This window comes from Homo sapiens, chromosome 18 (genome assembly GCF_000001405.40).
Source record: "Homo sapiens chromosome 18, GRCh38.p14 Primary Assembly".
Lineage (NCBI taxonomy): Eukaryota > Metazoa > Chordata > Mammalia > Primates > Hominidae > Homo > Homo sapiens.
Genome location: NC_000018.10, coordinates 77878585 through 77950673, shown reverse-complemented (window position 1 = coordinate 77950673; position 72089 = coordinate 77878585). Strand labels below are relative to the sequence as shown.

The following is a 72089-nucleotide window of genomic DNA, read 5'->3' as shown; positions in this document are numbered from 1 at the left end:
ACATTCCTTCTGTCCACACTTGAGATGTTCCATTTAAACAATACTGGCCCACTTGCCTCCCCCTGTCCCTGGCTCACCTCCTTCCTCTCCTATGGTCTCTGTTTCTCTTGCACCATTCAAGAGATTGCAAGAACTTCCTTGTCCTGCGGGGCAGCTAAACCTGGAAAATAGAGGCAGCTTCTCTCCATCTTCCCCGTCTCCTAGTGTAAGAGAGAGAGTGAACTAAAAGAGAATCCAAGGACACCAGACACATCTGAGAGAGTGACAAAACGATCATTTCTGCCTGGGACCGACTCGCTTTGTGGCTTCACTAAATTTTTCATGAGAAAATCTCAAAGTTGTGTTGAAAAGTGTGAAGTTTTCTAATTTTATCTTGCTATACTGCCTGGTATTTAAGTAATCAGAAGTCGGTAATTTGGGAAAATAGGAAAGTGTGCAAATAATAGTTGAATAGAATAGGGGTTAGTGAGGGTGCTCAGGGGATAACCTGTACCAAAAGAATCAAGATATCAAGTGTAAGCACCAAGGTAATATAAACAACATGCTATAAGCAATGAGACGTAAAGTATAAGGCCACCATGTTCTTATACATATCTATTCTTCTATATTCCATATGACTTTTTTACTCCCAGTTTTACTTTGACCATTTTTATTTTTTAGAATTTAAATTTGCATGAATGCATATGCATATATATACACATATATAATCTATACACATACATACATGTAATTTACATTTCCCCAGAGAGGAAGTCAGTTTACATACATGTAGTTATATATGTTGGTATATATGCATGTGTATGTATATGTATCATAGGTCTGTGTAGATATTGCTATGTGTATATGAAGAGAATCTGCACACGGAAGGAGCTAATGCTTTAGGCAGCCTTGAAGTGCAGGTGTCCAAATGGGCATGACTCTGATGGATACATTGTGATTTATTACAATGCAGCTGATGCTTCAGAAGACGTGATTTAGTAGTCACTGGTTATTTCAATTTACTCTTTTTGCGTTTTTAATTAGTAAATGAATCCCTCATGGTCAAATGATTAATTGCACAATAATTCACTGCAGTGCCTTCCTCGCCTATTTGTTCACAGCACAGTACATAGAGAAAGCGTTGGAATATGGGCTGACATTATAAATTATGGCAGTGCATTCACACCACTCTCGTTCCGAATGTGTCAGCACTTCCATTATAAACTCCCATTTTCAAGGTGCTTAAAACTAAGCTGTGAAAATTCATTTTCAGATGGCAGCTGGTATAGAAGGTGTCCACCAGGGAGCAATGTTTTTAAACCAAATTTCAGAATTTACTTTGCCATTGTTAAAACTACTAAGCAGATAAAGTTAGCAAAGCACCTTTCTCAACTGTTTCCGTGAAATAAAATAAAAATGAAATAAAACTACTTTTCTCACTGGCAGTGGCTCTAACATGAATGCTAAAATTATATGGATTTTAGATGCAGTCAGTTTTTGTTGGTTTGTTTTTAACATGCTTTATTCCTTAGAACAGTTTGAGATTTAAAGAAAAATTCAGGCAATAGTAGAATTTCACATATCCCTACCTATTTTGTTGTTCAAACTGTTGCAGCGTTAGCTGTTTCTATTTTTTTATTTTCACTATATGCAATTATAATGAGAAGTCGCCCTCTCTATTATGGCCTTTGCTTCTCAGAACTCAGTATGTCTCAACAGCCCATGCCTGAGTAAAGCAGTAGCAACAAAGTTAAAGCCTTACTGACCCCATGGCATACCTAAGTAATCTCATGTTTTCCTGGCAGACCCAAACTTCCCTTTTAGCCAGAACTGCAAACCAACAGTCTAACAGACTTTCTCTAGAATTGCCGAGACAAACTACAGAAGCAGCAGCCACTGCCCATTTAACACGGTGATGATCTCATACCAAGATAATGAGACCATCCTGTTTTCAAGCCTGCAGGCTCTGGAGTGCAAGTCAAGGTTTAAAATCTTGTCTCTGCAATTCTTGGGTGACCCTGAGCAAGTAGGTCACAGGTGAATGCCTCCTCATGGGTAAAGGATGGTATTAGCAGGGGCTTGCCCATGGGGCTGTTGTAAGGCCTCAGGGAGATGCCCTTTGGGGCATGAGCCAGCCTCGTGCTTGGGGGATGCTTGCTGCCCTGCTGTGCAGGCAGGTGCCCGCTCGGTCGGGAAGGAAGGACTGTGCAGCAGGAAGAACTGTGCATTGCAATAAGAGACCTGAATCCCCCAGGATAGGTTCCCGGGTCACATCACAGGAAAGAAACATTTCCCCAGAGAGGAAGTCAGTTCACAGTCAGCAGGGCAGGCTGACCCACTGGAACCCAGCCGCGCAGGGAGGAGGTGGCACCTCAGGCCTGTCTCTGAAACTCCCAGTGGACACTCCAGTGCCTCGCAGACACCCCAAATCCCTCAGTAGGTGAAGCCCCTCTAAAGAACCACACTTCAGTTCCATCTTTCCAAACCTCCACTGCCAGGAGAGCCGCCGCAGAACAGAACTCCTGCAGCCCCCAGTGTCCGCTGGTCTGCACAGCCCCACCTGCTTCTGTCTCATGTCCTGTCTGTCTTTCCTCCTCCACCAGGAACTCGCTGGTTCCTCCTCATCCTTCAGGCGGAGCAGTGGGACCCCCTTCAGGATGCATCCCGCCCTCATCCCGGGAGCAACCGCTGTGTCTCACCTGGGCGTCGTTCCCAAAAAGCACTCTGCTTATCTTTTAAAAGAATAATTTAAAATAATAAGTGAAAATAATGTTTTAAATAATTAAAACATATAAAGTATAAAACATTTTAAACACATAAAATCAGAATTCTATTTTTTCTTGAGTCAGTTTTGTTATTGTCCCATTTGTCCTAATATATATATAAAGTTATAGGAAATTGATGATTTATAGATATTGTAGGATGTGTGTATATATGTATATATATAAACATATAAAGTTCTATCTATACTTATAATTCTCTCTATAAAGTTCTCTCTATAAATATGACTACATTATTGGCATGTAGTTATAATACTTCCCACTCTAGTCATCCACCTCCTTTATAATCCAGATGCATATATCTGTTTGGAGGACTTTTCTCACTTTTCTTAAACAAACATGCCATTTCATTGCTTCATCTAAAGAACTAGGTTTAATTAGGTTAGTCTTCCCAATTTTATTTTTGCTCCCTATTGTGTTATTCCTGTTCTTAAGTTAATCATTTTCTTGTAAGGCCAAGGTGGGCGGATAACCTGAGGTCAGGAGTTGGAGACCAGCCTGACCAACATGGAGAAACCCCGTCTCTACTAAAAATACCAAATTAGTCGGGTGTGGTGGCACATGCCTGTAATCCCAGCTACTCAGGAGGCTGAGGCAGGAAAATCGTTTGAACCTGAGAGACAAAGGGTGCCATGAGCTAAGATCACACCACTGCACTCCAGCCTGGGCAACAAGAGTGAGACTCCATCTCAAAAAAAATATTAATCATTTTCTTATTTTAATCTTTTTAGGGTTACTCTTTATCATTTCAACTTCTCGACTCGGACGCTAAACTAATCAATTTTTTTCTGTTATTTTAAAGTTTGCATTTAAATAGTTTTCTTAGAATTATTGTTTACCTGCGTCTTGGAAATTTTGATGTGTAGTGCGATTTTCATCTCTACCGACTTTTCCATGTAATTCTGTCTACTTTTAATGTCTGTGTTTTGAGTGATGTGTGTAGATTGAATAGATCTCACTGGGTCTTTCTAGACTGAAACTTCTTAGCCTTAACAATGCCTTTACTGAAACTCTATCCTATGATATTAACATAGTTACAACAGAATCCTGATACAAATTTTTCTTTCTCATATAATTTTCTGGGTCATTCTGTTTTATTTAGGGCTCTTATAAATGGCATATAGCTGAACTTCTTTAAAAATCCTCTCTGAGAGTCGATCCCTCAATTGGTGGGCTGAGTCCATTTCCATTTGCTGCACTAAGACAGCTGAGCTTCTTTACACTTTCTTATTTGGTGCTTTCTGTTGACCTTTGGGATGCCTTTGCTTTTTTTTTCATTCTTTCCCATTTTCTCTTGGATGATTAAATTGTTCCCATTTTAAAATGTCTACCCTTTTACAACAAATAATCACTTTTGCAATCTTTAGTAATACTATTAACATTGTATCACATATTTATGATTAGAAAAATTTTAAGTTGATTATTGTCCTTACTTTCCTCCAGCAACTATTCTGGTTTAATAAAATTCCTCCCTTAATTATACGCTATTTTTTCTGGTAATTTAATGCTAACTTGTTTGGATACTGATGAATTTAGGAATGCTTTTCTTGTTGTCTCATGCAGGGAACGTTTCCTTGGCTCGATGGACATGGTCTCCATTTTTCTTTACTTACCACTTCTTTGTGAATCCCAGTCATTGCTTTCAGCTTCAGTTTTCTTTCTTCCAAAGTCTCTTAAGTTGTTCTATCATCACAGTCTGTGAGCAACACATTCTCTTAGGTTTTTGCAGACATTATTTTTCTCTCTCACTTATTTTACTGTGTATAACATTATTCCTTGAAAGTTAACTTTCCTCAGAAATTTTGAGATGTTATTCTGTGTTTTGCTCCATTTCCTCTGTGGATGAGTATTTATCTCATTGTTTTTCGTTGCAGGCTATCTTCTCTTTTTGACTACTTTGAGATTTTACATTTGACCTTGGGCCTCTATAGTTTTACCATTATGCGTTTTGCTGTGAATTTCCTGTATATTTCTGTGGACTTCTTATACTTCTTGAACTACAGGTTTATGTCCTGTATGCATCCAGATATTTATTTTCCCTTCTTTCTCTTTTCCTGTTCTAGCCATTGTTGAGCTTTTTCCTTCTTGTATTCACATCTACTAACCTCTTGTAATATTTTCTATCTTTTCATTTCTGTGTCCATGGCAGAATTTCTTAATGCTGTATTTTAAAGTTCTTAATTCTCCTTTGAGCTAGATCTATTTGATATTTAACTTTGGTATTAAATTTTTAATTTAGTTTTAAGTCATTTATTATATATTTCTAAAGTTTTGTTTTCTTTTTTCCCTAAAAACTTATTGTTCTGTTAACTATTAATTTTATGATGTCTTATATCAGAACACATTTATTTTATGTTCTTGAGGTGCAATTCACATTCAGTACACTGCACATATTTAAAGTGTATGACTGGTAGGTTTTGACGTATGTGTATACCTGTGAAAGCATCACTACAATCAAGACAGTGAACATAGTTTTCACCTCTAAGGGTACTCCCTCCCTTCTGCTCCTCCTTGTTTCTCCTCCACCTTTGGACATCACGGATCTGCTTTCTCTCATTATTGGTTCATTTGCATTTTCTAAAATTGCATGCAAATAAAATCAGATAGTATCTTGATAGTTGGAATCATGGCCCCCCAAGATGTCCATGTCCTAATACTCGGAACCTGCAAATACCTGGCCTTACATGGCAAAAGGGAATTTTCAGATGCTATTCAGTGAAGGACCTTGAGAGGAGGAGAGTGTCCTGGATTGTCTGGTGGACCCAGTGTCATCACAGGGTCCTAATGGGGACAGAGTCAAGGAAGGAGGTGTGACAACAGGAGCAGGGCCAAGCACCACAGGTGGCCTCCGGAGGCTGGAAGTCAGAGAAACGGATCCCCTCTGCAGCCCCCTGGAGGAATCAGCCCACAGCACCTTGATTTTAGCCTAAGAGACTCACTTTGGGCTTCTGACCTTCGCGACTGTAGAATAAATTTGTGTGCTTTTTTTAAGTGGCTACATGTGCAGTGATTTGTTATGGAAGGAATAGGAAGTTAACAGAAGTGTGTACTCATTTATGGTTTGGCTTCCGTCACTCAGCATGACTTTTTTGAGATTCGTCCTTGATGTATCAGCAGCTCCCTGGTTTTTATTACTAGGCAGTATTTGGTTGTCTGGATACGCTGCTCCTTAAGGGACAGTGACGTCATTTCCAATTTCTGGATATTACAGGTAAAGCTGCTGTTGCAGGACTTTTTCTTAGTTCAGGTAACGACGAGGTGCTTGTCACAGGGCCACAAAAGATTAGGCTGGCAGACAATCTGAATGGTGAGAATAATGGGATTTACGAGGCAAAAAGGGAAAAAAAGGGGAACAGGGATTCAGCTGAGTGAGCATCCTTTTAGTACATGCTTCCCACCCCACAGATTAAACCCCAGGTACCACCCAGGAAAAGAAGTTCCTCCCAGCTGCAGACGGTGTGAACTTGCGTGCTCCACCCCAGGTGCAGGCTGGTTAGCGTTTCTCTGGGGAACCTCTGGCCCCTGGCTGCCTCACTGCCATGAACATTTTTGCACAGGTATGGGTAGGATATATGCTCCCTTTTCTCTTGGGTAAATACTGATAAGAAGAATATATTGACATTTTTTAAAGGCTACCAAACTGTTTTCCAAAGTGGATGTGCCATTTTGTATTCCTACCATTGGTGTGCACGAGTTCTGATTCCTTCACGTCCTCGTCCAGTCGTGGTACGGTCAACCTTTCCAGTTTCACCATTTCAGTAGGGGCCAATGGGAACTCCGGGTCCTCTTCACTTGCATTTACCCAGTGACTCATTGCACGGAAGAGGCTTTCACACGCTCAAGCTCTCATCTGTACATCTTCCTTGATAAAATGTCTGTTCAAAGCTTTTGCTCATTTTTTAATTGAGTTGTTTGTTTTCATTTTATTGGGCTTTGAGAAATTTTTATATTTCTGGATATACGTCCTTTATTAGATATGTTCTTTGCCAACTATTCTCACAGTCTATATACTTTGAAAATTGTTTTGGCATTGGATTTCAGAGCAGAAGTGTTTAACTTTGAGGAGGTTCAATATTATCATTTTTTTATTTTATGGATCATGCTTTTGTGTAATATTTATAAATTATTTGCCTAACCCAAGATGCAAAGATTTCCTCTTACATTTTCTTCTAGAAGCATTAGCATTTAAGGATTTAAAATTAGGTCATTCATTTAGAGTTAATTTTTCTTGTTTTTTTATGGCTCAACTATTCTGTTTTACAGATCCACTTGTCTATCTTTCAACCAATACCTTGTCATTCTGATTAACGTAGCTTTATAATAAGACTTGAGATCAGCTAATGTTGTGATTTCAGCTTGTTCTTTTTACAAGTTTTTTTGGCTGTTCTGGGTGTCATGCATTTCCACATGAATTTTGCAATCAGCATATCAGTTTCTACAAAAACTCTGATTAGATTTTGATTGGGAATGTGTTGGATCTATAGACCAATTTGCAGAGAATTGACATCTTAAATATATTGACTCTTCTGAAGCATGGACATTGTATAACTCTCCATTTATTTAAATCTTCTCTAATTTCTCCAGGAAACTTTTTCAGTATATAGGCGTTGTGCATCTTTTGTTAAATTTATTCCTAAATATTTCTTAATGTTTGATACAATTGTAAACCACATTTTAAATTTTAATGTTCAATTGTTCATTGATAGTATATGAAAATACAATGGATTTTTGCATTCCAATCTTTTATTCTGCAAACTTGCTAACTAACTTACTTGTCAATTCTTGTTGCTTCTCAGTAGATTCCATCTAACTTTCTCTGTAGATGATCATGTTGCCTTCAAATAAAGTTTGACTTTACAGTTTCTCATATGGATGCTTTTTATTTCTTTTTCTTGCCAGAATCCCCAGTATGGTGTTGAATAGAAGTGATTAAAGTCAAGTCCTCTCTGGACAGGGTCATTTTATATTTTTATTCTGATTGTTACTTTGTTATTTGGAAATCTTATTATGGTGTTTTTAATACCACTGGTTGTATCGGCTGGGATCTTAGTTATGCTTTTGTTATGATTGGGTTTTTCCATTTTGACTGTATTTTCATATTTAAAGAGGCTAGTTTTTTTTTTCTGTGCCAACTACTTGTAGTCTGGGTTGTGCAACTGTACTTTAGAAAGTTATTGTTTTTTCCTCATTTGATCACAGGACATTATTACTGGCCCAGCATCAACTATCATAATATTTTCTTAACCTAGTTAGTAGAATAAATGCAAATACCCAATCCACGAAGCATGCAGAGCTATGGTTCCAAATTCTCAGGAGATACCTTTGCTTCTTTTTCACCCACGGCCTGGGAGGAGCAGGACCTTTCCTTTTGTTTTCTTGGGTAAATTGTCATTTTTTTCTCGTCAACAGTTTTACTAAGTTGTAACCTTGCAAGGGCTCTGGCAAAAGCAATTGCCTCAGGCCCAACACCCAACTGTGCAAGCTGGAGAGCACACCTCTATGTCTTCACCAGCAATAGAGCCTTCGAAACAACCTCGCAGTCCCCACCATCAGATGGTCTCAGCCTCATGCTCACAGCTCCTATTTTCAGATCTTCTAACAAGCAAGCGCCTGGGCTCTCTTTATTTTTGTAAGATCAGCATTGCAACTAAAATAACTTTATTCAGCATTTTACCTAACATTTCTAGGGTTTGTATCAGAAATATATTCATGTAACCTTAGCCCACCAGATTGATGGAAATCTAATGAGGAATTACCATTTGCACGGTGGGAATTTCACCAGCTTGTCCACCCTAGTGCACACTCTGAGGCAGTGTTTCCTCTGTGGCTGGGCACTTGGTAAATGCTGGAGGACAAGAAATTAATTAACTTCACAAATAACATATAAATGACTATTTAATCTCCCCCAATGGCTTCATATTTGTGGTCCTAATAATTTCATGTTATTGCAAAAATTATGTTTCTTTTACTGTGTTTGGTGCTTTATTTTAGAATCTATCACGAATGTGATGAATTCTTCCTTATTTTTCTTTCCTTATTATTTTCCACCATGTAAACTTAGCATTAAGTGTTTTCCATCAAGCTTTTATAAAGATCTAGTGGCTCCTTCATATTTTACCTTTCCTCAGAACAGATGCCAATGTGACATCTGGTATTAGTGAGAATATGCCCAGGAAAGGGACAGCGGAAAGTGTCACCACACACAGGAGGGTGAGGGGTGGGGAGGTGGGTCCAGCCCATTGCAGAGCAAGTTTGGACTGTAAGGCCAATCAATCAGATTGATAAACTCATTTCCTTAAGTAAGTTCTTAGATAAATTGAAAGGGGAAAAAAGATTACATATATAAACGAAAAAAATCAAAGCTAATAAATAAAAACGATAAAGTAAAATAAAGCTAGGCCAAACAGAATGTGAGAGAGACAATGACAGAGAGAGAGAGAGAGAGACAGGCCACCCATTTTTACCATGAGTAGCCACAAACCTTTGGGAACCCAGCATTTAAAGACGTCTCGTGAGGATTATTTTGCAAAACCAAGAACCTTTTTTAAATGGATTCATCAGATGTTAATTTACATATGCATTTAACATTTATATTTTATATTGTATAGTGGATTTCCTTAAATTACAATCACCTCTCTCTTTTTATCTTTGTGCTTTTTCTCTCATTCGCTGATATTAATTTATATATTTGCCAGCATTCGTATAACTGGTTTTTATATTTCACAGCTTAATGTAAAATTGTAAAATATCATGATTATGCTTTCGCTAGACGTTGCAAATGCTGTGTGTGTGTGTGTGTGTGTGTATGTGTGTATGTGTGTAAATCTACAGTTGTTTTTTTCAAGGGTCTATGATTTCTCTTGCTCAATTTACCTGACCATTATCTTAACTTTAAAAAAGAAATTACTATTAATGTTGGCTGGGAGTCAAAAATCAGACCATCTGGTAAGTCAAATTATTAGCCAAGGAACAATAAATTAAAATAAACAGCAGGCGATCATTAAAACATAAAAAAAAAAAATAGAAGGTTTACCAATCAAGCGTCAGTGGTGACTGGAAATCAATCCCATTGATGCTAAGCACGGTCTGTGAGGCAGTGCCCATTCCTGGCCGCATCCTCACAGCCAGGGTGCCCGCGCAGCCTCCCAGCCTGGAGGTGGCCTCGCAAGCTTGACCATGGAGAGAGGGACAGCTCTTTGAAAGCAGGTCTGTCACCACCAACCGGCCCTCGGTGAGCCGGGGGCTGCCTCAAGCTGCACAAAACCACAGCACCTTCTCTCTGCTTGTCAAAGCCACATGATGTCCTTCTGCAATTTACAGTCTAATGAATTAATAAAATTATTATCTAATCTAAAGTATATTTCACTAATTTACACAATAATCAATCCAAACAGGTAAAAATGTGGCATAATCCACTTATCTGAAATAACTAAGTGATAACCCATAACTACCATCCGAAAATATGTATGTGTTAATATGGGTAGATTTAGACAACCAGCTATGTGGGTATGCATTAGTGATGTTGTTACAGCCCCTAAGATTATGGAATTTTTTAAGTTTGTTTCCAGAATGTTTTCAGTGTGAATGTGTGAGATATAAGCAAGAATGAAAAGTTCTGGTTGGTGCTGACATGGCCTGGGTCCCCTGGCACTGACTGGAGGTTTAAGTTCCTCCCCACCATTCTGTACCCCTGCGGCTTCTCTCTGCTTTGCTCCTCTCTATACCTAGGTGTCTGCTGAAGACATGTTACACATCTTCACACTCACGCAGCATTCAGAATAGTTTATATCTGTCTGCTTATCAAAATCCAGGAGCTTAAGAAAAAAACACTCCCCGAAGAATAAAGAAAATGAGTCTTCCACTACATTCAAACTTTGCTACATGTGATCAATAAAAGCCAGACAGAGGCAGCCTGTCTTAATCGCCTCTTTCTGAAGATGTGTATGATGCTTTATGCCAGGTAGCAGCTCCTCCAGGAGCATCCCAGCAAGGAGCACTGGTTTGTGGAAGGTTTGCCTATTACGTCGCCCCCAGCCAGCTGGGGGCTAACCAGACGGATAACTCTGAACCACCACAGCACAGACCCAATGATTTTCACATCAAGCCGCCTGATGTACTGCTCTGCCGTCTACCAATCCCTTTTCAATATCGATCCATTCCTAAATGAGCCTTCCCTGCTTTGTACCATGAGCAATAATTAAAAAAGCAGCACATTGATTTTAACTAATATTATGAAGGATCTGGATGTGCACATGTCTACAAAATAGTGGGCCTTGCCCAGCTTTCATTGTACAACAAAAGATCCTGATTAAAGTCTGGACACAGGGGAAGAGAAATGTGTCTGCAATTGGACGTGTCAAAACTTATACCTGTACTGTTTTATTATAAATCTTGTTTCAATACCAATGGAGACTTTTTTTTCCCTGAGATTTCAGCAAATTAAATAAGAACATGCTTAAGCCCAGAATAGAGCATAAGAAATTGAAAGAAAATGTGTTCTAAAAATGACATTATAATATAATACATGCATCCCTCTTTAAAAAATAAAATTCATTTTCATATTAAATAACTCTTTTAAAAGTAAATTTATTAACAGATGTGCAATATATCAAAATTATTTGGGAAATAAAATACATTCCCAAAAGGGAAAGGTTTTCCAATTGAAAATGGCTTCTAAATGTCCTACAGATAGCCCAGACTAACTTCACACTGAAGTACCTATGAAAACAAAGAATATGATGAAATGTTATGTCATCACCAAACACTGGAAGCCAATCTATTTGCCGGATGTGGGTGGAATTTCCACTAACTGCAAAGGTAAAACAACTGGATTTTTTTTTAATGTGCCACATTGTGCTATGTTGGCAGAAGAATGCAAGTTTGTGTGTCTAAAGGCAATTAGAAGCACTCTTCATTCTCCCACTTTCTATCCCAGTGCAGAGACTCAAGGTTTGCCAAAAGCTGAAATATGAATAGCACACACCTGATCTCTGTAAGCTCTGAGACAGCGGGAAGTGTTGTCTTTCGCTTGGATACTTCCCCTGGTCCCATGAGGATCTCCCTTTCTACGTCTCATCCAAGACTAGCTAAGAACATATTTCAAAATATAAGGGGACATTATATTAGCAGATACTAAAACACCAATAATTTTTAAAGTATACTATTGATTAAAAATGATTGACGGACTATTTAAAAGCCCCAGATCTCTAAGCATACCTTAGTATGGATAAGAATGGAGTACGGCAAACATCCAAGATCGTGCAGAGTCCAGCAGGACACACTTGAAAACTGGCACTTGTCTTTTGACCAGCCACAGGGCTTCAATGATGTGGCTTCCTTCGTTATCTCCTGGCATTTTTGTTTGTTTGCTGTTTGTTTTTAATGGGAGCTGGGTTAAGGGTAGATATTATTAGGAAATAATAAAATTGTGACATTTAGCACTTTCTTAGTTTATACTACATCCAGTTGTACATAGTATAAATTACACTAATCTGTACTTTTATTCCTTTTGCAATAGTACAGACTGAAAATTATTGATTTTTATTGACTTCACAGTAACGGAACCCTGAATTTTCACAATTGGAGTGTTTTCACCCCATTTATTTGGTAGGGCTTTGCCTTATACAAATACACCACACAGTAGAGGAGATATTAGAAAGAAATGTCAGAGAGAGTGAATAGAGATAATTGGGAAGAGGTTACATTACAAAATCTAATGAAGGAAAATTTCTCAGAATTGATAAAATACATAAATCCTGGACTTTACATAGGAAGTACAGCAAGTAAACAAGATTAATTTAAATAAATCCATGCTTGATTTCCACAGTATTAGAGTGACTTTGCTGGAGACTGAGCAGCTTCTCTCAGAGCCCCAGTTCTGGTCTGAAGAACCTCTTCTCCCAGCTGAGGAGTGTGATGCTGGCTCATGCCCAATGGCTGTCACTCTCTCCAGAATTGTTGCTGCTAAATACAGCCATCTCACTGAGATCCTGACCACTTTCTAGGTTTAGCTTATGCCCAGTGTTTTGCTGATGTGGAGCACATAAAGGGTACCTCCTTCAGGACAACTTTGAGGGCCATCTCAACTTTTTGGTCAGCTGAGGACTTCATTATAACTACATCACAGCCCAACACTCTGTCAAATACTGCTCCTCTCCCTCCTCTGACAAGTCCTCCTCTGACAAGTCCTCAGAATGCACCATCATAAACTTCTGGTGCTAATCTCCATGTCAGATCTTCCCACGTAATGGAATCTGACCACAATCATAATGTCATCGAGAACCAATAAAGAATGTTGTTAGAAGAGTTGAAATGGTTATGTGAGGAGATTGGCAGATCCTTTTCTCAATGAAACAACCATTTCACTGGTGAAAATTATAAAACACATACATTTAAAGTTTCTGGGACTTGACTTAAGGACATACCAGCAAATTGAGAAGAACTTATCCTGGAAAACCTGATAAACCTCATTAAGAATGGAGTGAGACTGCCATTGAGCCATAACATGCCCCTTCCACCATCTTCACAAGCTCCCTGTTGTGGGAATTACTCAGGATGGGTGCTTACAATGTAAGGGTTCCCTTTCCCCCAGCTTCTAGATATAAGGCTACAGTTTTGCCCTGGAAGGGAGCCGCCAGCATCTTGCATGTCTTTCAAGCTCTGTTGTAGAAAATCTTCTCTGGGTGGGTATGCACAAGAAAACTGGGACTTGTTTCAGCCACTCAACTCCCACCTGTAGATTATAGGATCTAAGTGCATCAAGCCAAAAATATTTAATTATCAATCGCTCCCTACCACCATTACCAGACTTCCACTCATATGTCATAGGCTCCATGATGGAAGAGGCAAACCAAGAAGGGGCAACCATCCTTCCAACTCTCTGTTGCAAGGTAGGAGTGTTCTCTCCAGTAAGAGCAGGCCACCCTCACCCCACCTCCAGCTCTGGTGCAGTGGCACAGAGGTTCACCCAGCTCTACTGAGGAAGTGGACTTTATAGGAATATGGCATAAATGAATTCAGGCCTTAAGGCTTTATCAAAAATTAATAGAGATATTAGAGGTGAGCAATTAAGAGAAGGCTGATGGTTTATGAAATTAGTAGCAACAAGCAAGTGAACATACCACTCAGAACTTGAACAAAAAGGACCAGGGAAGAAGATAGCTAAAAGGCCCCTGATATGGTTACATCTTTGAGAGTCTGAAATGCTGTGCGTATGCACTAGGTGTGTCCACTCATGAGCAAACAGAGCAGGCATCTGAGAGTGATTCGTTTCTGGCTGAACAAAGGGTCAACTGGAAAGCATTATCCATTCCACACAGATCTATGAGCAAAATTGAAAGGCTTAGGTAAAACTGACCAATCACTGGCTAAACTTTAAGCTATGATGACCCAGGGGAGACTTCTGGGAATCTAAGTTTAAAATTAGACATTTTTTAAAAAGAGATAAAAATGAACAGAAACATTGAAGCTGCACACTTCAGGAAAAACAGACTTTGCTGAATTAGTCCAGCAAAACAACTAAATAAATAACAAGAAACAATTAAGAAACAGCAACACCAACATCTACGTGGGGGAGTAGGAATAATTAAAATCTGGAATTTTCATGATATAATATCTAAAATGTCCACTTTATAACAAAAAAATTATAAGACTTGCAAATAGAATAATCTGATTATTGTATAGGAACAAAAATAAGGCTGTAGAAATTGCCATTAAGAGGACGTGATGTTGGGTTTACCAGAAAGATATTTTAATGCAACTAGTATAAATATACACAAAGAACTACAGGAAATTATTATTAAAAAATTAAGAGACAAATATAATGACAATGATTCATTAAAAGAGCTTATTAGTAAGGAATTAATAAATCTAGAATTTACAAAAGTCACATGATAATTCTGGAGTCAAACAGTAAGTTACAGAAAAATTTACTAAGCTCAACAATACATTTGTGCTTTCAGAAAAAAGAAGTTAGTGAGCTTGAATAAAGATCACTAGAGATTATAAAACCTGAAAAATAGAAAAAGAGATTGAATAAAAATGAAGAGAGCCTCAGAGACTTGTGCGACAACATTAAGCACATCAACATATACATAATTAGTGTAATACACATAATGAGGTGAAGAAAGAAAGGGTTAGGAGAAACATTCACAACTATGATGAAAATGTCCTAAATATGATGAAAAACAAAAATCTACACTTGATGTATAAAAAAGAATCTTAAACTCGAAGTAGAGTAACAACAAGGACTCACATATAGACATATCACAGTCAAAATATTAAAGGACAAAGATAGAGAAAAAATATTTTAAGACAATAAGAGAGAAGAATTCATCACTTAAAATTAAACTTACTAAGATTAACAGTGGACTTGTCACTAGAAATAATGGAGGTCAGAAGGTAGTGGAATGCCATATTTAACATGCTTAAGGAAAACACACACCCACAACAAAACTATCAAATAAAAATTCTATAACCAGGGAAATGAAAAGTTAATATCAATAAAGTTGAAATAATGACATTTTAAAATAAAGAAAACTGACAGGGTTCATTTATCAGTGCACATGCCTTAAAGAAATACTAAAGGAAGTTATTCCAACTGAGAAGTAATACAGGACAGTGATTTCAGTCACATAAATAAACAAAGGACACCAGTAAAAGTAATCTCATAGTAATGACAAAGCACTGTGTAACTGCACATTCCTCTTTCTTCTCTTCATTATTTTTTTAAAAAACAATAGCAGAAGGCAGTGTATTTTGTCCATTCCCACACTGCTAATAAAAACATACCTGAGACTGGGTAATTTATAAAGGAAAGAGGTTCAATTGACTCATAGTTCAGCATGGCTGGGAAGGCCTCAGGAAACTTACAATCGTTGTGGAAGGGGAAGCAAACATGTCCTTCATGTGACAACAGGAAGGAGACATGCTGAGCAAAGTGGGAAAAAGCTCCTTGTAAAACCATCAGATCTTGTGAGAACTCACTATCACGAGAACAACATGGGGATCACCTCTTTCATGATTTATTTACCTCCCACTGGGTCCCTCCCACAACAAATGAGGATGATGGGAACTACAGTTCAAGATGAGATTTGGGTGGGGACACAGCCAAACCATATCAGACAGGATCAATAAAATTGAATTTTTGAAGCTGTAGGAGAGGGAGATTAATTTGACAGTATAATACGTAGAATGCTGAAGGGAAGAAAGACTCAGTGGAGCAAAGAGGTGCCATCAAATAGTAGCACGAGTCTGCAGGAACAAATGAAGGCTACTGGAATGAAAAATAAGAAAATTAATGTAGAATTTTTTATCTTATTTCTTTAATACATGTAAGATGATATGAAACTGTAATTATAAATCTCTAATGGTGGGTTTTGAACACAAATATGTAATAGATATATATATGGCAAAAATAGCACAAATAAAGTAGAGATTGGAGTTAGTGTGGAACAAACTTTCCCTCTTTTACTTATATAATAAAAGGTATTTATATATAAATTTATATATAAATACCTTTTATATATATACACATATAATATATATATACACATATATAATATATATACATATATGTAATATATATACTCATATATAATATATACACATATAATACATATATACACATATATATACAAAAGGAATATATATATATTATATATATTATATATATATATATACACAGAGAGAGAGAGAGAGCAAGAGAGAGAGAGAGAGAGAGAAAGAAAGAGCAGGTATAGAGAGCAGATTTTCGAAGGATTTGAATGTGTGAGATACCTTGACTCCATATATTTGTAATGTCAGTTTTAAGAAAGACGTATACTCCCACTTCTTACACATACTACCACTTCTTACATGGTGACTTGACCACAACTACAGAAAACATTGGCCACTGTAATTAGTGATCTCTCACTCTCTTTTAAAAAATGACTTCCATAGGTTTTTGGGTTTTCCATGGGTGGTATTTGGTGACATGAGTAAGTTCTTTAGTGGTGATTTCTGAAATTTTGGTGCACCCATCACTCGAGTAGTATACACTGAGCCCAGCTTCTAGTCGTTTATCCCTCACCCCCTTCCCAACCTTTCACCCTGAGTCTCCAAAGTCCAATGGATCATTCTTATGCCTTTGCATCCTCATGGCTTAGCTCCCACTTATGAGTGAGACTATAACATACAGGTTTTTTTTTTAATCCACTTGATTGATGGGCATTTGGGCTGGTTCCATATCTTTGCAATTGCAATTTGTGCTGTTATAAACATGCATGTGCAAGTATATTTTTCATATAATGACTTTTTTTCCTATCAAGAACGTACAGGTTTGTTCAGAGCCAACAAAAAGGTGACTTCCAAAACATATCATCTGAAATGAGAAGACCTCTTGATATTACTTTTGTTGGATTAAAAAAAATACAGAAAAAATCCTGAAATATATTCTTAGCAAGCAAGCAATAGACATCACAGTTAAGTTATAAATACAAACTTTATATGCCTCGGTTAGTTTGACATAACTTTAACCCACCATTCAAATCAACTTCCTTAGCCAATGAAATTCTCTTTTCTGATCAATAAGTGGTATTTTCCGTTGTTACATGTCTTTGGGAAAGGTCCTTGATTTCTGAGACCAAAACTTGTAACTGAGCTTTAGATTATAAATGCTCTCAAGAGTGTTCAAGTGAGTAACCCCTTTCTCAATATATGGTGTATAATGCCATGGTTTCCAGACATAATTTCAATATATAATGTATAATGCCATGGTTTCCAAGCATAATTTCTTTTCCTTGTCATATAATTGCTTTCAATGAGCAAATTGTTGTCCAGTAACCTTTATGCACCATCTGTACCACTGACAAAATCTAGTCCTGCTTCACCATGTCAAGTATTTAAAAACAAACATATCTAAAAATTATTAGAAGTACTTTAAAATGCAAACGATTTTTAAATGCACCAACACATATAACAACCACAAACCTGATATCAGTCTTAACCAAAAATGCTATGACATATAGACCAATTGGTTTTGTTTCTTCATTGAAGTTCATGAAAACCAATCAATTAATTCATTGTTCCATAGTTCCAGCTGCCAGATACGGTAAAAATTCAGTGTCATAAATTATAACAACTTATTTACAGAAGCCAATGCCATAATAATCAAGATATGAGCAATGTGAAGCTTAATATATGTGTTTGATTTCTGAATGTCCACCATGCTTGTTAGTGGTCAATTAACAGACTGAGTGGATGGGTATAACTTACTGGTGTATTCACTTGTGATTAGCATGTGCTAAGGCAGTTCTGGGGCACTTTCACATTTTTACTTCTGGTCTAAATATTTGAGAGGAAAGTGGGGAAATTCCTATGCATTTATTCAAAACCAAACATTAATAAAAACAATCCAAAGAGGATAAAAGACGTAATTTAACAGATTACTTATAAAGTCAGTGTGTGAGCATGATGCTTTGTAATGAACAGTGGATTTAGTCAGCATTCTGCAATTGAGTCATCATTTAAAAAGAAACTGGTTAGTGAGAACCTAGGAGCTAAAATTAAGTTGTTTGGGAATTCACTTTTTGATGGTATGGTAAACTGTGCCATTATAATTTCTCAATGGAGTGGGTTATTAGACCCAGTTGTTGGTTCTATGTGGGAGTAATTCCAGCAGTCACAAAGCGTGGTCTGCAATTGGCCCACTTTAAAAAATATAAGATTGCTTCATTTGGTAATGACTTTTAGAAGTTCCAGATGTAGTTTCAGAATCACCATAGGTGCCGATAAAATTTTAAGGCATGTGGTGCCCTGAAAGGGAAGACAGCATGGTGTGATGTTCCAGCTGAGAGGCACTGGGTTTACGTGTTCTGTGTCCATAACTTGTAGTAAGTTTCTTACATGGTCAGACAAATGGAGTGTGTATAGCTACAGGTCATGCAATTGTAAAATCTGACACTAGGAGAACCAAACAATGGTCAACACACAGTCCTCCTTTTGTAGGTTAGCAAGTGAGAGATATTTGAAAGTGACTTGGCCAAACACACCTGCTAGTTAGGACAGAGCCAAGCCACCTAGGTATCATATCTGCTGGCACCCTGTCCATGCTCCCACAACTCCATACTACTCTACTGTTATTATTCACTCAGAAGAAAAAAAAAGTATGCACACACACACACACACACACACACACACACATATGTATATGTATATATACATCTAAAAAGAAAAAAAATAACAAACCCAAAGTGATATGTGCAAAAAGTATGCAGGTAATGGAAAAAATAGCTAAATTCAGAGACAAATGTTAAAAATAATAAGTTAAATTTACATTAATGTGACTGTGATCTATCAAGAAATTACTTAGAAAAGACCAAGGAATATAGTTACAAATATGTAAATCAAAACTGGAGAATTTTATCAGTACTTTAATTATATATATTTTAGAACTCAACTAAATAAAAATGTAGAGTGCATTCCATGTAAAGGGTGTGGCAAAAATTAATGACATTATTTAATCAAATTAAAAAGATAGAATTTTGGTCTCAGTGTTCATCACCATTTAATTAGATTTTTAAATTAGCAAATAATTAAAAATAAGCATAATATGGTGATAATATATTAGGTATTTTTAAAATTGATAAATTCTTAAGGAAAAAGTGAGAGAAACAGCTATAATAAATGCATGGCTTGAATAACAATGAATACTTGGAGAATATAGTTTCACATAGCTCTTTTACTTAGTTTTAGATGTGAGAAATCTTCTTTAATATGGCACATCTTCAAAGCAAAACAGATTCCATTTGTGAGAATTGCTAATTGGTAACTTCAAGTTCTAGAGTCTTTTTCTTTATAAGGGTTTGCCTGAAAAATTATTAAACTAAGTAAAACTTCATAAATTTTGAATATTCTGCTGTTCTTGGTCTATACAAATGCAAATCCTATATGGTTCAACTTAATCAAACAACACATTACTGAAATAAATGTATCAAGTACTGTCTAAGAGCTTGTAATGAAAGCAGCCATCTCCACCTTGGTCCTGTTTACCTCTAACCCATGCCCTATGGAGGACCACCTTCATTGTTTTCAAACAAAACTGAGTTTATTTATTTGCCAAGCAAGGAAATAAAAAAAATTCAGAGTAATTGCTGAGGAAGGAAAGTCTGAATTTTTAGCACTACAAAAAGTGTGGGTGGAGGGAGTGGAGGGATGGAGGTGATGGCAATAGATGGCAGTTATTCCAACTAAGGCTTGAAAACTGGCATTTCAGGTAGAATGGGATGACTTCTGTGGATCCCACTGTAGTGAAACAGTATTTGGTTTTGACATCTTCCAGGTGGGTGCAAGCAGGTGTAAATGGAAAAGTCTCTTTTCACAAGAGCTTCTGGATTTAGAAAAGGATTTTCTAAAGCTGACTTAATGTCTTACGAAGGATCTGAACCAAACCCAATTCTCCCGAGGGTCCCTATTGATGTGGTCTAAATTTGGTGAGCCACTGGCTTGGCAGTGAACAGTTTCCACACTAGCCATGAGCTCCTAGAATATTCACAAAAGCCCCTGGATCTGCATACTTTCCTCGTGAGGAACCTTGGCCGGTTAGACTACGGCTTGGCTCAACATATGCCAATCTTCCCAGAGAGAACAGAACCATGTGGTGTTTGTTTGTTTGTTTTTGTTTTGAGACGGTCTCACTCTGCAATCCCAGTTTACTGCAGCCTCGACCTCCCCAGCTCAGGTGATCTTCCCACCTCAGCCTCTCAAGTACCTGGGACTATAGGTGGATGCAGGTACAATTTTTGTATTTTATGTAGAGACAGGATCTCACTATGTTCTCCAGGTTGATCTCGAATTCTTGAGTTCAAGCAATCTGCCTGCCTGGGCCTCCCAAAGTGCTGGGATTACAGGCATGAGCCAGTGTATCCAGTCAGTGGGCATTTGATAGGTGGTATATTTTTTGTTATATACAACTTGGGATATGTATAATTTCTTGATAGTTTCTTTAGAGTTAATTTCTCCTTCCCTTACTACTTGAAGTATTTTATACTTTATTCTTCAATGAGCCCTTCAAAAGTGACTCACACTCTCTTATGACATTTAGCTCCATAGAGAAATCAGCCACCTCTCAGGACTGCTGGATGATTTTGCTTCTTATAGGAAGGTCTTGAAATACACTGTACTCAATTATTTTGATTTCACTGGAGAAAAGGTTATATTACTTCAGATTCTCAGCACTATCGTAGGTTGTCGTTTTCACTTTTTTTGTTATCTAATTGAATATAGTCAATTTGTTACCAGTATACTTTGCAACCCCAATGGAGAGAGATGCAATATTTGTATCAAATCTTTATAATTTTTATTTTTGGCTCAAATCTTTGCTTAGAACCTCCAGCACAATTTTTCCCCATTTTATAAATTGTGGTAAAATACATATAACATGCACATTAACCATTTCAAGTGTAAAATAATGTATTAATAAATATATTAATAATGCTTATGCAACCATCACCATCAGCCATCCCCCTGACTCTTTTCACCTTGGAAAACTGAAAATTATATCAATTAAACAATAACATCCCATTCCTCTCTTCCCAAAGCCCAGTAACCACCATTCTATTTTATGTCTCTATGATTCTGTCTGCTCTGAGTATCTCACTTAAGTGAAATCAAATGGTTTTTGTGTTTTTGCAACTGCCTTCTTTCACCTAGTGCAATGTCCTGACAGTTCACTCATGTTGTAGCATGTCAGCAATTTTAATCTATTCGCATATTTGGATCTAAAGTATTCTCTTATATACCACATGTAATCGGATCACGCTGTTGTTGTTTTTTAATATCTATTCTGTTGATCTCTGTCTTGATCAGAGAATTTAATCCATTTACAGTTCAAGTAATTACTGATAAGGGGGGACTGACTTCTGTCATTTTGTTGTTTGTTTCAATTATGCATTATAGTTTTTTTCCCTTATTTTCTGCATTACTGTCTTCTTTTGTGTTTAGCTGAGTTTTATAGTAAAACATTTAAATTTCCTTCTCATTTTCTTTTGCATATATTGTATAGCTATTTTACCTGTGGTTCCCATGGGGATTACATTAAATATTCTAAAGTTATAACAGTATTAGAATTTATACCAGCTTAACTTCAATGGCATACAGAAATTCTGCTCTTTATAACTCTGTTCCCAACACTTTCCTTTGTTGATGTCACAAAATTATATTTTTATTTCTTCTGTGACCAAAAATATAAACTAATAATTACTTTTACCTGCTTAAATCTGCCTTTGAGTCCCTCTGGTGAATTGTTTTTTTTTTTTGTTTGTTTGTTTTTTTGAGACGGAGTCTCGCTCTGTCCCCCAGGCTGGAGTGCAGTGGCGCGATCTCGGCTCACTGCAAGCTCCGCCTCCGGGGTTCACGCCATTCTCCTGCCTCAGCCTCCCGAGCAGCTGGGACTACAGGCTCCGCCACCACACCAGGCTAATTTTTTGTATTTTTAGTAGAGATGGGGTTTCACCATGTTAGCCAGGATGGTCTCAATCTCCTGACCTCGTGATCCTCCCGCCTCGGCCTCCCAAAGTGCTGGGATTACAGGCGTCAGCCACTGCGCCCGCGCCCTCTGGTGAATTATTTCAGTTATTGTATTTTTCAGCTCCAGAATTTTTTGTTTGTTTCTTTTTAGGTTGTCTTCTGTAGAAAAAAAATTGATATTTTCATTTTGTTTACACAGTTTTCTTGATGTTTTCACATCTTCCTTCCTTTCTTTGAGCATCTTTAAAGTAATTTTTTAAAAGTCTTTGTCTATTAGATCTTTCATTAAGTCTTTTTCAGGGACAGTTTCTATTGATTAATTTTTTCCTTTGAATGAGCCACACCTTATTTTTTTGTATGCCTTGTGAATTTTTTTGTTGAAAAATGGACATTTGCATCTAAAATTGTGATAACTAAAAATCAAATTCTCCCTTTTCCCTATTTTTTTAATGTTTTTTAAGTGATTTTCTTTTTCCTGTTTTCATCGTTGTAAGTTCTCTCTGTGCTGAAGATCAGCCTGAGGTGTAAACTTAGGGTCTTCTCAGGTTTTTTTCTGAGTCTTAGATCACTTTCTAATTTTTCCCATATATGCAGTTGCTTTTGTACTAACCTGTAATGTCTCGCCAGACTTTTTAAATTCCGTGGAAGTCACTTCAGCTGGAGTGGGAGGGGCCTGCCACCATAGGGGAAGGTTAAACAACAATGACCACTTTGTCTGCACCTCTTTGATTAGAAGCAGCAATAGATGAGCAGAGCACAGATCCTTGATATTTGGAGGACAGGGTCTATTTGCCTACCCTGGTTTCCACAAGCTGCGTGCAGAAACACGTGTGCAGCTGCCTGCCGTGGGGCTAGCTGGGATGAGTAGCTGCTACTCTGTTGTGAGCTGTAAATTAACCACACTTTAATGCCCGCGCTTTTCCCTGGAAGTTGGAAACCTTCAATGGCCTCCAGAGTTCCAAAATAGTTACATCAAACAGATTCTGCCATGAAAGTGTTGTCTCTGTGGGGAGGAGCCCTGGTGTTCCCTCGTGTCGTCTTCCCAGAATCATCCCAGGCATCACTCCTACGTATTTCTGGTTTTCATTTTGGTGAATAAAGAATCCCCTTACATTGCTAAATCATATGCTTCGCCTACATTTTTTGTCTATGTAATGTATAGAGAGTCTATTGAGGTTTTGCTGTGATAAATGTGGATTTAGCTGTTGTAGTTTTATATGTATATAAATACATAAAATGCAACATATTTTATATATAAATATATAAAATGCAACATATTTTATATATAAATATATAAAATGCAACATATTTTATATATAAATATATAAAATGCAACATATTTTATATATAAATATATAAAATGCAACATATTTTGGCTTATAATGCAATATGTTATGGCCATATAAAATTATATATATTAACTATAATATTATATATTATATATATATATATTATATATATTAACTATAATAATCATATATTAATATGATTAATCATATATTAATCATATATTAATCATATGTTAATTTATATATAATATATATGATATATTATATATATATCATATATATTATATATAATATATATATATAATATTATATGATTATATGATATAATGTATGATTAATATATAATTAATCATATATTAATTAATGTATGATTAATATATTATATTAATATTAATATATAATATTGGTAAATATAATATTAATATATAATATTAGTATATAATATAACATATTAATATATGATTATTATATTACATAGAATGTCATATATTATATATTACAATGAAATATATAATGTCTATATTAAATTATATATAATTAATATTATATATTCTAGTAAATTATATATATAATTTTATATAGCCATAATATGTTGCATTACAATGTATATAAAATGTGTATTATATAACACTTATATACATACAGATGTATGTGTGTAAATACACATATAGAGCCCTTCATTATTTCCTCTGTCATTACCTTTTCACTTAAATTTTAAATCTTTAAACAATTTCTCCAGACTTCACACTCTGTAAAGCAAAGACCTGACATTTCCTACGTACACCGTCATCTCTCCTCCCTAGATTCCACCCTTGACTTCCATCATATCTACTTCAGATTTATAATAAACTTTCGATTGTAGAACAGATTTAGATTTACTGAAAAACTTAGGTACTTCAGAAAATTTACCCCTGAAAAATTGTGGGAAATTCTTTAGTCATTACTCTATCAAATAGAAGAGTGATTAAAAGTTCAAGCTCCAGAGTGACTGATGGTCCAAGCTCGGCAGGCAGACATTTAGAGTTCAAATCATGCTTTTATGATTTAAGAACACCATGACCTTGGTAAAGTTACTTGACTTTCTGATGCCTCAGTCTCTTTATACTTAAAATGGGAACAATAATTTCACAAATATTATATGATTATAGGCTTATAAATATTTATAAACATTATAGGATTATTAAAGAGTTAAAACATTTATAACACTTAGACCAGTACCTTTAAACTGGTGAATATGTATATATTAGACTTTGCTGGATTATTACCTATCTTTCAGTCTCTATTCTAACTTTCTGGGACATTGATTATTGTTATTGCACTGTTATCAATGTTGATTATGTTAAACCTTGCTGTTTTATCTTTTCTATCTCAATTTATCTTTCATTATTTCCTTACCTTGTCCACCTATTATTATGAGTAATTTTTTTTCCTGATATATCTTCCAGCTCATTGATTTACTTCTTGGCTGATTTGAATCTGATGTCTTAAACATCCATTATTTTTGTTAGTTTGTTTTTATCTGCAACATCTGTACTTGTAAAATTGTAGATTAAATAAGTTCTAAAACAAATAAATTATTTAACAAATAAGATTATTTTTCAAATCTACTTAACCACTTTTTGAAAAAAATTTTTGAGACAACATCTCATTCTGTCACCCACGCTGGAGTACGGTGGCGCAATTTGAGCTCATTGCAACCTCTGCCTCCCAGGCTCAAGCTATCCTCCGCCTCAACCTTCTGAAGAGCTGAGACTACAGGTGTGTGCCACCATGCCTGGCTAGTTAATGTATTATTGTAGAGGTGGGGTTTCCCCATGTTGCCCAGGCTGGTCTCAAACTTGTGAGGTCAAGTGATCCGCTCGCGTTGGCCTCCCAAAATGCTGGGATTACAGGCATGAGCCACTGCACCTAGCCTCTACTTAACCACTTTTTCTAATGCATTATGGCTTGCTTATCTTTAATCCTATCTTTTATATCCTGAATTATTATTTTTTTTGTAAACTATTTGGGATTATTCAGTTCCCTGAAGTACAAGAAGGTCTAATTTGTTGTTGCCAATTTGTCCTTATTTTCTCTGGATTTCTGCTTGCCCTCATATATGATGGCATCATCCTTTGGTTATTATTATTATTTACCTTAATCCTGTGTACTGAATTGAGGCTTCACTTACACAGATAATATTTACTTATTTTTTCAGGCACTGAAAGAGAGTAACAACCTGGTATTATCTAAATTGAAACACCCTACTTGGGTTCCCATAACCAAACTGAGATCATACATTTGAAGTCAAGACAGAATCACAGAGATCTATCATTCCAGATTCTCAAAGGATGCTGTTTTTCTTGTTATTACTGAATTTCCTAACCAGTCCCATTTCCTTCTCAGTTCCTTTCTCTGCAAGCAGTCGGTGTTCTAAGCTGTCACAAGAGATGTGTCCCATCAAGAGTTTCTGAGAGCCTTTGCGTTGCCGTGGCCGCCAGCTGTGAACGCCGATCATAACGTCATGTTCCTATTTGCCATCAGTTGCAAACCTCAAATATTCTGCCTTTTCATTTGTTCTCAGGAAAAGGTATAGGAAAATATTTTGTTTAGAAATATAATCTATCATACTGCCAGAAATAATGCCCCACTTTAATTTTAAACTGCATGATATTATTAATCATATTGTCATTTTATACAGTCGATGCTTATTTACATTTATATGTGTGTTTACCACCATCTTTTTTTGTGACTTTCATTTCCACATCTCATTTTCTTCCTTCTAAGGAACAACTGCTTTCCCTGTAATTACCTTCCTTATTTTTACTTTGATTTGGAGTCTATGTGTGATAAACACTCTGAATCTTTGAATACACATTGATTTTATCTTTAGTTATAAGTTAAAAAATTATTTTATTGTGGAAATCTAAGTAGATAGCTATTTTTCTTTACAACTTAAAAATGTTCTTCACTGTATTCTAGCCTCTATTTTTGTTGATGAGAAGACAACTACAAGTTGAATTGTTTAATAATCAGTCTTTTCTCTTTGCTCGCATTTATGGTTTTCTTCTAACTTGATGTTCTGCAGTTTACTACAATATATCTGGGAATATGTTTAATTTTGCTCTTCTTGCTTAGTCAGTCGACGTGCTTCTAAAATCCAAGGAACTGCTAGTTTTGCTCTCTAGATAGAGGAAAGGGAAGAGGATGAAGAGGAGAAAGGGGGCCATGCCAGAAAAAGCATTTGTTTTTAACAAGAAAACAAGATCATTTTCCAAAACCTCATTCAGTCATTCTTCAGTTAGCTGTCACTGGCCACGAGTTGTTACTATGACAGACAGAATCGAACTGGAAGTAAGTTAAGTATTTGTATGTGGCTATTCTACTAGTCAGGATTCTCCAAAGAAACAGAACAAATAGGATGTGTACATACATATAGACATAGACATACACGTAGACATAAACACAGGTACAGTCATAGACATAGGCATATAGACATAGACGCACACATAGACACAGGCATACTTATACACAGAGACATACAAATATATATACACATACAGACACAGACATGGACATGGTCATACATATAGATATAGGCACACATAGCTATAGACATACAAATAGATATACACATATACATACACAAAGAGACATAGACACATAGGCATAGACATACAGACACACACACACATACACAGAGACATACAAATACACATAGACATAGACATGTACGTAGACACAGACAACATATACATACGGACTAGACATACACATAGACATATACATAGAGACATAGATATTGACATACATACACATAGACAGGTAATATACGTAGACATATGCGTATACAGACATAATAGACATAGACATAGGTATAGATAGAGACATAGGCATAGACTAGACATAGACATGTACGCATACACATGTACAATGAGAGAAAGGAAATTTTAAGAAATTAGTTCATGCAATTTTGGAGACTGGCAGGTCTGAAATCTGCACATAAAATTAACTGTCACAGGCACATTGTTTTCACGCACAAAAAAAATCCATATTTTTTGGCATGGAAGAAGGAAATACACTTATCGGGTTGGCAACCGGCAGAGCGTGCACATTTACCCAATCAGTTAGAGGCAGGGCAGAATGTCCTGTGGCTCAGGCAGATGAACAAAAGATGTCTAATCTCTTCTACACTCAAAATGGAACACAGGCAATACCACACGGACTGAAATGTAAGTGTCAAGAATAGCCTGGGCCTACTGTCTCAAGGGAGGCTTAAAACTGGCAAGTACTTTGGAGTTCTACATCTGTCTTAATGAAATGTTTGCTATACATTGCATACTTTTCTGGACACGGAGCAAAAGGGTTGAAGATTTCATGCAGAATTGTTCCTATAGGGCATTGCAACTTGAAGCTGTATACAAAATTGTAACAGTCTTAGTTCGCTTCAGTTTGGAGAGATAAAAGTAGGCTTGACTTTGGCCAATGCTGATACTGCTTTAGCTTGGTCAGTTTTCAGAAGATGGGGCTTCATGTTCAGAGACATTTGGTATTTTTGCAAGCATGAAGTTATGCATGCATGTGTGTGTGTGTGAAGATGATTAAATGTTATGCTAAGATATCCTCCCTGGCTGTCAGGAGCAGGTAGGAGGATCCCATTATCTAAAGTGCAACATACAGATGAGTTTCCCTCATTCATGTTGCAGAAGAATGAAATCTAGGCTCTGTGGGTGAAGTGAGGCTTTGGTTGAGATAGATTTGAAAATTAGTCATATGCAGAAAAATCATCAATCACACTTGAGATCTGACGTTTCACATATTCATTCAGGAAGGACTGGAGGATGCAAACAAAGTAACAAAATGGATTACGAGGCGCGAGCCTGGTCACCAACACCTTCTAATAAAAAGTAATAACCAACATGACATATAGGCCATTGTCAGGAAACTCACTCTCAGCCGCCCAAGATCCTTGCTTATAAGCCACAGACTTGGAGAACAGGGGTCCCGTTATGATGCCAAAAATGTCCCGCTCTTGTTTCCTAAGAAATAGTATTAAGCAAGCTGACTTTAATTTGTAAAATATGCGATCTAGTTCCAGTAACATAACTGACATTTTGATATATAACTCTGTCTTCATATGTGCTTGTACTTGTATGTGTATGCAAATATTCATACATGTATATATATATTTATGTACAAATACATCTATAGGTATGTTTATGTATAAGTGCGTCTATATATGTATGTTTGTATATATATGTGTGTGTACACACATACACACAAATTTCTCCTAAAAAAAAGGCAACATCAACGGGTCAACTGTTGTCAAATATTTTAATTATTTATTTGCAAAATGTAATACAAAATAATTGAATACATTTTAGTAAATACACTTCTTTAATATAAAGGCTATATCTAAAGAAACACTGAATACAACACCCCAAGCTATTTTATCTGTATTTTAAAGCATTCAAATTGTATACCCCATTCCATGGCCTTCCATTTATGAAAACCGCATGCATTAGATATTATTTAGTAGCTTCCTCCCTGTTCTACAGAGACGATTAAGGGGTGAACAAGCCAGAAATAGTTCCTGCCTTATGGAGCTTTTATTCTAGAAAAATATATTGTTTACATATTATATTGTTTGATTTCTTTCCACTATATTTTTATTTCTGTCACAAATTTCTATCCTTGGTCTTCACCTCCTTGCTCCTGTATCTAGAACAATGTCTGGCACGCATCGAGTGCTGCAAATGAACAGGTGTTAAACAAAACAAAAGGCTTGGGCAAGGAATTTGGATGCGGTCAGATTCCTCTAAGGAGCTCATCGGGAGCTCAACCTGGTCCATTGAGGGGAAAAGGTCCCTGATGAAGTTCAGCTGTGCAACCAAAATGAAATCAAGTACCTTTCCTTCCTAAAGCTCATGTAGGAAAAAGGATTTAATTCAGAAGTTGCTGCTTCAATCCCCAATCTATCACCAAATGGCTCCATGTTATTTAACATCTCAACACCTGAACTCCTTCATCAGCAAAAGTTCCTTGCTCAAGGTTAAGAAATAATTGTTTTTTAAAGTATCATCTATGCAGCGTTTACCACAAACTAAACCTTAAGAAATAATAGTTCGCTTTTAAAATTATATTAACGTAATTTTAAATTGTTATTTTCTCTCTCAGCAGGTAAACTCACCAGAAGATTTTGCTAAAAATATGGTAACAGTAACTAGAACTCTTGCTATTTTTTCATCCCCGCAAAAGCAAGGTTCTCATGGTTCAGGGAAAGCCTGGGTTTTGGGAGTCAATGAGCAATGTTCTGTAAATTCAACAAGAACTCCGTGTAAACATGAAGCAAGTCCTCTTTTAATAAAAGTGTGTTCTGGAGATAAGATAATGGGAATAACAGCAAACTGATTGTAAGACCCCAAGCTTGAATGCAAATGCTAATATAACTTGTGAATTAAATAATGACATTCAAAATTTTGTTTGTTTTGCTCTAGAATATACTCATCTCAAATAAAATCTTGAGGAAAGTGAAAAACTTGTACGTAAAGCTGGAAAAGACCAGGGAGAAGTGAAAAGTCGTTCTGGAAAAGCGGTTCTGGAGCCTGGTAGTGGCCTCCAGTGGTGTGCGGGACAGGGCGGTCAGCTTGGGAGGACAGGTGGTCAGGCGCTGAGGACTTCGAGCTGCTTGGTGTCGGGCTGGTGCCTTGATGTTGGTCAAGCTGCCAATATTGACTGTGGAAATCGGCACATACCACAGAGAAGGACTGTTTTCCCCCAGAGAACTAAGTGTTAAACATTTTCACCAACAAACCAGTACAGATTTGCAACAAGGGCTTAACCTCTCTGGGGTTCAAACACTACTTGTGAACAATAAGGTAAGAACAGGCTGCTGTGAGAACTGTGTCATTGCATGCAGACAACCTGCAGGTGTAAGCTCACAGTAAATGTGCATTCTCTTTATTGGGAAAACCGTTAGGACATGGAGCTAGTTCTTGGGCTGACTCAGAAAACCATGTGTGAGGCGGCATGGCCCCACCTTCCCTGCTGAGCCCCGGGTGTGTAAACATTTGTAGAATAATATGCCATCGTGGAGCTTTGCATTCTAAAATGATCTTCAAATGAATTTTTTTAACTTTCTGAAATGCTCAAGACTCAAAAAATGCTTATTCATTCACCACCCAAAAGATACAGGCTGACTCCACCCAGTGCATGTTCCAAAGCTTTGTCCAATGTGTCTTTCTGAATTTTTATCTGAATAACCTGAATCCTGTATTCTGCGAGCCCGTCTCCTGCCTCTCACAAATATCACTCTAATTTCTTTATATTTCATATTCTTTTATAATTCCTTATAAGCACAACAGCAAGGGAATCGCAATAACTCTACATGAACACGGAGTTTGCGCAAGAAATTTTCCACGTATCGCTTTGGTCCCTACAACAGTTCTCAAAATTGCGTATTATATGTCCACATGCACTAACTGAAGAAAGGAATTTCAGAGAGATTCAATTGCCCGCATTCATGTACAACTAATAAATGAATGTGCTGGGATTCAAACCTAGCCCCTTCAAATCTCCAAAGTCCGCGTTCCTACCGACCCACCTTTCCTCCATCTGCCTGCCCGTCCATCAGTGCCCACCCGATCACCTGCTCTCAGGACACCATGAGTGGTCTCCACTGAAACACTTAGAGTCTCCCCGTGCCTTATTTCTTCAGAAGTGACCCAACGGTGCAGCTGCTGGCTCAGGAGAGGAAAGTGGATCTGGCCTGTCTGTCCTGATTTGTGTCTCTCTGAGGCCCTGGGCACAGGGCTCTGGGCTGTGGCTGATGGGCAGAGGCCCTGGAGGACGCCCAAGCTTGGTCACTGGTACTAGTGACTTAGAGGCTGCGTCCTTTGAGTTCAGAGTCTCAGTACGAGGCAGCCTTCCCTGGACACACATAGGAGCCCCTCTCTCTGGTCAGCGTCATCGGTGCAGCTGATGCTGCTCTGGGCTTCCTCACAGTGACTTCAGCAATCCTAGGACACATGTTAGCACCCACCAGTAGCACGCTTGCCCGAAACGTCTGGAGAACTTAGTTTCCACAAACCATCCATTTTCTGGTTTCATGTATTGTTTTCCCAGTGAAAATCAATGCTCAGTTTCCAGATCTGTGATCCCTGGGTCTCCCATGATCACATTGGCCTCTGTTTCCTTCCTGGCACAGTGCTTCCGTTACCATGGTTGTCCAAGATGGATCGGGTTAAACATTAGCTGCATCCACATTTCATGTGGAGTCATCTAAAATGCCTTTCAATTCTCAGCTGTTTTCTTGTGTTAGGCATCTTTTTTAACTGTTCAGGTCACCCTTTCACTCCAAGTAGCTACAGCCAAAAGTTAACTTTGTATCATGTCCATATTCCTATACAGACTAATTTTTTCACAAAGCCTGATTTTCAAAATAGTAGTCAGACAAAAGACATGGATATCCAGAAAACAGACTCTTAGCCTCTAATTTCCATTTGTTTTCTAAGCACTTGGATAAAGTGAGTAAAATTAACTTCAAATTTGAAGAAAAATTAATTTAAATAATTTTCCAAAAGGCCAAATGGAGATTGGGGATAAAGCAACCTAACCCTCTGTTTTTGTTTATCTCATTTTAAAAAATAATTCTAAGTTTCTTTCCTAACACATATGGGAGAAAAACATACGTGACTAATTACCATTTCTCTGTAAAAGTTTTCTGATTGATTCAGTTCTTTTGTTCTGGCAACAGAACTGATGAGCTCCCCACCAGGCACAGCAGAGAAGAGTGCAGAGAGAATCCTGACCTCATGCAGCTTGCATTCTGCTGGGAGTAAGGACAGTGAACCAACACAGAAATAAAAACTCAGCCAGATGTCAAGTAATGGTGAGTTTTCTGAAGAAAAATACAGCCAGGAAGAGAGAAGTTGTCTCTCAGAGGACAGCTTTAGCCAGATATTCCTTAATCATCCTCTCTGGAGAGATGACATTTGAGAAGGCTGTGGATCAAACAGAGGAATGAATTAGATGAAGACACAGAGAAAGAACTTTGACTTGAGGCAGCAACGAGCTTGGCTGCTGGAGAAAAGCAAGAAGGCCACATGGCCTGCTGGGGTGAGTGGTGGGTGAGAGGGTGAGGGGCAGCAGGAGACGGGCCCGAAGCAAGAACAGTGCCCAGACTGCTGGGCACTTTGTAATGGAAGGTGGGGGACTCTCCTGGTGTATCGGAAAGCCCCTGGGGGCTTGGAAGTGGGCACAGGGCTGCAACGTAAACGGCTGTGTAGACCAGGATCACGGGGATGGTCAGGGAGAAGAGGCGGGGAGGCTTGTAACACTGTTCACACAGAGCCGGGAGGATTCAACATCGGATGTGTCATAGATTGAGAGAGCATTAAACATGCCTGCATGAGAGTATCATTGAATCATGGTGACATTAATTAAGATATTACAAATACAGGAAGAAACAATTTTTTTGTGCAGTGTGAGGAGAATCAAGAGTAACGTTTCATGTGTATGAAGTCTGAGGTGAGTATTCAATATTTGAATGGAGATGAGAGGCAGGCGGTTGTCTAAATGAGTCCGGAATTCAGAGCAGAGGTCAGGGCTCAGACATCAATTTGGGAGTCAGAGACATATTGCTTGTATTTGACAGAGGACAGAAACTTGGCACCTCAACATGTAGGACTTCAGAACAAGAGGAAGAGCCAGACCAAGGCTGTAAGTCTGTGTCCTGTGAGATGAGAGGAACATGAGAACAGTAGTGGTCCCCAAAGCAAATGAAGAAATTGCTTCAAGGAGGGGAGACTCAGTTTGTCAAAAGCTACTGAGACATCCATGTAAATGACGTTTGAGGCTTGGCCATTTTCTGCGGGAGACTGGGGTAAAAGAAAACATTAGAGAAGTTTAGAGAGAGAGAGAGTTGTCAGAGAATGAGAGATGTATTAGGTAACTGAAGTAAATGCCCTTCTTTCCATCTTTGCATCATGTGGTAACAATTACTAAACAAGTGTAATGCTGTGCTTTGGACGAAAGAGCAGAAAGACCAAAGGCTCCCGGATCCATAAATGTCTTTTCAAGATGTGACGGGTGCCCATTTCTAGACTTCTGTTTGCTGAGCCCACTGTTCATTAGGTCTCATGGATTTTCAGCCAAACACAATTTCTAGGTGATATGACTAGATTTCATCAACAGATAATTTCCCTCATGCCAAGAGATAGATTACATAAGCTTCCACTGGCCTTTTATATTTAGAGACACCTGTTGCTTTTAGATTTGAATGGCATTATGATTCAATGTAATATTCTTAGTTCAACTTGTCATTTCTCATAACTTTGCAGATATTGTTTCCTTTCCTTTGGTGATAGAGAATTCTAAGATCAACCTGACATTTTCTCGTGTAGTTAATTTGATTTTTTTTCTATCTGGATGCCTAAAAATGATTTCCTTATCCTTGCAGTTCATAAAATAAGGTGTGCTTCTGTAGTATACATTTTGTAAGTGGTGGATATTTCTTGGAAAATGATCTATTTTCTGATAGGTAGAGACAGTTCTTTATTAACTTCAGAGAATTTCTCATATCTTTGAATATATTTTCTGAATGACAATTTGGTATCTCTGTTTCAGAATAGTGATTATCTTTTTGTGAGATGTTCTTTATCTCCTATCTATTTGCCTTACTATTTGATTTTAATTTCTATATTTTTGGTTTTCATTCATTGAAACTATTTAATTGTAGTTACGTTTACTCTGTTCCTGTTGGCAATGTATTTGTTTGTTTTATAATTAGATGGCCTTAATATTCAATTTATTTCTATAAGTTTAAAAGTTTCCTTTTAATCTCTTTCTCTTGCTTTGTCAACGTGTTTCTGCATCATTTTTAATTGATTCTTGAATCCACATTCTTATCAAGCTTTTCTATAAACCAATCTCAAGGCTATATCTAGTGTTTTCTTATAAAGTAAACATTGTGTGTATTTTTCTTTTCTGACCTTTCACCTGCAGACTTTTTTATATTGCTGTCATGAAATTCCTTTTCATGTGGCTTAAGCATAGAATGTTCTGTCTGGGGTTTTACTTCCTTCCATGCAGCATTGATGGCACTTTACAATTACCTTTCCCCCCACTATATCTGAGAACAGGTTTTATTTTGTATCTGCCTTTCCCTCCTCTAAGGTACTGTGTGAGAGCTAGAATGTTGGCTTCATCCACGCTCGGTAGCTGAAGGGGTTCAGGGGGTGAGAGGGGAGCTGCCTTTGCTAGTAAGCCTGTGCTCTGTGGCCTCTGGGTTTCCTCGACATCTATGCCAGGGCTGCTGAGCCCACCTGGGCAGACCTCACCCTCTGGTGGTGAAAGACACCCACAGGCCTGGGCCACTTCTTCCCGTGATGTGCAGTCCTGAAGGCCACGTTTATCCAGGGGAGAATTGGCTCACTTGTTCACCTTCCTCATTTTGCCCATTTCTATTTAAAAGCTGTTTCCCAGCTTCTAAGACACCCATTTCACTTGCTGTTTTTCAGAGTGGGGATGTAAGAATTTACAGGAAGTCTCAAATTGGTGACAGATGAATTCTGTGGGGCAGGGGCAAAAAAGGAGGCCAGCCTTGCTGTTGGGGTTTTAGGTAGAATGTCATTAACATTTCCCACCAAACACAGAGTGTCTGGTTCACCTGCCACGAATTAAATTGGGGCAAGAGTCTCCAATGTAAAGATGTGGTCCTGGTTCCTGTGCTTCAGTAGAAACCTAAACCCAGGTCTCCGGGTGACTTGTAACTCTTGCATTTGAGTTTTTGTTGTTTCAGAAAAGTTCCAGGAAGAAGCTCAGCCCTAGGAGAATACAAACCGATTGGATCAGGAGACCCCTGAGTTGGAGATGAACATTGGTAAACTCCCCTCATTGCCGTGGTGAACTCCCCTCGTCGCCGTGGTGAACTCCCCTCACTATCGTGGTGAACTCCCCTCATCACTGTGGTGAACTCCCCTCATTACCATTCTAAAAACCTGGCCCAGGGAAGAGCTTCTCTGCCATGTTCTACACATTCGATGCATGAAGAGGCATGATCGGTGATGGCCTCCCCTGCCTCCGCTCCACCTCTGCACGTGGTGACTCAGCTCACAAGCCCAGGAGAAGCCCTGTGTCACCGTGTTCGGGAGGCGCTGTTTTGGGAGCTCTCCCTGGTGTTCTCCTGACTTGTTACAAGTGATACAATCCCCTTGTTAAAGCCTCCTTGGTTGTGGTGACTGGCTTGTCGCTCGCCAAGCTATCGAACCCACCTGTTGTGTGGGCAACAGAAATAATTATCAGGACCCGTGTGGGTTGTACTAAACAGAAGCGCAGCCAGAAATGATGAACCTATGGCACCCACCACTACTTCTCCTCTCCATGTGTGGTGCTTTTAAAAGAAGTCCACACGTTTCTTGACATCCCTCTGCCCATCAACTGCTGGGGAGTGTCCTCCCCTTGAATATGGGCTGAACGTAGGCATTGGACCGCCATTGGCAGATGGTGTAAATACGTGATGTGACTTCCCTGGCAAGCTCATCAAAGGCAAGTGCAGGCTCTACCTGGTTTGCTGGAATGCTGGCGCCGGAGCCTGAGTTGGTGAGAGGTCTCACCCACCTGAGCCTCCGTGCTGCGAGAAAATCAAGATTAGCTATGCAGAGTAGACGCATTGAGAGGCATCAGGGCCTCAAGAAAAGAGTGAGGCTGGCCGGTCCCATGTGCCTGAGAGCTCTCTGTCTGCTCCTGCTACCATCCAGCCGCATGAGAGACCTTCTGCAAGGACAGCACAGTGAAGGCATTCCTACATTTTCTATTCTTAGACACCACAAGGGATAATAATCGACACTATTTTAAGCCACTATATTTTTTGGCAGCCACAGATCATTAGATTCCATTAATTCACTGACACTGGGCCCCTGTGGCTGCTGTGTCTCCCAGTGTCCCTCAACACCTGACCAAGCAGCCATTGTCAACTCTCTGGAGTTACTCAGGGCAAAGCTTTTCAACCATCCCTAAATGAAGCTGTTATGGAGGTGGGTCTGGGGTTGCAGACTGTGGAAGTCTGTGGCTTCGCTGGGGTGCACAGGTAAAGACCACAGTCACCGGGGTCTTAGCTGATGAGAGCAGAGCACACAATGGTCAATGCCCCAATCCCCAGCAGCCAGGTGCACCTGCCCAGCACCCGCCCAGCACCCACCCAGCACCCGCCCAGCACCCGCCCAGCACCCACCCAGCACCTGGAAGGCTTCAAACAGGTTCCAACATTTCTATTGTGTTTGGTATTTCATAGTATGATAATTGATAATTGCCATATTTGACAATTCGTATTAAGAATTTCTGGCTGGGTCTGGTGGCTCATGCCCGTAATCCCAGCACTTTGGGAGTCCGAGGCAGGTGGATCACCTGAGGTCAGGAGTTCGAGACCAGCCTGGCCAACATGGAGAAACCCTGTCTCTACTAAAGATACAAAAATTAGCCGGGCATGGTGGTGCACACCTGGGTGTAATCCCAGCTACTAGAGGGGAGCTGAGGCAGGAGAATTGCTTGAACCCGGGAGGTGGAGGTTGCAGTGAGCCGAGATTGTGCCACCATACTCCAGCCTGGGCAACAAGAGAGAGACTCTGTCTCAAAAAAAAAAAAATTCTACGTGTAACATGCCATTAAAGAGTTTTGAAACCATTGAGTTATAGCAAAACTCACATGCACACACACACACGCTCTACTTTAAAAGGCAAAGACCAACAGCTGTTTTTTTAGCCCTACGTGTCTCACTCCGTGATAATCGCAACTCTACATGCTCAATTATTAGAGGTCTTTAAAATATGTAATTGGCTGACAGAGGTGAACTAGCTACACACATATGGAATAATCGTTTGGAATTCATCAACAATAAAATAATAAAAACCGAAGACATTTCCAATTTTATAAAGACAGATAATTGTCAAAAGTAAAAGAAGGAAAATAACAAACAAACTTCTAAAGTCTATGCTCAGTTGGTGTTACCAACCAGCAGTGTGCATTTCTGATATGGAATTTGTTTTGTTTTGTTTGTTTTGCTTTTTAGTCTCAATCAATTATAAATCCCAAAGGTAAAAAACTGTTCTGAATTTGCTCCAAACCATCACTGCTGTCCACTGAAGAAGTTAAAGCAGAACAAATTGTTATTAGATACAAGTGAGGAAAATTCCTGGAAGAGTCCTTACAATTTTAGGGATACCTATTAAAAAGGAAGAGAATGACATTGACTAGCTGAAGCCAGAGGTGCGGCAGTTTTATTTTGGAAAGAGTAGGTTGTCTTTAAATATGAAAGCTTAATGGTATGCAGCCTGTCGTCTGCTATATGAAAAAGCCCATCAAGATGATGGGAATGTGTCTTAATAGGACTTGATAGAAGTATACAAAGCGGTTCCACATTTTGGTCACTCCACAGAAAGACATGCAGTTTAGTTCATCTTAAAGCAGTTAATGTTCTTAATAATTGCTTTGTTTTAGACTGCCTTTATGCGTTTGCTCAACACAATTGTTCTGTGCATACAGAGAGACGGGGGCATTTCAGAGCGTTACTTACAATTATTAATAAACTATTTGGCTACTGAATATTCACACTGTGTAGCTTTTCAACTCTGCATACAAGGGCTGTCTATTGAAACTGCCACGGAGCCCCGGTGCACAGCTGGAGAGGAAAGCAGGCTTTTACACACCGGCCAGATCAATGCCCTGACAAAGTGGGAGAAGAATTGGGAGAGTGCTCTTGATATGTTGCCCTCTGTATACTGGGAGGCAGGGTGTCCACCAGGACGTATTGATCAGCCGTGCCGTATGGATTCAAAGGTCTTCAGCGGCGCTTATGATATTTTACACCACATTAACTGTCGAGATGGTGTGCTACGGCAGCCCTTTGCAAAACACAGGAGGGCCTCAAATAGCTGCAATTAAGCCCTCCAGAGAGCAGGTGCCCCCACCCGGGAGCATACAGTATTCCAGGGAAGCGGGGAGAGGCCAAGAAAACCAATACTCGTCAGAGCTGCGGAGCGATCCTGCCCATCGGTTCCAGGCTGTCAGCACTTTCCTCCGCCGCAGCTTTTCATAATCCTCAGCATATGCTCTTTGTTTTGATAGGCATGAAATTACATCAAGGTCATTTTTAATAACTGTCAATAGCTTGAGAGCAGCCGTCAGTTTTATTGACACCTACGCTGAAGAGCTCAGGGAGCTGCAAGGAGCACGTCGCCCCTGCCTGGGAGCACCGATCCACTGGGAAACGGACGATTATTGATATTAGTAAATTAGTATTGATAGAAATTTGATGAGTAGAGTGCATCTGGGTCACTCCAGAACGTGCGAATGTCAACATCCCAGAAAGAGCCGAGGCCCAGAGCTGTAAACAGACGTGCATTTATTGTCTACGCGGGGTTCCTTTATCATTCTGTTCTTCTTCTTAAGAGACAAGCCTTTGTTTTAAATACTGGTCACTTACTCCCACTCCAAAAACCCAAAGCAGTGCTAAATACCCGCCCTTTAAATGTTATTTTCTTCTGTTTGGAGAAGAAATATTCCTTCCTCTGTACTTTATATTCTAATAGATCTCTGGAATTTTAATATATTTGCAAAGAAGATATTTGAATGGGACCTTATTTATGGAATAGGTCGTCTCTTTTACACGAAGGCCTGATGGACCCCGAAGGGTCCCCAGTGGTTTTCTGGGGACGCTCAGGCTTGGCTTGCCCAGGGGATGCTGCGGAGGTCTAGAAATCCTTTATAGATCAGGGAGGTCTCCGTATCTCAGCCCACAGACAGGCATGTTGCTTTCCAGAGTGAGCCGACGCAAGTTTCCATGGAAAATGTTGGAAAAAGGGAAGACGGAGTTTGTCAGAACAGCAGCAAGCAGCATTGCTGTGTGGTGAGCTCGTGAAGCTGTGTCCTTAGAGGAAACTCACACCAGTAAGAGAAGACAACTGTGCTGGCTTCTCACATAGGAGAGGCTGCAGATCCAGAGAAGAGAGGGATCGTGAGGAAAATTAAACTAGATACCCGGGAAAAATGAAGTCATATCGGAAGGCAGACATAAAGTCACTTACGAGTTCATTTACACAAAACGTCCAGAATACGCAGCTCCACGGTGACAGCGAGCAGGTTAGTGGAGGGCTGGACTGGGGGACGGGGATGGGATGACTGCCTACTGGGAAAAGGGCTTATTTTGGGGAGATGGAAATTCCCTAGAATTAGATTGTGGCAATGGCTGCACAGCTGCGAATATATCAAAAACACCGAATTGTACACATTGAATGGGTAAATTCTGTGATACATGAGTTATAGCTCAATTAAAGAAAATATAAACCTGGAGAAGTCCCTGGGATAGCAAAAGTGAAAATCGTGAAATGGGAGTTAAATCTATTTATTTTAATTTAAGGTACAGATTTAGTAAATCAGGGAGTTAGTGTTCCAACCATTATGCCTTGTATTTCTAATTCTGTAAATTCAGAGCAAGATAAGATAACTAGGTGAAAAAATGCCTGTAGTACCAGGCCACTCTCAAGAAGGCGGGCTAACGAGAAGAGGTGCTTTCTGTTCACACGAGGAAGCCGGCACGTGGAATGACTGCAGAGTTGCACAACCGGGCTGGGATTGCACGGGCCTCCTGCTCCTGTACAGCTCGGGTATATTTTAAACAGGTGGTCAATGAGCGACCAGGTTCACAGTGGCATTTTGAATTCTAAAACTTTTATTTCTACCAATCCCCGCGAGTCGGGTAACACGTTTATTGACCGCAGGTGGCTGCTACGGGGGCCTCATTGCCTGCCGGTTGACATTTTGTTTTCTGCGCACATCTTCTTGGACTTGTGTTTCTTACCATCCAGGTCCTCAGCACACGATCTTTCTAGTCCTAATTACACTCTAGTGATAAACCTACCCATAAACTCAGTGGCCCAAATGGTTTAACATGGGGTTATTTAGAAACATCTCTTTTAAAATATTTTCCCTCTTTGGAAAATGTACAAAGTAGATAAAATTCTACCTCTGAGGGCTGTGTCTCACTTAGGAGTCTCCACTGGCTCATGGTCTCAGGAAGTGTCCCCGGATACTATGACAGGCGAGATCTTCGCGTGCCCAGAGGGAGTCACAAGAGCATGGAGTGAGAGCAGAGCTTGGCGATGGTCATGGCTAACGTCTCCTGTTTACAAGTGAGGAGGCAGAGACCCCAAGGCAAAGACAAGCGACTTATTTGTGGAATAGAATGTGCAAATCCAGATTTTTTAAGATAGAGAAACTAGATCATAAGAATGTTCAGACTGGAGGAAAAAATGCAGATCATGCGTTCTGATGAGAAAAAGAAAAAACTAGCTTTGCCCTAGGTTCTTTCTGTGGTCCACTGAATGACACAGCTTCCAGCCTCCTGATTCTGTACTATCTTTCAAATGCCAGACACCAAAAAAATCATAATTTATAGTATGACTTCACCTGAAGAGGGAATCCAATGAAGAGAAGTTACCGTGTAAAAACACAGAGTTTACATCAAGGTACTACAGGTTTTTATACAAGTATTGAATAAACAAAATGTATGCAACAGTGTGGAGGTGAATATGAACTCTCAGTGAAAATTTTCTAAACCCTTAAGAGGATTATCAGTCAAGAAACAACATTCTATGATTCATCACGGTCTTCAGATGTGACCAACAGCATTGTCTCAAACATTTCTTCCTGCAGACTGGAGGTTAAACATCATCAGAGAGAGAATTTATCGTGAGGATTTTACTGGTTCTTTGTCAGAGGTACTTTCTGAGAAGGTATTTTGAGAAGCATACATTCAACTTAGTGAAGATGACTCTGATGTTTCTTGAAATTGTCACCAGCAGAATCTACTTACAACTCTGCTACCAACTGATTCAGAAAGTGTGTTTAAATGATTAGCAAAGAAAATCCCCATGTGATTACGTCCTAAGATTTTGGCCATTTTTCCTAGATCTTCTAACAACTTTAGCACGGTCATAATTTATGACCAAAACAAAGGATGTAAAAAAAGATGACAAAAATAAAGAAAAATATAAACAAACTGGTGAGTAAACATCTAATACCAATTCTCTCAAATAGGTTCAATTGTATGGAATATGAAAACAATCTGTTTTGGCACAGCATTTAGCATAATCCTCGTTAAAAAGAGAATATTTTGAATAATAAATTTCAAATTATTTCCTCATACATGTCCATATGCGTAATAAACGAGTATTTTAGTTCCTGTCTAATTATCTAGATTGGTGCAGAATTTTTTTTAAAAAAAAATATGCCAGTTTTAATTGCAAAAGTGCTGCCGGCTTCAGATTTTAATTGCAATTCACAAATGGTTGGACTGGCAGTGCTCCATTACAAAGAAAAAATCATTTTAATAGCAGAAGTACTGCCTCGCTGCAGATTTCAATTTCATTTTACAAGATACTGGGTCATTCAGCGTCATTACAAGGAATAAAATAGCTGGTGTGAACCTCCGAGGTGTTGGCTGGGTCATGATACTGCCTCATGTGCTGCATGGAGGCTGCCTTGAACTTGGCTCTTAATATCATCCGGAAGAGCAAAACCCAGAGAAATCCTAAAATCCTTTCAAAGGGGCTCCCGTCCAGCCGCACTTGGCATAAAGCAGCCTCTCCTGTCCCTTACTTGTTCTGTCTTCTCTATCAAGGACTCCTTCAGGGTGAGAGCGACTTCAGTGTTTCTAATCTGTAGAATAAAAGAAACGCAAGCTGTTTTCATGGAGATATTTTCCCTTCAGATGTTCCCATTCATCTTACCCTAAGCTCCCATGCATGTTTTCAGTGTGAGGCCTAGCTTTTCTCTGACAGGAGGCTATAAGCACACAGGTGAAAGCCGTCGTAGGATTCACCTTGTCTTTGCCCAGGTGAAGGTTCTGGGGGTGGGTCTCCCCAGGTGACAGAGCACCCTCATGACACTGGTGTCCCTGTTGGTCAGATGTTCTATCGGTCACATCACAGACTGTGAATCAAGAACAGCAGAGATGGAGAGAAGCGACTAAAGATGCCTTTCCCCTCTGTCACGCAGTAAGACTCTGAACTTGAGTCTCTAGCAGCTGAACGTGGAGCTAAGCTGTACATGGTTCTCCTCGGCTCATCATTTTCTCATGGGGGTGACCTGGAGGACATCCTGTGCTCAGGGAGGCCACCCTCCCACACAGGTGCCGCTGCACATGCCCGGGAGGGCACCTGCTCCGTCCCCACTCCAGGGCTATTACACCCAGTGTGGGCACAGCTCTCCTCCAACAACCACTGGTGAAACCCAAAGTGTGCTCTGCTGATGGAAGTCCTGAAGTCAGATAAGCAAATTAAAAGGCCAATATAATCTATGATTTAAATACATTCCAAACAGATTTAAAATATCTTCCTTGAGCTCTGAAAAATTACAATATCTAAAGCCCTTGATTACTTTTTAAAATCTCTTATTTTAGGATTGTATCGATTTTTCACTACACATATTTTTATTTTTACAGTTTGGTAAAAGTAAATTATAAACAAATAACATGTATTCCATTATACAATTCACATATATATGCATATATTTATCTCTATATAATGATATCTGTATATATAACTTAACAAAACATGGAGGTACTGAGTCCACACATATCACTGCTAAAATAGTTATAGGAATGTAATAACAATTTTTACTTTATAATGACAGTAAATTCATTTGACATTGAAATATAATAATTTTTTATGTTTTTAAAATGAGGCAGAAGATAAAGGTTAACTTTCTTAGCGTGCTATTACCAAATTCTCTTTATATTTTAAATAAATGGAAATGTTTTATAACTCAGAAAACATGATTCTCTCATTCCCAGAGTATCACACAATTTGAAAATATATAAATATGTATAGAGATAAATGTGTGCAAACAGAAAGGCTCCGCCTGGCATTTCCAGTGCACTTTTGTCCTAACTACTCTAATATATCTCAGCACAAATGAAGCACCATCATTATCCATTATGTATGACAGTGATGTTACATTTGAAGTGTATTTTTCTTAAATTCATCTCAAGGCACTATTAAAACAGAGTTAACAGTTAAATGGTTGCTATTTTGTGCATACAGAATAAGAGAGAATTGCATTCCCCATCTATTTCTGCAAATATTTATTGTAAGACGCTGTGCTCATCCCAGAGCTTGATAGCCAGAATGTCCGACCAGAGGTCAGTGAGGGCAGAGACACCGTATGCCCCGGACAGCGCTGCAATCTCAGCTGCCCACCTATGTGGGAACTCTCACGGGGACTAAGTGCCCCAAGTCAAAACACTTACGTCATGTTACACAAAACCCTAAAATTCCCCCATGCAGTGTTGATGGTGTCTCGGATGTGGCATCTTTCAAGGTGTCTGAACCTGGATTTACAGCACAAGCACGATGGCTCCACCCAGAAGCACACAGCGGCCTCTGAAAGGCTCTTCCGCTGCTGATACCACTCCATAAACGTCTAACCTTCTGCCCAGGATGGACCTGACTCTGGGGAAAACGATCCATTGCGTTCTGAAGTGTACTGCGAACATTAAAAAGGAGAAGAAGACACATAAATTGTGAGAAAGCCATAGCCAGTAAATCTGAGCGTGATTTACTTGAAAAACAGGAACTAGAATGAAATGCATGCTAAGAGCTTCCCACTGGGATGGGCGTTAACAGGGCTCAGCAAGCAGAATACGCCCGGGAGAGTCACCAAATGTCCACGCTAAGGTCGCTCCTACGCAGGGAGGAGGCTGAAGCTGGATGAATCCAAGAGTGTGCGGGTGCCTGTGAGTGTGCGGGTGCCTGTGTTTGTGCGTGCCTGTGTGTGTGTTCTGTGTGTGTGCGCGCTTCTGTGTTTGTGTGCGCATTAGTGTGTGTATGCCTTGTGTGCGTGTATGTGTGTGCGTGCATGTGCCTGTGTGTGTGCATTTGTGTGTGTGCCTGTGTGTGTGTGTGTGTGTATGCGGGGGGGGATTTCCCAAGAATATTCACTGAATCTGATCGAAACACACTTACAGGCAGTTAGCTGCTCAGGGAGGGAAATGTTCATCAAAAGCAGCGTTCTGCCGTTATGCTCAGGCGCGGGCACGCACAGGTGCGTGTGTCATGCACATACCTACTTGCCAGAACCAAAGCAAACCCTGCTCACATCCCAAGTTTTGCCCCAGCTCCCGCCCGTGGCACCTGGACTCCCGGAGGCGTGGGTGCAGCTCAGGCCCTCGGGTGAGGCCTGCCCGGTCTCAGGAGTGCCCAGGCGGCGCTGGGCAGCAGCGAGCAGGTGGTTTGTGACAGAGACCCGCCCAGCCAGCCTGAGGTTCCAGACGGCGACAGGGGCGCGGGGAGAAGGCCCTGCAGGGGAGGCTGATCCTGCGTGGACGCGAGGCCGTGGAAGGGAGGTCCCCCAGCCTTTGCCGAGGCCAGGCCGAGTGTGGATGCCCCTGGTCCTGGCTGGCCATGGGTGGTGTGAGGGGCGAGGAGCAAGGCGTGAGGGTGAACCCCCGACCCCACAACGCCGAGGCAGAACCCCCTGGCAGGGTTCACGCCAGAGAGCAGAAGCCACGCGCAGGGTGGAGATGGAGAAGGCAGGAGACAAGGACGTCCTCCCCCTTCCCTCCCCTTCCACCTTCCACCTGTCCATCCAGGCGTCCGTGGCCTCTGCAAGGCGGCCCCACACCAATGCACCCAGAGCAGGTGGAAGAGGCGGCCCTTGGGGGTTAAGAACAATTCCCATGCGGTGTTTCTGCAGGCAGGGGGCAAAGAAAATTTGCAGTTTGAACATCCTGCCCGTTCCCACTGTGCGATGTGGCACAACTTGCTCGATTTTGCTGGGCGTTGATTTTCTTATCTGGAAAATGGGGAGCCCCCCTCGGGGGCCGGTGTGAGAGCCAGCATCCCAGTGATCCCAAGGGCCACCCATCAAGACCATTGCGCAGGCTGGGAGGCGCCCCGGCCCCCTGCGTTCTGCGCACCCTCACACTGCAGAGCAAGGCCCTGGCTGGTGGGCCACCTCCCTGTCAGTTTGAATCCACTAGCATTTCCTATGGAGCTTCCTCCATGGCCGTGTTAGGTCTAATGAGGTCTACAAATTTCACTACAATATAGTCCTTGCCCTCAAGGAACTTTCAGCCTACAAAGTAAGTGTCTCCCTCAGTTTCCCTGTGCACTAAAGTGTTTAGACAACTATAACCATCCTCTGGTAGCAATTTGCAGAGTGTCACAGGTTACAAAGTGCTTTATAAGCGCTAATTATCACTTCAGTAAATTATTTTTACATTTTTTCCCAAAAGAGTGAAATAAAACAGCATAAGCAGAAAAACATAAAACGCAAGAATTGTTTTATGGGCCCCTGGCTGAGATTTCTGAACTTGAACATCATACGCAGGGAAACATTAGATGCAGTAATTATATAATGATGTTTCACTGTATAACTATTATCTTTCTCATTGTCACTTCTTTCAGATGAGGGCTGAAGGGATTAACCCTGTCTATTCTGTGCTCAGAACAGCTTTCTAGACCCGATGTTTCCCTTAAACTCATCCATGAGCATTCAGAATTTACATGACCTAAGAGAATCTCGCAGATCCTAGAATCACTTCTAAACTTTATCAATTATTCCTTGCTTTCTCAAAATATCAGGAATTCAAAGAAGGGTGCTAAAGCATCAAATTGAAATAGATGTAGGTAAAGGGACTTAGTGGGTATGTATTTAGTTATAGATGTATTTAAGATGGAATGAATAAATGAGTTAAATGAATTGTGCACGGATCTTGTGCTATTTCTAATTTTAATAGTACTTGAAATCAGCTATGCTTCATAGCGGCAGCTCAGGAACAGGCGTGGCCTGGTCTGAAACGATCAAGCCAAGAAATGAAGGACCTGATTTCGCTGGAATGCCTGCTGGAACAATGGCACATAGTGCTGACCAGGACAGAGGCAGATGCAATAAACAAAGGTAAAAAGCTGTGGGTACTGTGGGTAAGGTAGGAGTTTGGGGAAAGATGCACATCTGCACCAGTGGGATTATCAGATACCCAGGAGCAAATGAACAAGCTTGGTGTTTACAAACAGTAGCCCTGTTTGTAAACACCAGATAAAGTTTATTTAAATTCAGTTTAGAGAGAAATGCCAGTCCTTGGGAACCCTACTATGCAGAATAACACCAGCGATGAGATGTCTGCGCACATGGAGGACCTCCCCACTGTTCGCGGCTCTGGTGGTCTTACCTGGGTGCCTCTGTAATCCTAGGAAATTACTGCTTCCCGGTGATGTGCTTGGAGAATACAAGCAGGCAGGTGTGTGTGCTCACTCTAACTTTATGGGTGTTAATAACTTACATAGATAACATTTGTGTACTCAATTAAAATTGAGCATTACTGAACTTTTATATATATACATGGTTTTTAAACTTATATATAGGTAATGTATGTATACTATTATATATGTATTATGTATAGATACGTGTATATACACACTATGTACTCATGGTATACACATATAAATATATATATGTGTGTATATCCATGTATATGTGTATGTATCATTGGTACATAGAATTTGCCCAGTTTAACACACTGTTAAGCTATTTTTTCCCTCAATATTTGCAAACTATTTATATCAATGCCCATATCTACGTTGATAAAGATGTCATAAATAACTGTGTGTAACTGCATGGCACTTGGAAGCAATACTGCTGGAAAAAGCAGAGTAGGATAGACAGTAAAGCACGTGCTCCGGCCAAAGAAATCATCAGGTAACGGATGGAATTAAAAGCAATTAGGATTTTAAAGACGCATTTAGGGGCCAGCACTGCCGCAAACTGAAAGGTGCAAAGATTCTCCTATTCATTAGGCGTTTTCCCGCATGCGAAACAGAAGCATGGCGCGCTTCTGTTTGAATAGAAAAACAATTATGTTTTTAATACACTTATATTCTACTCATCTCCTCATCATTCCAGGATAATGAGTCATTAGAAAAAAATAATATTCAGCAGTACAGCTTATTGTTCGGTAGAAATGATCATTGCATTTGCTGAGTGTGAGCACCTGACTGTTTGGAAAGGCCAGAAATCAGCAGTTTCTGTCTGAGTGTGCTCCTGCTGTGGCCACTGGAAGGATCCCTGCCTAGCATTATTCTCTGCTGTTCCAGAGCCGAATGTTCATGACCTTCACATCATCCATAGGCAGGAGGGATAGAATTGAGGACACTGAAAATCTCTGTGTAGCTGCCACCTCTGGTACAGGTGTGGAAAGACCAAATGCTATGACCACTGGACTGCCTCAGGTTGAATTGTAAAGGCAGCCTACTGTGAATGACACTATAAACATTTGTTGTTTTTTCCATAAATAATCATGGATTTAATACATTGTGAGACAATTATCAGTCAGCAATGATTGACAGGTAGAGGTGAGTGACAGTGGTGGTTGTGAAGGATAGGGAGTATCAGGGTTCCTGCTGCCCACAGAAGAGGTCCCACTGACCTTCCGCCAACACCCAGGTCTCAGCTCAGCTTTGCGAAGGGAGCTTTGCAAGAATCACAGTGGTCAGGAGGAAACATTAGCAAAGGTTAAGCAATCAGTCTTTGAAACCCTCAATGTCCTTGTATTCACCAATTGCATGGCCTCAGAAAATGACTCAGGTGTCGACCCCAGGCAGGCCCAAAGTGCTCTGCAGGCTGCCTCATGGTAGGAGTGTATCCACTATTCCACACAAACCCCCAACTGGTGTCCAGATAATGTGTCTATGGACCCAGGGCCTACAAACTGCATATAGCTTGTTGAAAATATTTGTGTTATGTAAACCCAAATGGCTGTGTTCCGGTGAAAAGGCAAAGATCACCCTTTAAGTCCAATAACAACTGTATTTGCAAAAGCCATAAAGATCCTTCATAATTTATACCTTAGTAGCATTCTGTTTGGTTTTGGTAATTAGCACTATTCAAGCTTTAAGCAATAACATTACTCAGAACACGACTCCAGAACAAAATTTTTGAAGAAGAATTTATTTTTGAAAAAATGAAATATGAAAGAATTGTGTTATTTTGTATTTTAACTAAATAATTCCAAAAAGATACTTGACAAGACATGAGGAATGCATAGGCCATAGGTGTACATATCTGGATGTACACATCAAGGTATTTATATTTTGCTTTACATAAGGCAGAACCAGGTAAGATCATTTTTGTTTCGAGGATCTTGGGGCATGAAACACGCACAGCAGTGGAGAATTGAAACAAGGGGTGTCACTCCCATGATCAATGTTTCAGCTCACAGGTATTCTACACGCATGTTTCATTCCTGTGAAGATTAGGACCAAGGAGGCTATCTTATATTTTTAAATAACTCATTGAAGAGAGCATACTTTTTCAATTTAATATAATTGCTCTAATCAAAGCTCTAAAAGAATCAGTTAGCACTTCTAGCAACAGTTTTCCTGCGTTAAAACCACTTGTGAGGCCTAGACAGCATGCAGCAGAAAACAGTGTGAAGTCTAACAGACGCTACTAATAATGAGAGTGTTTGAAGGCCTTGGATCAAAATCACGGTAATGGACAACTTTATATTTTGCATAAATTAAAATTGTACACAGTATAAAGTCTACTATTTACCATGTCTTATTTACTATGTGATGAGGATTTGTAATGATATTGGCGTTTTTCTGTTGTTGTTTGTTTTTTTGTTTGTTTGTTTTTTGAGACAGAGTCTTGCTCTGTTGCCTGGGCTGGAGTGGAGTGGCGTGATCTCGCTCACTGCAAGCTCCGCCTCCAGGGCTCAAGCGATTCTCCTGCTCAGCCTCCCAAGTAATTGGGATTACAGGCACACGCCCCCACACCTGGCTAATTTTTGTATTTTCAGTAGAGATGTGTTTCACACCATGTTGGCCAGGCTTTTCTCGAACTCCTGACCTCAAGTGATCTGCCCACCTCAACCTCCCAAAGTGGTGGGATTACAGGTGTGAGCCACCGCGCCCAGCCTACTTTTCAAACAATTATGAGCAGTGAGTGTTTGCAACCTTGGAATGAGACTGATGACATTTTGGCAATTAAAAAAAAAAAGCCTTCAAAGGGCACATATTTAATGCTACTAAGAAAATATCAATCAATGTCTTTAAATTATATCTATATACAATGCTTTAATGACTTTGAGTGGGAAGATTTGTAGTTAGATTTTTTATAATATATAAGATATATATTATATATTGTTCATATACTATATATTTAAATTATAGACATAATTTAAAGAAATACATATGTGTTTATACATGTGTGTGTATATACATATGTATATATATATAGAGAGAGAGAACCATACACCTATTTATGCTCTGAGAGAAAAAAAAATAGTGCAATATATAGTTCAAGTTTCTCAAATTATTTTAAGTACAGTGTCTTTTATCTGGACATTGTTCAGAAATAGATCAAGACAACAACAAGCAGTCAGGCTCCCAGTAAAAATCTGACTCCGAAATCCCGCACCCCAGCCAGCGCCGTCTGCACCTGGAACCCGGGTCCCAGGGCCGGGCTGTGGCTTCCTGCCAAGGGGCGCGATTCTCCTCGCAGAGGAAACTGGTATTCTTTGGAGCAGCTACCCCGTCAGGAACCTCATTTGAATCTCCTCTCAGTGATTCAAACACAGGCTTCACCTGTGTGAAATTTAGAGGAAAATAAAAATGCAGCGGTTCCTACGGAGGCTCCTGGCTTGCAGGACATTTGAGGGTGGAGACAAGGATGCCGCGGAGGGAGGACTCGGGAGCCCGGCCGCGCCCTCCAGCCTCGGCACCCGCGCTCAGCGCGCCGCGCCCCGCGTCCCCCGCGCGTGGCCGCCTCCCGCGGGCCGGGCCGGGGCTGCGCTGCCATCTAGCGGCCGCGCGCCCAGCGCCGCGCCACCGCCCCTGCAGGCCGCCGGGGCTCCTGCAGCTCCTGCACCCCCAGTTTCCTCTGTGGCTACTTTAGGTGCCTTACGCCGTCGGAAGTGGCGTCCCCGCTCAGTGTCTGCGGGTTTAGCCCGCAATGCACCGTCTCTTAGCAGGTGTCGGCACTGGGGCTCGCCTGAGGCTGGGGAGGGTCTAAGGCCCGCGGCTTTGCTCAGAGTCCAGGACACGGAGCAGCGGCCTCCTCGGGGCTCAGCTGGAGAGGGTAGAGGGGAGGCTCGGGCTGTGGGCCGCGCAGCCCCTTCCTCCCCGCGGGCCATGGGGCCACAGTGTCTGCAGCAGTGGCCTGGGACCACCGCGCACTAGACACATGCTTTCAGGATCTGAAAATATCAGGGCGAAGAGAGAGTTGGGGCGCTTGAAGGTGCAATATATTGCATGGGTCACGTAACCTCAAATGGCTGTTTTCCAGTGAAAAGGCAAAGATCACCCTTTAAGTCCAATAACAATTGTATTTGCAGAAGCCCTGTGCAGTATCTTGGGGAAAAATGAAGAGGAAATTAGGCATCTAGAGACTGCTAATGAAAAGCAGCCATCAAAATGTGCCCAGCACCTATAAAAACTATCTTAGAAAACAAAACGGCAGGTAACAAAAGTCTTCTGATTTAAACATTTATTTCTACTGGTTTAAGTATCCGTTCATGTTTGAAATATATATATATAATATAATATAATATAATATAATAATATAATATAATATATATAGCCCTTTTCTGTCCATAGAAATTAACAAGTAATGTTTTACAGGTTTTCCCCAGTAGTTTAAAACACATGATCAACATAAAAATACCCAAATATCCAAGCTCTGTACCTCGCAAATGATATGAAAGAAAGAAGAAAGAAAGAAAAAGAAAGAAAGAAACAAAGAAAATATTGAAACTGATTTTTTAAATTTCAAAGCCATGACAACTATTTGAGTGTCGTCACCGATTAAGATGCTTCAAACAGAATATTCTTTTTTTAACTGTTGAAAAATTTCTCAAAAAATGTTAACAGAACTAAAGTTTTAACACTAGGTTTATTGCTTATTGCACACACACATATAAGCAAAGAGTACAATTACCATAAATATTTATACATTTATAGTAAATATTGTAAAGAAAAATAAAAACCACTTAGTCTATAGTGATTGTCATAAATATATTTTTTAATTATTGGAAGTTCTTTTTCCTTTATACTGAACTATTTTGAATCTGAGGGAAAGTTGAACTAATTTTTAAGCATGCACCAATAAATTTTTATACGTAACAATATTTTTGTGATAGTGCTATAGAAGACTCATTTCTTGTCCCACTAATTCTATAATAACAGTTCTGTCAATTACTTTTCAGGCTACCGAAGCTTAATACTGTTCCCAAAGCTGCCCTTTGGATCTCACTGGCTTTCCGTCAGGGACACGGGGCTCTGTGTGCTCTCTGCCTGGGGAGCTCATCTTGGTGTGATGTGTACAATCATGGGCTGTGACATATTTTTTGCGTAACTTGTGTATCATTTGTTCCCTTTCTATAAATTGTTTTCACAAATAAGAGCCATTGACCCCATTATTTTAAAAAAGGTGTCTGCCTTTCCACTGATTGCTTTTCATCAGAACCCTCCAGATTTCTGGGGTGGTTCAGCCACAATCCCAGAACATTCCCTGGTTTACTTTGCTCTTCTGACAAACTCAAAGAGTGGGAGCCACTCATGGTAGATGAAAAGCAAATGCACATTAGATCACACTCTTCCTACCCCCAGGATAGCCTATACTCTGTCTTCCTGTATGTGATTTATTTACAGTCACTTGTATTTTGCAATGTAGCTGTGAAATATTCAAAACAGCAATTTGTCTTTTCCTAAGAAAATTAGAAGTACGTTTTTGTATTACTGACATTGAAATTTCAAATATATGTGTACCTAGTAAAGAAATCAAATATGTTTAGTAAAAAACTGTATTGTATACCAGTACTAAAATCACAAAATATTTATTTTAGTTTATTTACTATGGTGTTTCCAAATTCTTCATATTTTCTTAACTTGTCTTCTTTAAAAGAAAAATAAGGCGATTTATAGTTTTAAATCACCAAGTCAAACTTGTCTAACTTCGGATTTCCATCGAAATCGCATTTGAAATTTTAAGTGTTTAGAGCAAAAACATCATGGTTAACAAACTCAGATGTAAATCAGAGAGCTGATCAGAGGTCCGTTGGCTGGTGGTTGTGATGGAGAAGTGCATTTTCATATAAATGGAAAGTTTGGGATTCCCTCTTCTGCCAACCTAAGGGTTGATTCCGTTTTAACTTTTGCTATATCAAAGGGTGTCTCTACTTCCACACCACAGGCTATATGTTGATTCTGTTAACAACTTCAGTACAAATAATAGCCAGGTACAAACAATGGGTACTGTCTAGCAACACCGCCGGGGGGCTTCCCTCAAAGGAACGCAAGAATCTCCACAGTTGTCAGAGGTGGGGTTTACTTCACTTCCCTTGAAGACCATGTCTATCAAAAGAGCTCTTCTAAGGTGAAAGGCAGCACCCTGTCTTCGCCCGACGTGCACCCTCCTGCAGCGTGGGAGGCTCCTTGGGCCAGGTGGGTGCCTCATTACCATGGGAGGAGACTGGGAAGATCCCCTGCCGGCTGACTGCTGTGTATTGACTCAGAAATATAACCAGGGGAATGGCAGAAGCCCTCGGTATTTGTCAAATTACGATGTGGAAGTGGAGCTGCGTGAATTCTAAAAAACTTGGCTGGCACTCAGCTCCGTCACTAGCTGTGGACAAAACACAACCCAGACAAGCCATTAAAAACACATAAATGTAATGATTTTGGTACTCATCTTGCATGCTTAGTTAAGAGTGAAAATTCAGCAGACCTCTCAGCTACATAAACCCACTGCTGCATATTTTGATAGCAGACTAAGCCCGCCTCAGTGTGCACACTGCCCAAAAAGAAGAAAATTAAAGCCCTCATTTTCCTCTCATTAAATTTAGAATACATATTTTATCAAGGAGTATAATTTTGTTTTGTTTTTTTGGTATCTTAAAGCATGTGAGAATAAATACGTTTGGTCATGGCCCAATGCATGAGAGCCAGATCTGAGGCTCGTGGGCGGGAGACCCAGGACAAGGACCTGACCTCCGGGCCTCACTCCTCACTCTCGCATGTAAAACACAGGCCTGCCTGCTCCAAAACGACGAGTGTTTGCAAATGCTTTGTAATATCTCTGGTGCTGAGTGGGAGATCCATCACTGGCAGCTAGTTTATTTTTGATGTTCTTGTGCTTGAGGAAACATTTATTTCTGGACTACAGCCTTCCCCAAGAGCTACCCTTGGGTAACACATTGAGAGAAGACAGCATTGTGGAAACTCTGTCTTCCTGATAATCTGCACTCAAAGCCAGGAATCAGCCTGTTTCAAATATTTCAGGCTTTGCCAGGCATGTGGTCTCTGCTGCAGCTACTCACCCCGCCTGTGCAGAACAACAGCAGCCGCTGGCCCCATGTCAGTGGGTGAGCGCAGCCATTCTCCGATAAACTTCACTTAGAAAAGTCAGGGAAGAACCAGACTGGCTTGTGGGCCTCAGCCTGTTCACCCTGCTCACAATCACGGGTCCCAGTTTGTGAGGCCATGCATCAGGTGAATGTCTTTATTTTTGCTTTGAGATAGTAAACATTATAGAACAAATTATCCCCAAAAACATCCACATTTTTAAAATTTTTGCAGTAAAGTAAAACTTCAACATCCTATAGATTCTTAAAGGTGAGAAAGACACTTTCCCCCTTTTTTTTTCTTTTTTTCTTTTTTTTTTTTTGAGATGGAGTCTCCCTCTGTTGCCCAGGCTGGAGTGCAGTGGTGTGATTTCGGCTCACTGCAGCCTCCACCTCCTGGGTTCAAGTGATTCTCGTGCCTCAGCCTCCCAAGTAGCTTGATTACAGGTGCCTGCCACCACGCCTGGCTAATTTTTTTATTTTTAGTAGAGACGGGGTTTTACCATGTTGGCCAGGCAGGTCTCAAACTCCTGACCTCAGGTGATCCCACCTCAACCTCCCAGAGTGCTGGGATTACAGGCGTGAGCCACAATGCCCGGCTATGCATTTTAAATACTGAAATGGAAATTCTTCTTTTAAGTATTTTTATGCATAGGTAACTTCTATCTTTTATGCTCAGTTTCTATCTCTTTATGTGTATGATAGATATACTTTATATGGAAATAATTCTCTTGATTTAGAAGACAGCATATTGGTTTAGGACTTCTGCAGTAACTGCAGGTAGAACACTTGTATCATGAAGATTTCTAATTGTAACTGCTATTGCAAAGAACTTGGAGATAGATATGCATGCGAGCATTTGAAATGTTGATTCTTGCAATTACCTATTTAATCAAATTTTTGAGCCAAGAAAAGTAAATGTGACCTGAGTGATGAAGAAGATAATTTTGTTATTAATGGAGCATTGGGATGATGAAATGCTTTGTTTAGAGATTTTGTTTATTTGGCATCTGCTTTAAACTCATATCAAGATATGACAGCAAAATCATGCGGCAGCCGATCCCAATGCGATCAATTGTGATTACCATGTTTTTCAGTGATATCTAAAACTGAAAATAAACTCGATAAAAGAATTAAACGAAACCCATTTAAATAACAGTGGCCCCAAAGCTTCTTATTTGATGATACTCAGGACTGCCGATGCTGTTGAACATGTAGGGCAGGGCTGATTTCTGTTCCTTTAGCAGATTTGATGAGGTCATAAAACACAGTGATACAGTCTCAGAAACATTATGGTATTTGCCGTTAAAAATAGAACTGTGTCTGAGCTACTCCCTTCATTTGAGAAATTCCAGTTCACATGCTCAAGAGGCGAATCTACGAACACTCCCATTATAGGTTCAGAATTATGAGGGCAGCAGCCATGCTCTTGATGGCTGCCTTTGAAAGCTCTCATGGGAAGACTGTTATCATCAGCTTCTCTCTCTCTCTCTTTCACCCTTCTTTTCTCTTTCCAGCCTCTCCTTTAGTCTTTCTGGAAATTTCATGAGGGATGCTGTCAGCCCTTGACCAAACCCCAACTCAGAGTGTTCTGATCATCACTGCAAATTGTTAGAATTAGTACATTACAGTTTAAAAATAATGTCAAAGAAAAGAAATATAGGAAAAATAGCTCTTTAACACTCTCTGTAAAAACCATCTTTTCTTTTAATTCCCGCAGGGTACTTAAGCTCCAAAGACACACACACACATACACACAGATACACACACAACACACATATATACACACACACATACACACATATATGCAGACACACACATACATACACACATATATACAGACACACACTTATGCACACACGCATACACATACGCACATGCCATATATACACATATACACACAATACACACACATATGCACAGACACACATATACACACACATACATGTAAACACACACTTATATACACATTCATATATGTGAACATATATACACACATACACAGATATATGCATTGATTTGCATATGTGTATACACATATATATTCTAAAGACAAAAGCATTTGCAATTATTATGCATCTCCTATTTTATCTTTTAGTTGGGGGATATATTAATAGTTTTCTAAACATAACACAAGTAAACAAATAAAAAAGCAAATAAGTAAAATGCTTTTCAGGGTGAGCAATTTTTCTCGTTTTAGTACACACACTAATGTACATTCGTAGTACTTATTTAACATTTCTAATTAAGTGAAATGGTTCTGCTCATTCTGAATCTTCATTTACTGTAACTGTGGACCTAAACACTCCCGGTAGTATTCCCTTTGAGACAGTTTTAAACTCACAGTGATTGTACACACCGTGGTCACAGGAGTAACCCCTTTCATTCTTTAGCCATGTAGGCTCATTGCAAAAGTTGATGTGTTTCAATGTGTTTTCTCCCCATCCGCCCCCCAGTTCCTCATCTCTCACTCTGGACACAGTCCTTGACACATCATGTAAACTATCATCTTTCGCAATAAATAGTAAATCATTGCAGTTGAAGCGCTATGCTGCTACACACTTACGCAAAGATTACTGTGGCACTTTACTAGATTTGCTATACTTGTATCTCTTTTACTGCCTGAGACTAGAAGAAAATGAGCTTCCTGACCTTTCAGAGCTATGCACCTCCTGACAGGAATGCTTTCACTTACAAAGGTGTCTTTACAAGAGTTACAGTAATTTCCCCACTGTTCAACTCTTGATGTTCTTTTGTTTATATAAGCTCATGTATCTTAGCACCCTTCATACTAAAAAAAAATTACAATTAAGTTTCATGCCCCATTTTACAATTCTTCTGTAGCTTTGGAAAGCTAAGGGGTCTAGGAGTTGACCACTTTATAAGGTGAGAAAAATCTTTTTCACTTTATAAGGTGAGCAATGATCCAGTGTCCACTTTGGCCAAACTGAATCTAGCCTAAGACAGAATTTCCTCCACCGAGCACAGGAAGTTAAAAATAAGAATTCTGGGAGCTCCTTCTGAGGGAGGGAGGGAGGTAAGGAGGAGGGATAGAACGTGCCTGAAACAGAGGGGATAGCAGGGCTAGTGGCAGCTGCAAGCTGGGGCATTGCTTCACCAAGACCTGACCAATTTCAGGCCACACCTGGGATGGGAAGTGGGGTAGGGAGGGGAGTCTGGGGAAGGAGAAAAAGCGGGTGAGGAGAAGGAGAGCAGAAGCCAGGAGGGGCTCTGAGAAAGCGCAGAGTCCGTGTAGTCTGGCCCAACTTAAAAGAAAATCAGTGCCTAAGTAAACCAAAGGAATATATATGATTCTTTCTTGTGGCAAGGCTTTGGGTGGTTTTTACTTTCTTTATTTTGCCTCTATATTTTCTACGTTTTCTACAACAAATGCATTAATTTTAATTGTTTTCACAAGAAACCGTGTGAAAAGTAATGCAAAACTCCAGTATATAAAGCAGTATAATAATACCGGTAATAACAAAAAGACAAACACATCAATCAAGAGGAAATATACAATCCCCAAAGTCTGGTCTCATTTGATATAAACAAGGTATCCATAAACTAATTAGTATTGCAAATCAATGGAGAAAGGAATGATGGTTCAATAACTATTTCTGATCAATTTGTTATCTATTGGGAATAAAAAGTAAAGTTAAATCATGACTTCATGTTGTTTTTACCTTTACGGTTTACATTTGTGTACTAATATTTACATCAATGTAAAATAATGTCCTTGCAGATTAAAGATTGCAGGTGAAAAATGATATTATACAGATAAAGATGAAAGTATTTGAGGTGCAGTTACTTAGGGAAACATATACTAAATGTGCAAGCAACGTAGACAGACTACACAAGCAAGGAAGACACACACATGTGACTACCATCAACTGCAAAGTGGTCATCAACACTGTAAGTAAAATCTAAAGTTTAAGAACAGAAAAAGTACAACACATTTTCATGGATAAGATAGATAAAGGGTTACTATTTACATAGTTTTAAAAAGCTACTACCAATCATTAAGATAAAAAAGTTAAATAGCAAAGTGATTAAAAGACATGAACAGGCAATCCACAGAGAAGTGACACAAACAACCTTTGTCACAGGCAGAAAACCTCAATTCAATAAGCAAATGGCAGCTACCCCCATGCATTTTCTCTACTTACCAGTAACACAGGCTGGGGTTTAAACAAATCACCATACCAATGTTGACAAGGTTTTAATTCAATGGACACTCACCTTGAAACTGCCAGGGTGGTGGTGGGTTACTAAACATTCAGAATTTCCAAGAGGGCAGTTTGGGCTGTGTCTTAAAACCCTTTGAAGTGTTCACAATGTATTTTCCCTGAGGAACAACTCAGATAAACAATGCAAAAATGCATATGCAAAACCTTTAATGAGTGCATTTAAAACAGAAAAAGTTGTAAACAATATCTATGCTGTTGCCAAAGGAATGATGAAATTAATTGTAACATATTTAGTAGGTAGAATAATATGCTGTCATTAAACACATATTCTCTATGAATATTTTGAAAAATGTTGTCTTACATGAATCTGGATTTTGTAAAAAAATACTTACAGAAAAATAAATAAATATACCAGCATATTAATATTGAGGCATGTCTTGATGCCGGCCCATTTTTTTCTGCTTTTCTCAATTTGTAAATGTAGAAAAATAATCCACAAAGAAGTTTTCTTTGCTTGTTTGTTTTTCTGCATGTGAGGTGTCCTACGGGGAGCCATCCTAACAATGACATTCATAGGCATCTGGAGGGACAATAAGGAGGAAGAGCAAACCATGGGACTTTGCACAGCCAAAAGCTCGTATTTACAGATTAGTAACTAGACTGATTAAGGTATAGAAATAATGTCTAACTGACAAAGTCTTAGTGCTTATAGGGTAACTGCATTTAGAAGGATCAAGACTTCTCTGCAAAGTTTATGAATTTCTAATGTAAGAACCTTTATAGTGAGGCTCGTTCAGAAAATGGAAAAATACAATACACAATGGGCATTTGCAGGATGACCCAGAATTAAAACAGAGACCAAAGGTGTGGGAGCTGGGGGTTGGGAGATACATGAAAGACCGGGACAGAGTTAAATGCCTTCGTTACTGTTGGCTGCTAGGCACAGACATCCCTAAGTAGAGGGTGTTAGCAGCCACATCATAACCTCACTGTACAATTGTAATCTGAGATGTATTCATGTTTATTGAGCCCAATTTTATCTAACAGTTTTTTTTTAATAGTAAACTAGAGTGGGTTCATTTATTTTCATACTCTTCTAGAGTGTGTGCTATTTTTTCAACTCTGTGCAACGCTAGGAACGGGAAAATGAAAATGACTAATGCCCAGTCCCTGTTCTCAAGGAGGTCATTTTAGACATGTATGGGTTGAACACCCAGTAGTATTTTCATCATTACTTACAGACTAAAAATGCATAAATAAATAAGCAAGCATTTGTGATAATCAGCTATTTTGGACAAAAATTTAAATTATTTCTAATATTTTACAGCTAATACACACTGTTTTAAAAGTTTATAATAATGTAAAAAAATACTCATCAATAGTAATAACAGCTCACAATAATTGCGTGCTTGCTTTTTACTACGTAATATTCCAAAGGCTTTACATCGATTAAAATTACTTTACACACAAACACCCCTGGGAGGTAACTACTATTGTTTTTCCCCTCTTTATAGATAAAGACACTGTGATTTAGCTTAAATAATTTGCTTCAAGTCACACACCTAGATGATTTAGATGGACCCAAAGAGGTTGGTGCCAGAGTTAATGTTTTAAAACATGATTCCATAATATCTCTCACTTTAAAAAATGATTCTAAAAAGATGTTATCAGTAAATCTGAGCCATCGGTTGGCTACTTCAAAGGCACATCAGTCCCCCAATTGCCCACCCAAAATCCACACTCCAGGTACCTGCTATAAAAATCTCCCATTCTTGTTTGGATGGGCCTGTTCCTGTTGCATGTTTATCGAGTGGCAGATTGGGCATAAAGGGGATTCAGACACATCTGGGAGGCTCCGATGAATAGAGAGACCCTGCTGGGTTGTTTATGGATGAAATGATAAAAGCCGAACCTACACTGAAATGAATCAGGAGGGAATGGGCTATGCAAAGGACTACTCATTTGCTTAGGAGTTTATATTCTCCTTTATATTATGGCCGTGGAGTTATGGCTTATTCTTATGATTTTCTTTGTGTATCAGTGATTTTATTCCTTTGTTTATGATATATATTGCAAAGGTTTTCTTCTAGTTTATCATTTATCTTTGACTTCCCCATAAAAAAAAAAACAAAAAAACTCTGAAGCCATTTTCTCATGCAAATTTTTTATTTATTTTTACTGTTTTTTTCTCTTTTATTTTAGTTAAATATATTCATATTTTTTTCATTGCATCTGCATTGCGATGTATAGTTAGGTAACAAAGGAATTCTTATACTTAGGCAACAGAGGAATTCACTTGTGTTTCCTTCTATTGTTTTTATGATGTTATTTTTACACTTAGATTCCTGATCCATTTCAACCCTATTGGGTCGAGTGTTAGGTATTGATCTAAATTTGTATTTTTTTCTGAATGGCCATCCAGTTGACAAAGAACCAGTTATTTTTTTTTTAAATCTTTGCCCCAGGCATTTGAGATGCTACTTTCATTGTAGAGGGAGACCTAATTGTATTGTTCTTTGCAGAAATTCCAGCTTATAAATTAAAGCTTTGTACCAACCTTGCCTCAAGCAAACCTGTTGGTGCCATTTTTCCAACAGGCATGTGCTCACTTTGTGTTTCTGTGTCACATTTGATAATTCTTGCAATATTTCAAATGTCTTTGTTATTATTATTATACATGGTGATCTGTGATCAGTGATCTTGGTCTTACTATTGAAATTGTTTTGGGGCTCTATAAACTGTATCCATATAAGACAGTAAACTTAACTGATGAATGTTGTGTGTTCTCACTGCTCTGCCAACCATCAACTTTCCCATGTCTCTCCCTCTTTTTTGGCCTCTCTATTCCCTGGCACATAACAATATTGAAATTAGGCCAATTAATAACCCTATAATGGTCTGTAAGAGTTCAAGTGAAGCAAAGACTTGCATCTCTCTCACTTTAAATCAAAGGCTGGAAATGACTAAGATTAGTGAGGAAGGCATGTGGAAGCCAAGACAGGCCTCTTGCACCAGTTAGCCAAGTTGTGAATGAAAAAAGAAAAAAAAAGTCTTGAAGAAATAAAAGCGCTACTCCAGTGAACACATGAATTATAAGAAAGCAAACAGCTTTACTGTTGATGTGGAGAACGTTTGAGTGGTCTGGATAGAAAATCAAACCAGCCACAACATTCCCTCAAGCCACAGCGTAATCCAGAGCAAGGCTCTAAAGCTATTCAATTCTATGAAGGCTGAGAAAGGTGAGAAAACTGCAGAAGAAAACTTTGAAGCTAGTAAAAGTTAGTTCATGAGGTTTAAGGAAGGAAGCCATCTCCATGACATAAAAGTGCAAGGTGTGGCAGCAAGTGCTGATGTAGAAGTTGCAGCAAGTTCCCCCGAAGATCGAGCTGAGACCATCGATGAAACTAAACACACTAAACAACTGATTTCCAATGTAGAAAAATATCTTCCTATTGGAAGAAGATGCCATCTAGGAATTTTACAGCTAGAAAAGATAAATCAGTGTCTGGCTTCAAAGGACAGGCTGACTCTCTTGTGAGGGACTAAGGCAACTGGTGACTTTAAGTTGAAACCAATGCTCATTTACCATTCCAAAACTCCTAGGGCCCTTAAGAATGATGCTAACTCTGTTCTGCATGTACTCTAGAAATGGAACAGCAAAGCCTGAATGACAGCACATCTGTATACAGGATGGTTCACTGAACATATGAACTTCACTGTTGAGACTTACTGCTCAGAAAAAAAAAATATTCTTTTCAAAATATTCCTGCTTATTGACAATGCACCTGGTCACCCAAGAGCTCTGATGGGGATGTACATGCGATGAACATAGTTTCCATGCTTGCTAACACACATTCATTCTGTAGCCCAGGGATCAAGGAGTGATCTTGACTTTCGAGTATGATTATTTTAGAAATAAATTTTGCAAGTCTATAGCTGTTTCAGATAGTGATTCCTCTAATTGATCTTGGAAAAATAAATGGAAAACCTTCTGGAAAGGATTCATCATTCCAGATGCCATTGAGAACATTTATGATTCATGGGGAGATCAATAGGTCAACATTAACAAGAGTTTGGAAAAAGTTGATTGGATGACTTTGAAGGGCTCAAGGCTTCAGTGGAGGAAGAAGCTGCAAAAGTGATGGAAACAGCAAGAGAACTAGAATTCCAAGTGAAGCCTGAAGACATGAATGAATTGCTGCAGTCTCTTAATAAAACTTGAATGGGCAAGGGGTGGCTTCTTGTGGATGGGCAAAGAAAGTGGTTTCTTGAGATGAAATCTATTTATGGTGAAGATGCTGTGAACATTGTTGAAATGAAAACAAAGGTTTTTAGAATAATAGATAAATTTATCTGATAAAATAGTGGTGGGATTTGAGAAGACTGACTCCAATTTTGAAAGGCGTTATACTGTGGTTAAAATACTATCAAATGGCATGTCAAGCAACAACGGTACCTTTCATAAAAACAAGAGTCAATCAATCAATGCAGCAAACTTCATTCTTGTCCTATTTTAAGAAATTGCCACAGCCAACCCAACTTTCAACAGTTATTATCCTGATCAGTCAGCAACCGTCAACATCAAGGCAAGACCCTCCACCAGCAGAAAGATTAGGACTCACTGAAGACTCTGATGATAGTTACCATTTATAAGCAGTGAAATATGTTTTAAATACAGTATGTACTTTTTAAGGAAATAATGCTATTGCACACTTAATAGACTACAGTACAGTGTAAACAGAACCTTTATATGCACTGGGACACCAAAAAATTTGTGTGACTCATTTTATTGCAATGTTCCCTTTATTGAAGCAGTCTGGAATGAACCCAAAAATATTTTCAAGATTTGCCTGTATACTAAATTCAATATGTACTTAAAAGTATTTTGGGAGTTTTCTATGTTATTCCACTGTTTTGTCTGTTTATCCATGTTTCAGAACCACACTCTGTTAATTATAGGGTTTTTGGGTGTATCCATACCCAATAGGGCCCATCTTGCATATGGCTGCTCTTTTCTTTTTTCCCTTAGATTTTTTTCTTTTATATTTATGTTTTTATACAAACACTTGCATCAAGTTTTCTAGCCCCCTAAGAAAGAATATTCGTATTTTTACTGGAATATTATTTTACTAGTGAGTTTTGCATGTTTATGACATTGAGTCATCTTATCCAAGAACAACTGATATCTTATTTGCTCAAGTCTTCCTTTGTGCCCTTCAGGATGTTTTAAAGTATATCTGATGTAGATTTTGCATAGATATTTTTAAACTTATTACTAATTATTGTATCCTCTGCTGTTTTTATAAATACAGTTTCTCTACCATTAATCCCCTATTTCTCATTGTTTGTGCATATGAAAAATATTGATTGCTGTGAATTAATAAGATTTCCTGATATGTCATTGAATTTGATTACTGTTTTAGTGAGCCCCATCTTTGTCTAGCTTTCCAGATACACTCATATCATAAGTAGACAGAGATCATCTTAGTTATATTTTTTCAATTATTTTATGTCTCATTGTTATGACACATTAAATTGTAGTGTTTCCAGCAATACGTCCAGTATAATTTGAATTAGCAATGGAGATAATGATTACAGTTTTCTGTTCTGAAATTATGTTTCTGGTATGTCAAGGACTACATTCAGGGGATATCTACCAATTCTTACTTCTTTCGGTGTTTTTTAAAATTTTCGACCTGGAATTGAGTTTTGATAAAAGTTTTTTAATGTTTAAAATAAGGTGTAAAGTTTTTCTCCTTACACCTCTTATATAACAGATATAATAAACATAATGTAATAAAATGTAATTATATATTTTGTGAATGAGTTTCCTAATATTAAACCTATGTTGTATTCCAGGAATGAATCCTATTTGCATATGGTGTATTTTTTTTTATTCTTTGCAGGTTTAGAAATTATTGTTATACTATCCTCATGAAAGTATTTGTAAAGCTTTTCTTTATATGTATGTTCTGTAGTGAGTTTTGTGCCATAGAATCATCTATTAACAATGTCATGAAGGTTGGAACAGTTCCCCCGTGGAACTATCTGAGCACTCCTTCTCTATTCCTTCTGCAATTCCTCTATTTAAGTTTTCTTTCTCTAATGGTCAGTTTTGGTAATCAGGCTTTTTCTGTACAAAATTCTCCACTTTGTCCAGTGTTTAAAGTTTATTTGCAAGAGAGATTTTCAAGTAATCTTATTATTTTTTCTGTTATATTTCTCCTCCTTGGACATTCTTAGTAATTAAACGTGTGATCTCTCCAGCTTTTATTAATTAAATTAGCCAATAGGTTATGTGACTTTTTATTTCAATAAAAAGAATATAGATTATTAAACCTAGTTTTTCTATTTTCCTATTTTCTATTTTAGTAATTTCTGATTTTATTTTTGTTATTTCCTTTTGATATTTTTACTATTTTCCTAGTTTTCTGAGTTGGGAATTTAATCTGCTTTAAAAAAATTTTTTTTAAATTTACACTGATGTAAGTATTTAAAGCTATGACTTTTCCCATGATCACTGCTTTAAGTATTTTCCATAGTACCTGATTTTCAGTGTTTCGCCATTATTTTTCATAAGTTCTGTACTAGTGTTTGTATTTCTCCTTTTACTCAAGATCTACTTTAGAAGGCTTATTTTTAATTCCAAGTGGATGGCCTTTTAATTTGACATTACTTTTTACTGTTATTGCATTATGAGAATATTATTTGTAACATTTGGCTACGTAACTTAATTGTGTTTTCTTTGTAATGATATTTTTGTTTGTGTGATCTGCCTGAGAGTAGTGTTAAAATCCCCTATTTGCATTATTTCCCCTTGCATCTCCCTTGTTCCTTCTTTATAAAGATGGGTGCTAAACTATTTGGTACATATGGATTTACATTTGTAATATCTTCAGTGTGCATTATATCTTTCAGTACTAAAAGATGCTCTTGCCACATTAATGCTTTTTAGCTTGGATAATGCTTTGATTAGTATTAGGACTGCAACCCCTGCATTCTTACTGTTTCCATGTAACTGGTATATCTTTGCCCATATCTTTATTCTTATGTTTCTGAACTACTTTACTGTAGATGTGTATGTATGCATGTATGTAAAATCATATATATGTATGTATGTAAAGTCATGTATTTGTATATAATCATACACATATATAGCATGCACACACACATATTTATGTATATGATTACTGAGCTAGATTGAATGTCATTTTTAATAGATGTTTGAAGCTCATTTACATTTATTGATGTGACTGATATATTTTGCCTCAACTTTGTCATAATATTTTAATATTATGATGTATATTATGTTATTGTTGTTATATTCTTTCTCTGTGTAAAATGCTTATTTTCCCTTTCTGCTTCACATTTATTTTGGCATTTAGGAAAGTTTGAGTTTTTATTTGCATTGTTACGTTTGTACTCATACCGTCTTTAAAATCTTCATCTCTTGTGTTTGTTTTTCAACATTTGTTTCAAACAATCTGGCTTGCTAGATTTGCGTGGTATTCTTTGACTTTGAACTATTACCTAAATAATATAAGTTTATTCTACTTTCCTGTTTTCCTTTCTTTCTGCGAATTTTAGTTGTTGCATTGTCTACTTTGTCAGGTCATTTGCATATTATTTTATGCTTTTCTCCATCTTCATATTAGTCCTATTTGAGCTGTTAGTTATATGAGTTTCTTGCTATGGGTTTTTCTGAAGTTTTTGCAGTCCTCTTAGGTGGATGACGTTTATCTTCCAGGCGACTGCTGAAGAAGGGCTCGGGTTTGTGATAGACCCTATATTTTGCATGATTAACACCATTTTTCTGCAGCCTTCATACTTATGTAGATGGTTATATGGATGGTTGATTATAAAATCTTTGCTCCAGTCTTCCTTTTCCCTTGATTTTCTTAAAATTATTGCACCGTCATCACTATTATTACGGTTATTATTTTATTTCCTTATTACTTTTGGGAATTCTGGGGTCAAACTAATTCTTTTGCTCTGGGAAAGTGTTTGATCTTTCTCCCTTGAAGCCCTGCAGACTTTTTGTTTTCTTAAAATCTGATTGTTTTTTAAAATGCAAAGGTTTCAGTTTTATTTCTTTTTTGATAGTTTCAACTCATATTTTAGATTCAGGGGGTACATGTGCAGATTTATTACATGATACTGAGGTTTGGGGTGTGGATCCCCTCACCCGGGTAGCAAGCATAGTTCCCCTAGGTGGTTTTCAATCCACCTCTCCCTCCACCCTTCTCTGGTGGTCCGCAATGTCTACTGTTGCTCTTTTATTTCCATAAGTGCCCAACGTTTAGCTCCCAGTTATAAGTGAGAATGTGGTATTTGGTTTTATGTTCGTGTGTTAATTCACTTAGGATTACAAACTCCAGCTGCAGCCGTGGTGCTGCAAGAGCCATGATTCCATTACTTTTTATGGCTGCACAGTATTTCATGGTGTATATGTACCACATTTTCCTTATCTAACCCACCATTTATGAGCGACTAGGTTAACTTCATATCTTTGCTAGTGTGAATAACGCTGCAACAAACATACAAGTGTATGTGTTTTTCTGGTGGAATTATTTATTTTTCTTTGGGCATATACCCAGTAATGAGATTGCTAGCCAGAGCAATCAGGCAAGAGAAAGAAATAAAAGGCAAACAAATAGGAAGAGAGAAAGTCAAACCATCTCTCTTTACTGACAATATGATTCTATACCTAGAAAACCCAAGAGACTTAGCCAAAAGTCCCCTAAAACTGATAAATGATTTCAATAAAGTTTTAGGATACAAAATCAATGTACAAAAATTAGTAGCATTTCTATATACCAATAATATTCTAGGTAAGAGTCAAATCAAGAAAGCACTCTCATTTACAGTGGCCACACAAAGGAGAAATACCTAGTAATGCAGCTAACCAAGGAGGTGAAAGATCTCTTTAAGACACTGCTGAAAGAAATCAGAGATAACACAGATACCAATTTGTGTCATGGAAAAACATTCCATGTTCACCTATTGGAAGAATCAATATTGTTAAAGTGGCCATACTGCCCAAAGGAATTTACAGATTCAACGCTATTCCTATCAAACTACCAAAGTCGTTTGTTCATGGAATTAGAAAAAAACTATTTTAAAATTCACAGGGAACCAAAAAGAGCCCAAATAGCTAAGGCAATCCTAAGTAAAAAGAACAAAACAAGAAACATCACATTACCCAACTTCAAACTATACTATAAGGCTACAGTAACCAAAACAGCATGGTACTGATACAAAAAGAGACACATAGACCAATGGAACACTATACAAGAACCCATAAACAAATCCACACTCCTACAACCACCTGATCTTCAACAAAACCGACAAAAAATAAGCAATGAGGAAGGACTTCCTGTCAATAAACGATGCTGGGATAGCTGGCTAGACTCATGTAGAAGAATGAAACTGGACCCCTTTCTTAAACTATATACAAAATTAACTCAAGATGGATTAAAGGTTTAAGTGTAAGATCTTAAACTATAAAAATCCTAGAAGAAAACCTAGGAAATATCCTTCTCGACACTGGCTTTGGCAAATAATTTATGGCTAAGTCCCCAAAAGCAATTGCAACAAAAGCAAAAATTGACAAGTGGGACCTATATAAACTAAAGAGCTTCTGCACAGCAAAATCAACTATCAACAGAGTAAACAGACAATCTATAGAATGGGGGAAAATATTCACAAATTATGTATCTGACAAAGTTGAATATCCAGAATTTATAAGGAACTCAAATCAAAATCTAATTGTTTTAATAGGATACATCCCTGAGAAAATCATTCGAGTTATTTATGCCAGGTATCTGGAAAGTTCTTTCAATGTGTCGGCTTATCTTTTATTTATTTCTTCAATGTTCTCTTCCACTAGAGTTGTGTGAATCAATTCTGTTCCATTGTTTCATTTCACTTCTTTAGTAGCTCCTGTTGCCTGTTTCAACCCCTTTCTTTCCGACAGTTTTTTTAGCCTCATTTTTATTCTCTTGGTTGTTCTTTCCTTTCTCCAATATTTTTATTGAATTTTTATTTAAATTTATTCTTTCTTATAACCTTGTGACCTGGTCATCATTTTTAGATGCTTTTGTATTTTCTTTTATTTCCCAAGTTCAATCAACATTTCTTTCCTTTTTTTACTTAATTATTTTTGTTTTTAATTATTGAAGTGGATGCTGCATTTAAAAAATATTGCAGAATGTTTATCAAGGACATTTAATCAAGTCTGGAGTGCTTGAATAACGCTTTTTTTTATAAAGAAAAAATTGAGAGAGAAAACTGTAACCACCTGAAATGATTTTTATTTCCTGTTTTCTTCTAATAGTAAGTTTGCTTGTAAGGTTTGTTTATACATATGCATTTTGAGTTCAACGTTTTTGTTCATAGTGGTTTAAGCCTCCTAGTGCAAAAAGCCCTTTTCTCTGGTGTAGCAAACTGTGGCTTGGAGGGGAGAGGTGGTTTGTCCTTTAGTTTGTCCTTTGTCTTGCAGGATCCTAAGATTCTCCCCAGCCCCTGCTTCTTATTTGCAACAAATCTCCAGAGGGGCTGCTCCTTCCTCGTCCACCATCTTCTCTCCCCAGTGCCATGCTTTCCAATGGCATGACCTTGAGCCTTGTGTATGCCCACGCCCCTTCCCAGCTGCTCTGATCTATCAGGATCCTTTCTTGGTAATTTATGTCTCTAGCTTCTTGGGGTGATTTTAAGTCCACCTTTGTGCTTGTATTTCTTTTTCTTATTTCTGGGCAGCTTTTCATTATCCCCTAACTCTCTGAGAAGTCTTGCCATGAGAGCTCAAGAAAAAAGTCTTCATGTAGATACTTTCCACTACAGGTAACTAACGGACTGTGATAGTCTTTTTCTTCTAGCCATGCTGTGTGGTTCCATTTGTTTTTCTTCTAACTGCACAGTTATTGTGACATGCAGGGTTAGGTAGACACCATTGCCTTGGATACCCTAATGTCCTCTGAAATTTTTCTGAATCCAATTGTTACTTTAAAACTTGTATTGGCAGTTCTAGTTGTGTCTGCCTTCGGACAGTAAAATTTATCAAGGGAAAATTAAGAAAAACTAAAAAGGATAATGCTTTAAGAGGGGTTATCTCATTTGGCATTATGGTCACCGGTACATAAGTTATGTGAATATTTTTATTATCTTAATAGAATCTGTAATTTAGCTCAAGTGAAGGTAAGAAAAATAAGTTCTATGACATGAACACATAACAATTTATGAAGTATAAATGTCTTTATCATATTATTTTCCAAAGATCTACAGATACACAAGCAGCCCCAATGATCATTAAATAAAACTGTCTTTTATGTCATGCCTACTTTCATCTTTATAAAAATCGTAACTTTATCCATAGTGGTATTCTGTTTCTATAAAACATATTTTCTAAGTTATAAGCATAGAGCGTATGTATTGGATATATAAAATTCTGAGACACGTGGACTATCCTGCCGGTGCTCCACTCAGGTAGAAGAGGATGTGTGCTCACACAGCCACACCGATCAGTGTCCAAACCAGGATGCTTCTGGGAATGAGATGAAGTGTTAGCAACAATTATGCTGCAGTTAGGTAAACTGAAACTATGGCTCCCCCTGACTGACCACACTCGCAGGCTTATCTCTCATCAGTACACCTTCATTTTGTCCACATTTCAGTCACACAACATTTCCATTCCCAGACTCTTAGCATGAGCTCTTCCCACTTCTCTGAATAAACTTACGCACTTTTTTGCCTGGATATTTCATATTCGTGTCCTGATCTCACGTTACGTGTTGCTTTCTAAATGCAGTCCTTTACTTTTTCATCATATTCATTATATTCTACCCCCTTGTATATTTGGTACTGGAGTTTAATGCCCGCCTCTTCTTCTGGGCTGTAAATGCAATGAGGATGGAACTGTATCTACGGGTCTCATCACTGTCACCCCCCACCTAGAATGTGGTAACTGTTTAGTCCACACTTAGGGAATCAATGGATGGATGAATGGATGCCCCTTACCAGCTCTTGGGAAATTGATCTTGGAAACATAATTTAATCTCTCTTAGATTCTGTTTCCTCGTCTGTAGCAGGAAGACTAAAAATGTACAACGTTCACAAAGCTATGTCAGGATTAGGCAAAATAAGGCAAAGTGATCAACAGTGCTGGTGCACAGAGCTCAGAGAACTCAGAAATATTCCGCATGATTGGAACAGACTGTTCCATTTTAAGCTGAGATCTCCTTTATTCACTGTGCATATTTCAGATCAACTTCAATTTGAGGTGGAAAGTGCACAGTGACATCAGTCTTGCAAACTGGTGTACATCCGGGCTGAATCCAACCCAATCAGACCTGAAACCAGGTCGTCCGAGCCATGCGCGGGAGTTCGCGTTGTTTTCTGAGCTACAGCTTCCAGAAACCAAGATGTGCCCATTCGAACATCAAGACTGGGCTCCTCCCTCCCATGCTGTGCATCTCCCGCGGATCCAGGTTCTGGTGCCAGGGTCACCCACAGGGCTCCTCCTTCCCCCGCCCTCCACGCTGCACCCAGGCCTGCTGTGCCCCAGGAGCTGCTCTGCCCGGCACTCTGCATTCCCAGTGTCCAATGTGGCACTGACCTTCTCTTGCCAATTACTGATTTTACCTCCTGGGGAAGGCCCTGAGCACCGTGGCCACGGTGTGGCGGAACTTCAAGCCGCTTGATGTTTCCACTTTTCTTCCACTTTTATTTCTGCAGATTCGCTGAGTTGCTCTAGTCCCTCCCCGGTGCACTTAGGGCTAACGTGATGGGGACGGGTAAGAATCTCTCCCTGCTTCCTTCCAAGACCTGGCATCTGCCTTCCCCCAGCCTCGGCCTCCACTCCACTGTGGAACACTTCAGCTGTCAGGCGTCATTTTAAAACATACCAAAAAATTATTTCATCCCTTAAAGTTTTTGTTTTATTTGTGTTCATTAGAATAACCACTTTGCAGCCTTTTGTTGCCATTATTGTTGAATATTCATAAGAGTCTGCCTACTTACTGGATAATTATATTACATTAATATGGTATGAATAAAAAAAGCAGTAATTATGCTTTTATCCTGTTCTGTTTTGCAATTTACAGTTTGCTTGTTTCAAGAATAAAAGGAAATTGCCACATTTGAAACAATGTTGTTTTATTGCTAAACTAGGAAGAACACAAGAAGCCCACCCAGGGTGACAGGTTAAAATATATTTTATTTCTCCCATTCCTTGTTTAGACAAAGACTTACATCTTGGTATCGCATTGCTGACTAATGCATAGACAAAACTAGGAATTTTTTTTTAAAGGATAAAAGAGGCATCTCTTAATCAGAAGATGACATTTTCTCCTGGCTGTCTTTGATTAATAGCAATAATAAAGGATGGAAACATTTTAAAGTGGTTGAAGCCAGTCATATTCCAGTTTCCAAATCTAAAGAAATGTGTCACTGTTTTCAGAGAGGTTGCTTTCCTCTGTCTCTATCTAGGAAGCACCGACTCCCTCTGAGAAGAACCACAATGTGCTATGACGAGAGATGGTTCAGCATCCTTGTCCAAGAGTAAGGCCATCTACCAAGTATAGACATGGATATAAAAGGGCTCAGAATACATTTGTATTGATCTTTTGGGCTCATAGTAGGTGTTCAATGAATACTCATTGAATGAATCTAAAAGCTTGTTTAGATTTTGATTTTAAAAGTTTCCACTACTTGGCCGGGCACAGTGGCTTTTACCTGTAATCCCAGCACTTTGGGAGGCCGAGGCAGGCAGATCATGAGGTCAGGAGTTCAAGACCATCCTGATCAACACAATGAAACCCTGTCTGTACTAAAAATACAAAAATTGGCTGGGGGTGGTGGCCGGCGCCTGTAATGCCAGCTACTCGGGAGGCTGAGGTGGGAGAATCTCTTGAACCTGGGAGGCAGAGTTTGCAGTGAGCTGAGATCACGCCACTGCACTCCAGCCTGGGTGACAGAGCTA

The 72089-nt window shown here is 38.9% G+C and overlaps 5 annotated features.

Annotated features, from left to right (window-relative positions):
• Window positions 32421–32655: a silencer, noted in NCBI's record as "fragment chr18:75629975-75630209 (GRCh37/hg19 assembly coordinates)". NCBI's record gives its function as "represses an EF-1alpha promoter that drives an FKBP-Casp9 reporter gene in an ReSE screen in K562 erythroleukemia cells {active_cell/tissue: K562}" and the evidence as "EXISTENCE:reporter gene assay evidence [ECO:0000049][PMID:32094911]".
• Window positions 43916–44687: an enhancer, noted in NCBI's record as "H3K27ac-H3K4me1 hESC enhancer chr18:75617943-75618714 (GRCh37/hg19 assembly coordinates)". NCBI's record gives its function as "activates a minimal SCP1, AML or CMV promoter by ChIP-STARR-seq in primed H9 embryonic stem cells {active_cell/tissue: H9 hESC(primed)}" and the evidence as "EXISTENCE:reporter gene assay evidence [ECO:0000049][PMID:30033119]".
• Window positions 50143–50659: an enhancer, noted in NCBI's record as "H3K4me1 hESC enhancer chr18:75611971-75612487 (GRCh37/hg19 assembly coordinates)". NCBI's record gives its function as "activates a minimal SCP1, AML or CMV promoter by ChIP-STARR-seq in naive H9 embryonic stem cells {active_cell/tissue: H9 hESC(naive)}" and the evidence as "EXISTENCE:reporter gene assay evidence [ECO:0000049][PMID:30033119]".
• Window positions 50285–50404: a silencer, noted in NCBI's record as "silent region_9567". NCBI's record gives its function as "represses an Ori minimal core promoter by ATAC-STARR-seq in GM12878 lymphoblastoid cells {active_cell/tissue: GM12878}" and the evidence as "EXISTENCE:reporter gene assay evidence [ECO:0000049][PMID:35858748]".
• Window positions 52509–53019: an enhancer, noted in NCBI's record as "NANOG-H3K27ac-H3K4me1 hESC enhancer chr18:75609611-75610121 (GRCh37/hg19 assembly coordinates)". NCBI's record gives its function as "activates a minimal SCP1, AML or CMV promoter by ChIP-STARR-seq in naive H9 embryonic stem cells {active_cell/tissue: H9 hESC(naive)}" and the evidence as "EXISTENCE:reporter gene assay evidence [ECO:0000049][PMID:30033119]".